The sequence below is a fragment of the Pelophylax lessonae genome (assembly GCF_965119305.1).
Source record: "Pelophylax lessonae genome assembly, chromosome: 10".
Lineage (NCBI taxonomy): Eukaryota > Metazoa > Chordata > Amphibia > Anura > Ranidae > Pelophylax > Pelophylax lessonae.
Window position 1 is genome coordinate 106,387,626 of NC_138777.1, and position 72,089 is coordinate 106,459,714.

Consider the following 72,089-nt stretch of genomic DNA (forward strand, 5'->3'; position numbering starts at 1 on the left):
TGTTTACAGCGGTTTTGATGCTCCAAACTAGTTGGCTGTGACAGTCTCCTTACCATCCCTTTTTTTGTCTAGAGGTACAGTGGGGGCTGGTTCCCCCTCATGGGGTGGCGTCCCACAGTCCCTTCCGGCAATAAAATGGCAATTAAAGGTTAATTTCTAAAATCTGTGGCTTTTTAAATTGCAATTAGTGGTTGTGTATAAATAGTCAATGAGTTTTTTTTTAGCTCTCAAATGGATACACTGAGCAGGCTAGATACTGAGCCATGGGGAGCAGAAAAGAACTGTCAAAAGACCTGTGTAACAAGGTAATGTAACTTTATAAGGATGGAAAAGGATATGAAAAGATATCCAAAAACCCTGAATATGACAGTCAGTACTGTTCAAATACTTATTAGGAAGTGGAAAATTTGGCAATCTCTTAAAATAAAGCTAAGGTCAGGCAGACGAGGAAAGATTGCCACAACTGTCTGAAGAATTGTTTGTGATATAAAGAAGATGAATACGGCATCTTATCAGAAAATACTGGCAGACAATTTGCATTCCTCTGCATGAAAGAAGCACATGGGACGCTCTTGGACTTTCCCCTACAACAATGACCCTTAGCACAGGGCCAAGCTGACCTTCCAGTGGTTACAACTAAAAAAGTTTAAGGTTCTGGAGTGGCCATCACAGTTTTTTTACCCTAATATCATAAAGTCACTCTGGGGAGATCATAAAAGGTGTTATTCATGCAAGATGACCAAAGACTTTGCATGACCTACTATCTGCAAGAATTCAGGGCCTCTTAGACAACTAAGAAATTTGTTTTGCCTACTAACTCATCTTTTAAAATGGTACTGTATATTACCAATTCTCCAAGAGTATGCAAACTTTTGAGCACAACTGTATTTACTTGGATGCAGCATTCATGCACCGTTGGAGTGCACTGAACAAATGTGGGTGCTTTAACAGAATTGCTTTAAATTGAATTTGAATGCGTGTAGATGCTTTGTTATTTAGGGCTCGTCTACATGAGAGCTTAGCCATTCAGGACATAATCAGTAACAATATATGTACATGCATGTGAGTTTTTCAAGGTTGTTCTGAGTTACTTCTGAGTTTTACTTGATTTGCTTTGCAATCCTTTGAATTTACACTCCTGGTCTGAGCCTTACATTGTCCAGGTTCCTCTTGCTGCAAGCCTTCCCATATAATCTAGTGGGAATTTGATGGCCTGGGTTGCCCCAGAGTAGAAGGTTTCGTGCTGATTTTCTTTTTTTTTTTGAACTTATGTATTTTTTTTTTTTTATATATGTATTAAATTGTTTTCTGTATTTGTTTGGCACTGATGAAGTAAGTGAGCTGCACATAGCAGAGGTCAGGAACATTCTAATCTTTCTCTTCCCAGGCACTCAACAGTCATTTGTATTTGTTTTTGTATATGTATTGATTACAATCAGGGCACTGTGGGCATGGATGCATGTGGAAAACCCATGCCCATAGGCTGCTTACCCTTTAAGAATGCAGGGGAAAGGGCAGACAGCAGTAAATAAAGTGGGCAATTCTATAGAGATTTGAGTAGAGGAGTGTAGAATCCTATAGCCAGTAGAATAACCCCCTTGTGCATGAAGTGTGAACAGGATCACGGGGATCTCCTCCTGTGGTCACTTTATAACCTCCCACGGCTTCCAATACCATCTGTATGCCAAGGACAGCCAAATCTATCTCTCTACTCCTCACCTTACTGCTTCACCTGACCACTTCCTTAAACATAATCCCTCTAAAACCGAGCTGATAATACCCCCCCCCCCACACCAATGGCTCCCTCCATGACTTTTCCATCAAAATCAATAATGCAACCATCAATCCCTCCCCTCACGCAAGGGTACTAGGTGGAATCATAGACTCTGACCTGTCCTTTCAGCCCCAAATCCAATCATTGTGAAAATCTTGTAGACTTCACCTCCAGAACATCTCTAAAATGTGTCCCTTTTTAACTAATTAAACCACCAAGCTACTCATTCATTCCCTTGTTATCTCTCACCTTGACTATTGCGACTCCCTTCTTATAGGCCTACCTCTCCACAAACTATCCCCTCTTCAGTTTATCATGAATGCTGCTGCCAGACTTATCCACCTTACCAACCACTGAGTGTCTGCTACCCCTCTCCGCCAATCCATACACTGGCTTCGGATTGCCCAGCAAATTCAATTCAAAATAATAACAACAACATACAAAGTCATTCACAACTATGCCCCGAGCTACATCACCAATTTTGTCTCCAAATATCCAAACCTTCCTCTCTGCCCCTCTCAAGACCTCCTGCTCCCTTGTCTCTTCCTCCCATGCTCATCTCTAGGACTTCTCCAGAGCCTCCCACATCCTCTGGAACACTCTACCTTATTCTGTCCGGCTATCTCCTACTCTGGCTGCCTTTAGGCAATCCCTGAAAACTCACATCTTCAGGGAAGCCTATCATGCCTCCAACTAATCCTTAATCTCTTCTATCAGCTCACCTTCCACTGTTATACCCTTTCCTACCACCTGCCCCACTGTCTTAGATTGTAAGCTCCTATGGGGAGGGCCCTCTTAACCCTCCTGTATTTTATTGTATTGTAACTGTACTGTCTGCCTTTTTATATTGTAAAGTTCTGCGTAAACTGTTGGCGCTATATAAATCATGTATAATAATATTAATAATGTCAACTCCCTCCCTTCCCCTGGTCCATAAACTGGGCAGTCCCACATTAACACTTTTTTTTTTATTTTTTGGAAAATATTTTTTACAGATTTACATTTTATACTTACAGTATACACGTAAAAGATACAATATGTGTTCAAGGCAAGCGTGATGTCAGAGAGGGTCTTCTTCAGCAAAACAAAGAGGGATTGTTGACCAAGAAGCTGACTTTTTAAAAAATAAATAAGACCATGGTCACAGAGGACAAGGAAATACCCACCGCAAATGTTATTGATAAAATTAATATATTTATTTTTATATTATACATTCAGTTATAAAAAGACCAAACACTTTTACCTGATATTCTTACTGTTACTGCCACTGCTGCCAATATTTCCCCCTTCTGGCACTTCTCCTTTCCTTCTCTCCATTTTCCAAAAAAAAAAAAATTGACCCCTCAAATTCCAAAAAAGCCGAAGCTCTGGGTTTTTTTTTTGGGAAGAGAACTCACTGTTTCTTGTCCTGTTCATTCTTATAGATAGAGGCTGCAGCTTGTGGGTAAACATTATTCAATGTATTAGAATAGGATTGGATTGATCAGGGAAGATCTCAAAGGCACCGCATCCCAAACCAATAGAACACAGGACAATGGAAACCACTCTCATCTGAGATTTTTTAGGTGCCAGTACCTCCAGTCAAAACATCTTAAAATTCAACAATTTTATTTCTACATTTCATTTAAAAGACAAATAAAGACCACATATTTAAAAAAGAAGTGAATTCATCATTAAAATAAATTGTCACAGTGTAGCAATCCGTGTTTCCTCCTTTATTTGGTTTCCTCAGGGGATATATTTTACTACACCTAGACGGATAAGTCAAAAAAGGAGAACAGAATATATATATATATATATATATATATATATATATATATATATATATATACATATATGATATATTCAATTGAGTATGTAGACAAATATGTGTTGATACAGTTGATACAATAGCATAAGTAATTCTACAACATATAAGGTATGGGAAAATATAACAAATTAAAAAAACATCACATGATGCAATTAACAATTCTAAATACGAGTAAATACATAGAGATTGTTCAGGGGCACCATACCAGAATTCACAGGAATTATTTAAGCACAAATATGTGTCCAGCTTGTATATCAAGAAGCAGTGAGGGAAATGGAAATGTCCCAACCTGAAGGCCAAGGGTGATAGTGGCAATCAAATAGGCAGAAAAAAACTGAAAAATGAAGATAAACTTAAATGTAGTCTAGAACTGCAACTATATGCCCTCACTGCATTTGAATTAACACTTCAAAACAAAAGTGGAACAATTGTAAACATCTGTATCTGATCAAATAGTTTAAATATACTGCAGCGTGAGAGATCCTGGCTGGGTAGATATCCATTAATCAGTGGGGTCTACTCCCAAAGGTAACTCCAGCAGTGGCTATACCGGGGCACTCAGGAAAAATGTGCTGGAACAAAGAGTAAGAGAAATATGAGAACATCCTACTGTTCCCACTCTAGATTTTCGCTGGTTTAAGATCAACATCCCGCGGCTCCCATTCGATACTGACCACTGTCAGAGCCCTCTCCTTGATAAACCCTCCCGTCCCGCCGAACGTAATGACGTCACAGCGCAGCACGGATGCCAGGAGGAGGCCAATCCCACACATTCGATCACCAGCTCAGAGAGTGGATGCAGGTGCAATCTATCTCTGAGCCTAGCATCTGCCACACGCTGTCCCATCTATCAAGAAGAACATCCCGGACAAGACAGAACTCACTCGATGGATATTGAACATGAATTTGTTCCATGTTTTTAATATGTGGTCTTTATTTGTCTTTTATATGAAATACAGAAATAAAATTGTTGAATTTTAACATGTTTTGACTGGAGTTATTGGCACCTAAAAAATCCCGGCTCTTATATGAGAGCAGTTTCCATTGTCCTGTGTACTATTCAATGTATGTGTCTTCTCATCACTGTCTGCTCACAGTAATCTTTGGTGTTACCGGCTTCCGCCCTATTATCCAAGAAAGACATCTTATGTTCCACCCCTAAGGATGCTGAGGATTGCTGTGAGCCTTTATCTATGATACCCTATGTTGTGGTCTAGCAATAACACATACTGCTGATGTGCAGTGCACCAGCTTCTGTGCATTTCATATTGTAACTGTATTTTTATCTTTATTTTACTTTTATTGTTTGGGCATTTTGTGTTATGGGGTGACAATGTTCTACAGAATGTCTCACACACTCTCTTGCCTGTAAATCACCTGCCATACGCTCTCCAAAAAAAAACTTTTATAAGCTTCTGTGCTGATACACATTTCCCCACAGGTAATAGGCAAAATTATTGCAGCCAGAAAAAACAAGGACATATGACATGTAAAAAAAAAAAACATGCAATCTGTAATTACTGTAGTGCATGTGGACAGGGACAAGCTGTAAAATAGGCTTTCAGAAGCATTAAAAAAAAGAAAAATAAACCTCCCCTCACCACCAGTTCTCTAAGATACACAGAACTTTGCTACTTGCTTGTCAACAAAACTTGTCATACACAGTTAGTTTATCTTTTCGTTCAGCCAGGGAGCTGAATTAAAAAAAAACGAGTCTATTCCCCCATCAAAACAAAGTAGATAGCAGAATTCTCTATGCCAGGGCATTTTATTCTGACAGCTGCACATGTAGCTGTCAGAATACACTGATGAGGGGCTGCAGCTGTTGATTCAGAAGAATATTCCAACATGTGACTTTAACAGAAGTCTATCAAACTTCTACCAAAGGGGCCGGCCACACACTGATTTAAATTCATCCAGCGTCTACTAATCTGGCCATATTTCAGTGTATGGTCAGCGAAGAGGTTTACATCTACCTTAACAGATTTGCAAGTGCCTGCAAACCCTATACAAATCTCTTCCTCTGCAGATTGTCAGCAGCACTCCCTATGATTTCCTTAATATAGATAAAGCACATACAATATCCTGTAGCTTCTGTGACCTCACCCTTTTTATAACCAAGAAGCTGAATTATCCAAAAGTCCTCCTATTGGCCCTTCTAAGCCAACTGACATAAGTTCAAAGGTCAGACATTGCATTATAGTTCCAAAAATTTAGATCTCACAAATTCTGCATTAATTCACTAGGGCCATAAATTTCGAACCTGTTGGATCTGCCGTGAGCCCATAGTAGCAGCGAACCAAAACCGCTCTGGCACCATCTTGATTTTCCTGCATGGCTGGTGGAGAGAAGAAGTCAGTGAGGTGGTGGGGACAAGGAGGCTTGTTAATTTTCTTTTAGGACACATTGTCCAGGTGCCAGATGTATTAGCTCTCCTCTTGCTGGAGAGGGGGGACAAATTGCTGCTGGGAGCTGCTACAGGTCGCTCTGTGTTCCAAGGCTGAGTGAAGCTGGAGAATTAAGCTGCCAACTTGCTCCACTGCCAGCTACGCCCCCCTTTTAATCAATTTTAATGTCGCAAAGTCAAGTGGCCCTGGTGGGGCCGTTTCTGATTGTCCGAAAAAATCTCTGATGGTGTGTCAGACAACCAATCAGAATGCAGATTGATAACTTGATTGTTTTTAATAAATTGTTTCTGATAGATTGTATTTTCAATGAATACCATGAGTGTTGCATTGTTCGATATTTTAATGGATGACAAATTATTTGTTTGTGGTTACTCATGTATAAATGAATCCCATCTGTTACCTATGTTACATATATAGTTACGTAGTTAGTAAGGTTTAAAAAATACACCCGTCCATCCAGTTCAACCTGTGGTGTGTGTGTGCTTGTGTTTATGTCAATAGTAAGTCGTATGTACCTGTATGTTGTGATTGTTAGGGTGCCCATCTAATGTTTTTTTAAACTATTCACGCTCCCTGCTGATACCACTGCTTGTGGAAGAGAATTCTACATCCTTACCTCTCTGACAGTAAGAACCATTTACACAGTTTAAGGTTAAACTGCTTCTCTCCAAATTTCAGTTAATTTTTAAGTTGTCTTTTTAAACTCCCTTTCACTGAAGAGTTTTTTTACCTATGCTAAGGTTACCAGTACAGTGTTTTTACTTCACTATTATATCCCCTCTTGAGCATATCTTCTCCAGAGAGAATAAGTTCAGTGCTTGAAGTCTTTCCCTATAGCTGAGATCCTCTATGTCGTCTAACAATTTCTCAATTTTTTTGCCTGTATATTATAATGAACTAACATTTGTTGTCCACAAATTGTAACAATTTTTCTTTGTTGCCTGCGTATTTTATTAAATGTTCAATTGCTGCCTGTGTATTACAAAAACGACTTGTTTGTTGCCCATTTATGTTAACAGTTGACTATTATCCAGGTATGATTGTGCATTTGTGGACCATATATTGTCAGGATTGATGTTTATTTGTCAGGATTGATTTTTTTGCCAGATTACCAGTATTTAGAGGACCTGTTACTAATTAAAGTGATTGTAAAATCTTGTTTTTTTTTGTTTTGTTTTTAATAACAAACATGTTATACTTACCTCCTCTGTGCAGTTGGTTTTGCACAGAGCAGCCCAGATCTCCTCTTCTTGGGTCCCTCGTTCCTGCTCCTAGCTCCTCCCTCCTTTCCAATGCCCCCACAGCAAGCAGCTTGCTATGGGGGTACCCGAGCCGAGCTGAAGCTCCGTGTATCCATTCAGATACGGAACAGCCGCTCGGCCCCGCCCCTTTCTCTCCTGATTGGCTAACTGACTTTGATTGACAGCCACCAATGGCACCACAGCTGTGTCTCAGCCAGTCGGAAGAGAGAGAACCAGACGGCCTTGTGGAGAGAGATGGGGCTCAGGTAAGTATTAAGGGTGCTGGGGAGGCTGTTACACTCAGAAGGCTTTTTTTATCTTAATGCATAGAATGCATTAAGATAAAAAGCCTTCTAACTTCACAACCCCTTTAACCATGCTGCTATCATTCCCATAAATCATTATGGTGGACTATGTTCACCACTATTAAACCCTTGCATTTTATTTCATTTTTTTATGTTTTTTTTACTGGTATGACTATTCATACAACATTTAGATAAAGATATTTTTACAGTAGTACACAAATATGAAGACAGACCGAAGTACTATTTTAAAATATATTTAAAGCTGAACTCTTAGGAAAGTAAAACCCTCCCTAGCAGTGTGGCAGCTCACACAATGCAAGTGTTAAAAGCTGAATAACATCTAGGGGCCAGTCCCCACAGTCTCTAACCACCAATGATTTGTTGATCAACTACCCCCATCATCAAGAGAGAAGCAAAAAAGGAAGAAGACAAAGGGTGCCAGGTCACAATATAGTATGAGAAATATGACAATTTATTGTAGAGACTTACATGTACAAATGATCCAAAATACAGCCAGTAAACCATGAACAATGGTACTCGCAATGGGACACATCCGGGATGATCAGATCCGGGGACCTGCTGAACGATCCCGTGCTGTGTGGCAGTGTCTATGATACAGGTGCCGGTTACTGCTGTAGATGGTGCAGGCTCCCTGGATGGGCAGCCTTGCAGATGTCTGTGTACAGCAGGGTCGATGGAAGCAGTGACCCGGAACAGGAAGTGATGTCAGCGACCTGTCAGTTCCTCCCTGGAGTCTGACAGGAACCAGAGAGCTGGATACGTCGTTTCGGAGGTCCTCCTCCTTCATCAGCCATATATGTTTATATATGCTTGTGTGTGTTTTTTGCACATATGGTCTATGCATTCACCTTCCACTGTGAGTCAGTGAGCGCAGACTTACTGACTTAGGTCAGTTTTTTGTTTACATAAAGAGAGAAGAATGAGCTCAAAGCCCTGAAATGGACAGACGGGCACTTAGGAACAGCATAGGCGAGCACATTCTGCTGGGAAAGCGATGTATCTACTGCTAGGGTTAACTGCCAATTTAGACCTAGGAGAGTTTAAAAGCACTTTATCTTACCCAATCCTCCACTCCGATGGCAGACAATCCTTTCCCATGCTACGATGGAGGACTGTCCCACAGAGTCCTCACGTCAAAGGTAATGGACCCTGCAATGGTCTTGATAATGCCAGGACCTTACAACAGTGGAGCATGGGAAGAAGATACTGTAAGGACCGGTCTAGTAGTGTGGAGGACAAAGGATTGGGTATGTAAAAAAACAAAATAAGGTGAATGTACTTTTCCACTTTTCCATGCCTACTTGACCTAAATGAGCAGTTAACCCTTTGCCACTACAAGGGGAAATTTCTAAGTTTCCTGGAGTTCAGCATTAAGTATTTTTAATGAATTTATAACTGGATTAAATGATCTTTTATATCTGCCTACATTGCACTTCAAGCATATTCAAGAGACAATAGGCTTCGGTAATGCTTGCAAGAATCCAAAAGAAGTTCTCAAGGAGTCTTTTGGTGATAAAGAAAAGAAATGCTTTGGGAATCTTTGATACAGAAGATCTAACAGATTTAGGGACACCTGGATTTAGTTTACAAAATGTATTTATTTTACTGCTTAAAGTTTGTGACCTTAGCAGTTGTGAACACATAAATATGTTGTTGGTTTTAATAAACGAACGCCCCTGATACTAAAGGCACGTGACATTCTGCATTTGCTGACTTAAGGGAAGCCAAGGAAATGTAAATAAAAAGCAAACATAATCTTGTCTTGTTTCATCAGCTGCAATAAATACACATGCCTGGATTTTGTAGAAAAACACTGAAGCTTCTCTTTGCCTGCTAACGTGTGAATTCAGAACAATAGAGAAACAATAGATGATGTGGAATACTTTGATTTTTTTCCATTTATATGCTGGCTTCCGTTAACAGGAATAGTTGTTTTATTATGAGTGGAGTTTTCATTTAAATAGAATGATTCTACCAAGTTAAATAAGAGCTTTGGCCAGGACAAACATCACATCACTAGTACTAGTATCACTAATAGACATATAATATTATATCCAAATAATGAAATTCCCAAAAAGTACTGACACCCCATCACTATTATATACTATATGGTTGATTTAACCACTTGCCGACTGCCTAACGCCGATCTACGTCGGCAGTCAGCCCCTCACAGGCAAAGTGACGTAGGGCTACGTCACTAGCTTGTGAGGGTCTAGGGAGCGAGCGCGCGCTGCAGGAGGCGCGCTCCCGCGTGGTCACGGAACCCCCGCGCGTGTGACCAGCGGACCCGATGTCCGCCGGTCACTCGGCGATCGGCGGGGGAGAGGGAGAATGTCAGGCAGCTTGTGTAAACAAGCCACCTGTCATTCTCCTCGCTGTAAAGACACTGATCACACGGATCTAGTATGTAGATCCATTGATCAGTGTCCTTACAGCTCAAGCCACAGCCAATCACAGTAGAAAGCACGCCCCTAGGGATACACACAGCCCCTCCCTCCCAAATAAAGTTAACCCCTTCACTACCAGTGTATTTTTACAGTAACAGTGCATATATATAGCACTGATTACTGTAGAAATGTCACTGGTAACCCCAAAAGTGTCACAAATGTCAGTCAAGGGTCCGATCTGTCCGCCCCAATGTCGCAGTACCGCAAAAAAAATCGCAGATCGCCGCCATTACGCGTTAAAAAAAAACAACAAAAATGACAAAAATCTTTCCCTTTGTTAGTAAACGCGATAACTTTTGCGCAAACCAATCAAAATACGCTTTTTGTGATTTTTTTTACCAAACATAGGTAGCATAAAACAAATTGGCTGAAAATGTTAAAAAATTTAGATTTTTACATTTTTTTGGGGGGAAATTTCATATAAAAAAATGTGAAAAATATTGCTATTTTTGCAAAATTGACGCTATTTTTTTGTTTATAGCGCATGATCAAAAAATCGCACAGGTGATCAAATACCACCAAAAGAAAGCTCTGTTTGTGGGAAAAAAAGGACACCAAATTTGTTTAGGTACAGCGTCGCACGACCGCGCAATTGTCCGTTAAAGTCACGCAGTGCCGAATCGCAAAATACCCCCTGGTCGGAATGGGGGTAAAATCTTCCGGGGCTTAAGTGGTTAATAAAGGCAAATAGACTGCACACTTTGCAGGTGCATTTGCACTAGAGCTTAGTAAATGAGAGGTGCTTTGCTGACTTCTATAATCCAATCATGTGTTTTTTTTTTCCCCCTTGCATGTGATTGGGTATTCTTTGCAAAAATCACCTAATTTACTAAGCCCTGGAGTAAATTCCCTTGAAGAATGCAACTGCCCTTGCAAAGTGCACAGTCTTTTTTTATTTAGTAAATCAACCCCTATATATATACTACCACACACTGGGGTTGATTTACTAAAACTGAAGGGTGGAAAACCTGATGCAGCTGTGCATGGTAGCCATCAGATTCTAATTTCAGCTTGTTCAATTAACCTCCCTAGCGGTATTCCTGAGTGTGGTTCGGGGTTAATATAGTGTACCAAAAGTGGTAACCCCGAGGCACACTCGGGATTAGCCCAGAATCACACTCATCTTCTCTGTGATCCCCCGCCATCCTCCAGCCATCCTCCCACTGTCCTCTCGCTCTGTGCTTGGCAGATGCCGGCACCTGTCTTCCGGTTCCCTCTCTGTGAGCGTTGTGATGCAGGGGGGTGCAAATTCAAAATATACTAAATGACATGATACAAAGTTGTGATCCTAACAGATTACACTGTATCATGCCATTTCAGCACAGGATTTCCAGTGCCCCGCCTGTGCTTTTCCAGTTCTTTGTGCCTGGAAAATTGAGAACGACCATGGCGTCCAAATGCATTCTTTTTACGCAAAAGCGCTTTTAGATGAACTGGAAAACAGCGACAGCGAAACTGAGTTACTTGAAAAACTGAGCGATAGCGATTCGTAGGAAAATTTGTCATCAGGTACAGAAAATGACGACAGCGACGATTCTGATGTCTCTTTCTGGCACATAGCTTGTGGAATTTGGGAAGTATATCAAATGATTCTTCAGAATTTCCAACAGAGCTATGTGCCAGAAAGAGACATCAGAATTGTCGCTGATGACAAATTTTCCCACAAATTGCTATCGCTCAGTTCTCTGTTTCGCTGTCGCTGTTTTCCAGTTCGTCTAAAAGAGCTTTTGCGCAAAAAGAACACTTTTTGGAAGCCATGGTCGTTCTCTATTTTCCAGGCACAAAGAACTGGAAAAGCACAGGCAGGGCACTGGAAAAGTCACCAGGGGCAATCCTGTGGTGAAATGGCATGATACAGTGTAATCTATTAGGATCTCAGCTTTGTATCATGTCATTTGATTTAGTTACATTTTTTAAACTGCCGCCGGTTCCACCACACTGTGTCGCAACGCTCACAGGGAAGGGAACCGGAAGACAGGTGCCGGCATCAGCTGAGCACACAGCGGGAGGGTGGCGGGGGAGGATGGCGGGGATCGCAGGTGAAGGTGAATTTTAAAATATGAAACAACAGCTTTCCATGCAAAACAATGTACCGCTTTTAGCACAGAAATCCTCACATAATCAGAACGCCAGGGAGGTTAAAGAGATAGTAAAGTCTTATTTTTTTTTTTTTAAATAACAAAAAATGTATACTTATCTCCTCTGTGCAGTTGGCTTTGCACAGAGTGGTTAGGATCCTCCTCTTCTCGGGTCCCTCTTCTGTGCTCCTGGCCCCTCTCTCCTGTTGAGTGCCCCCACAGCAAGCAGCTAGCTATGGGGGCACCCGAGCCATGTCACAGCTCCCTGTGTTCATTCAGACATGGAGCCGCGACATGGCCTCGCTCCCTCTCTCTCCTGATTGGCTGACTGACTTTGATTGAAAGCAACGGGAGCCAATCACGCCGCACTGCTGTCTTAGTCAATGAGGAGGGGAGTGCCGAGCAGCTGAGAAACTCCTGCAACATTGCTGGATATAGATGGGCTCAGGTAAGAATTAGGGGGGCTGAGGGGGGCTGCTACACACAGAAGGTTTTTTTTTTCTTAATGCATAGAATGCATTAAGATAAAAGAAAAAAAAACTTCTTCCTTTACAATCCCTTTAAGCTTTGAAAAAAAAAAAATGGAAGCTAAGTGGTTTCTGTGCATAGCTGCACCAGATTTTGCTCTCTTCAGTTTTAGAAAACCCCCGTACGGGACTTTAGAAGATTTCACACATAGAAGATAATCATATATATAGAAAGTTTTCTTTTTCTGTTTATATGGTGGATTTAAACCTAAAAAAGCTGACAGGTAAGAAGACCCTATCGGTCCCTTCTTTCATAAATGCTTCTCTTGCACGTGTCAGCATTTGTGTATACTGAGCTTGACATGCAAAGCTCAGCGTACATTTACATTACAGCTCTATGGTGTACCTATGCGTATGGGAGTCACATCATCGGGGCCCAGACAGAGCAGCACTAGAGGGGATCACTTGCCAGGCTAGTCTGCTGTAATATGCTCATATGTTATGCATATTAGCACATTTTAGCTGAAAGCTCCTGGGGCCAGTTAAAAAAAATGGCAGAGGTTTAATTCTGCTTTGATAAAGGCACATAATAAAAAAAAAAAAAAATATGACAGTACTTCTGCTATGCTGTACAGTACTCAGATAAGGTATAGTACTACTCTCAACCACTCCTGTATCCAGTTCTTGTATTCCAAGGAGAGCAATATTTCCTCCTTCCAGAATATACTGAAGATCAAGCATTAGTAGGAGGATGGAACTTTTATGAAACATTTGCCAGAGCAAGTCTGCTTCCTCGGATGTATGAAGAATATCTATAAACAGGCATAATGTATCAGACTTATTCTCGTACTGATATATATGGTGATATTCCACCATTTTCTTTTTTTTTTTTAACACAAAAAGGTGCTTTATTGAAGTAATGAAAATACAACAAATAAAAATATTTCAGCATACATTTGTAAACTTGTACATTAAGATATAGAATATTTTAAGTAATACCGGGAAGGTATAAAGAATAAGATACAAAAGTATAGCATACTTAGTAACCCAGCCACCTATTAACCCCATACAAACATATAACTTAAATCTTATCTTCAAACAGTGGTAATTAGGCAAAAGCATTCATAGGTGTTGGTGTATCAAGAATTAATCCAAGTTATTGGGTATTGTGGATAGAAGTAGTCGAGCAACAATAAGGCTCCAGCTCACCGACAGGAAGAGAAAGGGAGTCCCGTCTAATGAGAGGAGTGAAAGAAGAGGGAAAGAGGAGAGGAAAAAAAGAACAGATTGACAAACACTGAGGAGGAAGGGTCCAGGTAGGGGGGGGGGGAATAGGGGGAGGTGTACAGCCTCCATTGTGGGGAGGTTATAATCTGTAAACTCATACTGCATGACTAAAAAGCTTTAAGGTACCGATTAAAGAAAAAAAGGAAAAAAAAATGCCATCTAATACGAATCAAGAGAGAAGAGCCTTCCAATGGGAATACTCCACTCTACGTGGGAGATTTTAAAGTCTGGTATTCTTGTGAGGTTGTGAACAGTTTCCAGTTGGCCCAAAGTTTGTGGAAAAGATCATTTCTTTCATATTTCATAGCAACCGCCCTTTCCATCTCAAAGAGTTGGTCAAGGTGTATGATCCAATCCCTGAGTGTGGGTATATTAGAAGAATTCCAGTGTAAAGGAATTAAGCTTTTGGCACTATTCAGCATATGTCTAACCAGTGAGGATTTGTATTTCTTATATGAGAAAGTGTTTATATGAAGCAAAAATGTCGAAGCATCATTATCTAGTTCAATCCCTGATATATGCTTAATCCAATGAGAAATTGACCTCCAAAAAGGCTTGATCTTAGGGCAGGACCACCATATATGCAGAAAGTCTCCTCTGTCACTATTGCACCTCCAGCATCTGTCCGACACGCTGGGGTACCACTTTTTAAGGATAGCCGGGGTTCTGTACCACTGAGTCCTGACCTTGAATGCGTTTTCTTGTAGCTTCGTACTAATGGAGCATTTGTACGAGAAAACACATGACTTCCTCCATTGAGCCTCAGAGATTTTTTTGCCAAGTGCCCTTTCCCAATTATATTTGTATAGATCAAAGGAGCTTCTATTTGTGGCGTTCAGCCATTTGTATGCTAGGGAGGTGATCCCTCTTTGAGGAGTCCTAAGCAAGCAGTGCCTTTCAAACACTGTGAGTTCTCTGAGAAAGAGAGATCTGGATTTGCTACTTTGGAGGAAGTCATGGATCTGCACGTAGTTCCAAAATGTCAGAGGGTGGTCTGGAGAACATTTCCGTTTTAACCGTTCAAAGCTCAGTATTTTACCATTTTGAAAGCAATCTGCAGCATATAGTGGCGTCAACTTCCCATTGGTGATCCTTATCAGAGATTTATTCTGTGTCCCCGGAGGAAAGTCCGGATTGTTAAATAAGCACGTAAGTGGGCTGGGGGAGGATGATAAATTATGTTTTGTCATGCATTTGCGGAAAAGGTCGAGGGTCGGTTGTATCAGGGGATGTGCTTTAATTTCCTTCGGGTGAGACAAATGGCTGGACCATAATAAACACTGGGTATGAAAACATGTCCAGTATCTTTCAATACCAACCCAGTCCTTCGTCTCATCATGGCAATGCCAATCGATAACCCTGGTTAGATGAGTGGCCACATAGTACTGGTAGAAATTAGGAATACCCATCCCTCCTTCCTCTTTGCTTCGCTGCAGGTAACTAAAATTGATCCTTGGGTGTTTATTTGCCCAGATAAATTTCCTTTGAATAGTAGCTAATTTCCGGAAAAAGGAGTTAGGCAAGTGGATCGGGAGAGCGTGGAACAGATATAATAATCTGGGAAGAACCGCCATCTTGATAATGGCAGCTCTCCCGAACCATGAGAATTTGCCTCTATCCCATCTCCTGAGGTCATCAGTCAGCTTTTTGAGGAGTGGGGAAAAATTAGCGTCAAACAGGTCCTTAGGGTCAGGTGTAAGTTTTATCCCTAGGTACTTCAGTGAGTGCCGCTCCCATTTATATGGACAATTTGCTCTAGTGAGGTCAATCATGTGGGATGGTAGAGTCAGGTTCATTGCTTCGGACTTTGAATTATTGACTTTAAAATTAGATATGTATCTAAAAAGATTGAATTGAAGGTTAAGATTGGGTATGGAAATATGTGGCTGCGCTATGAAAAGGAGCAGATCATCTGCGTATGCAGCTATTTTAAATTCTTTTTGGGCTAATTTAATTCCTTGAATGGAGGCATCCATGTTTATGGAGCGGATTAAGGGTTCAAGGGTTAAGATGAAAAGGAGAGGGGACAGAGGACATCCCTGTCTAGTGCCGTTCTTCAATTCTATCGGATCAGAAAAGACCCCATTTACCTTCACCTTGGCTTTAGGTGACGAATACAGGGCCCGAATCCAGGCCATCGCATTAGTTTCCATTTTCTAATACAATATTGTATATACACATGATTACATTACATGAATGTGACTTATACAGCTCTATTGTAATGTAATATTGTGCCCTGGCTAATCATGCTTTTAGGGAGACCGCAGGGGGTTAAAAACAAACTGCGAGCAGCCAAGCCACCTCACCCTGGAGCACAGGCTAATCTGAGAAATGACAAATCCGTATTAGTATTATATCCATGTTGTAATCTCTCTACATCACCAATTACCAGCAGCTTTATTATTTTTCTCATATTGCCTTATATTGCTTTATTTATTGTTATAGTCCCTATGTACTCCTATACATAAACCTGGTAATCCTATTTAACTTTATACAACACAATGGTACCCATAAGGGCTTATGATTGCTTCATTAGGAGAGATATTTCCCTTCCACTCCTGAAAAAGGGTAGACATAGGACATAGGACAGCAGCCTAATTTAGTCTTTTTGAAAACCATATCTGATATATACTGTTCCAGTCCACTCCATTCATTTTTTTGAAGCAGCTGAGAAAATTGGAGGGTGTCCCAATTATCTGTTCTGCCACCCCTCCCTCCCCCTCTATAGATATATATTATCCTAATGGGTATTGGTGTTTCTTTTTTATACGGTATATTTATTCACTACAAGTCTTTATATAGCACCAACAATTTAAGCAGCTTTTACATACATACCATGCATTCAGGCATACATACATACATACTAGGGCCAATTTGCCCACCAGAAAGTGCTTGGAGTGTGGGAGGAAACCCACACATACAAAGGAAGTACATGCAAACTCCATGCAGTATGTTCTGATTAATATTTGAACCAGGGACCCTAATGCTGCAAGGAAAATGTTAACAATTAACCACTTAAGCCCTGGAAGATTTTACCCCCTTCCTGACCAGGGCCTATTTTGCGATTCGGCACTGCGTGACTTTAACGGACAATTGCGCGGCCATGCAATGCTGTACCTAAACGAATTTGACGTCCTTTTTTTCCCCACAAACAGAGCTTTCTTTTGGTGGTATTTGATCACCTGTGCGTTTTTTTGATCATGCGCTATAAACAAAAAAAGAGCGTCAATTTTGCAAAAATAACAATATTTTTCACATTTTTTTATATGAAATTCTCCCCAAAAAAAATGTAAAAATCAAAATTTTTTAACATTTTAGGCCAATTTGTTTTATGCTACATATGTTTGGTAAAAAAAATCACAAAAAGCGTATTTTGATTGGTTTGCGCAAAAGTTATCGCGTTTACTAACAAAGGGAAAGATTTTTGTCATTTTTGTTGTTTTTTTTTTTTACGCGTAATGGCGGCGATCTGCGATTTTGTTTGCGGTACTGCGACATTGCGGCGGACAGATCGGAACCTTGACTGACATTTTTGACACTTTTGGGGGTTACCAGTGACATTACTACAGTAATCAGTGCTATAAATATGCATTGTTACTGTAAAATTACACTGGCAGTGAAGGGGTTAACTTTTTTTTTAGAGGGAGGGGCTATGTGTGTCCCTAGGGGCGTGATTCTAACTGTGATTGGCTGTGGCTTGATGTGTAGGAACAGTGATCAACAGTCCTACATAGTAGAACCGTATGATCACTATTTCTACACAGGGGAGAATGACAGGTGGCTTGTTTACATTAGACGCCTGCCTTTCTCCCTCTCCACCGACGATCGCGAGTGACCGGCGGACGATCGGGTCCGCTGGTCACACGCGCGGGGGGGGTCCGTGACCGCGGGGTGCGCGCCTCCGGCGGCGCGCGCTCGCTTCTGAGACCCTCACAGGCTAGCGATGTAGTACTACGTCGCTTTGCCTGTGAGGGGCTGACCGCCGCAGTAAATAGTCGTGCGGCGGTCTACAAGCGGTTAAGCCACTGTGCTATGCATTGTCTTTGGGGTGTTCAAATCATCCAGTCCACTCACCCCATCTATAGATTTACTTTGTCCCAATGGGTGTTGATGTTACTATTTATTTATTTATTACAGTATTTATATAGAATCAACAAATTACATAGTATTTTACATGCTGTACATTCACATCAGTGATATAGGTGTGCGTAGAATAATGCATCCGGGTGTGGGTGTGCACTGTAAAGCTCAAACATGCATGCGTATGTGTATGTATGTACAGTATCTCACAAAAGTTTATACACCTCTCACATTTTTGTAACTATTTTATTATATCTTTTCATGTGACAATGCTGAAGAAATGACACTTTGCTACAATGTAAAGTAGTGAGTGTACAGCTTGTATAACAGAGTAAATTTGCTGTCCCTTAAAAATAACTCAACACACAGCCAATAATGTCTAAATCGCTGGCAGCAAAAGTGAGTACACCCCTAAATGAAATGTCCAAATTGGGCCTAAAGTGTCAATATTTTGTATGGCCACCATTATTTTCCAGCACTGCCTTAATCCTCTTGGGCATGGAGTTCACCAGAGCTTCACAGGTTGCCATTGGAGTCCTCTTCCACATCACGGAGCTGGTGGATGTTAGAGACCTTGTGCTTCTCCACCATCTGTTTGAGGATGCCCTACAAATGCTCAATAGGGTTTCGGTCTGGAGACATGCTTGGTCAATCCATCATCTTTACCCTCAGCTTCTTTAGCAAGGGAGTGGTTATCTTGGAGGTGTGTTTGGGGTCGTTTTCATGTTGAATACTGCCCTGTGGCCCAGTCTCCAAAGGGAGGGGATCATGCTCCGCTTCAGTATGTTACAGTACATGTTGGCATTCATGGTTCCCAGTGCTGGCAGCACTCATGCAGCTCCAGACCATGACACTCCCACCACCATGCTTGACTGTAGGCAAGACACACTTGTCTTTGTACTCCTTACCTGGTTGCCGCCACACACGCTTGACATAATCTAAACCAAATACGTTTATCTTAGTCTCATCAGTCCATAGGACATGGTTCCAGTAATCCATGTCCTTAGTCTGCTTGTCTTCAGCAAACTGCTTGCGGGCTTTCTTGTGCATCATCTTTAGAAGAGGCTTCCTTCTGGGCTGACAGCCATGCAGACCAATTTGATGCAGTGTGCGGCGTATGGTCTGAACACTGACAGGCTGACCCCCCTACCTCTTCAACCTCTGCAGCAAAGCTGGCAGCACTCATATGTCTATTTCCCAAAGGCAACCTCTGGATATGACGCTGAGCACGTGCACTCAACTTCTTTGGTCGACCATGGCGAGGCCTGTTCTGAGTGGAACCTGTCCTGTCAAACCACTATATGGCTGCAGCTCAGTTTCTTGGCAAACTTTTTATAGCCTAGGCCATCTTTATGTAGAGCAACAATTCTTTTTTTCAGATCCTCAGAGAGTTCTTTGCCATGAGGTGCCATGTTGAACTTCCAGTGACCAGTATGAGAGAGTGAGAGCAATAACACCAAATTTAACACACCTGCTCCCCATTCACACCTGAGACCTTGTAACACTAATGAGTCACATGACACCGGGGAGGGAAAATGGCTAATTGGGCCCAATTTGGACATTTTCAGTTAGGGGTGTAATCACTTTTGTTGCCAGTTGTTTGGACATTAATGGTTGTGTGTTGAGTTATTTTGAGGGGACAGCAGATTTACACTGTTATACAAACTGTACACTCACTACTTTACATTGTAGCAAAGTGTCATATCTTCAGTGTTGTCCCATGAAAAGATATAATAAAATATTTACAAGAATGTGTGGGGTGTACTCACGTTTGTGAGATACTGTATGTATGTGTAATAAAAAAAGAATATATACAGTATATATATATATATATATATATATATATATATATATATATATATATATATATATATATATATATATATATATATATATATATACACACACTCTTATAAATAAATGTAAAAACAGTAGGGCAGTGGATGGTGTTTTTTATTCCTATTATTTCATTTTTGTATTATTTTTTTTACAACTTTATTTTTATTATTTTGTTTTCAATGTTGGGGGGCTTTGGTGAAATATCAGCAGGGGGGATCTGGACTTCAAGGGGTGACACCCGGCACATCCCCTGGGCATGCCTATTGTCCTTGCCTTCAAGGAGCTTACAATCTGCATGCCCTCTCTTACATGCATACATACTGGGAGAAACTGGACAAGAGTTGATTATCCTAACAGCATGTGTCTGGTGTATGGGAGTAAACCCACAGAAGCAAATGGGGAACAAGCAAAGTCCATGAAGACAGTCTTGACCAGAATTCAAACACCAGTACTGCAAGGGAATTGTTCTATGCATATGGGTATAGTTTATTGCACTGCAATGGTGTGAGCAATAGTGTGAGTCCAGATTCATAGAAAGGCTCATGGAATACTATCAGTGATACAAGTGAAGGGTTAATTATATCCTATAACCAGTCTAATATCCAAAAGCAAGGATCTTGACCAGGGATCTCACAGAAAGGTAGATTTATGGGGTTTCTCCACTCAGTCTCCCTCCTTTGGCTCCATAATAAATGTCCTCATGTATATGTCAGAACATATTTAACAAGGTTTGGATTTTTTTCTCTATGTATTCATGTGGTAAAGTATATAAAGAGGTTTAATATCTTTATGGGATTAGCAGTATTTTAGGTAATGAGCAGCTTGGGTTGTTTAGACATTTCTGTCTCCAGATATACTGATAACCAAATGTCAATAAACAATGGAACGGCTGGATTGGTTTCTTGCAGTTAAAGTTAAATGGCTGGATAGGGGCTGGGAATCTATGAGTTTGATCCACAAACAACAAAGAAAATGTTTTTTACAAGCAACATGAAAATCAGAAACATGGATAATGAAAGTATTACATTTAAAATCCTTATTTGAACAATGTGGAGATAAAAGAATTTTGTGAATGTCTATCACATTTATGCAATAATATCCAGACAGTTCCTACATAAAGTTCTGTATACTAAAAATTACTTGAACAATGGTTTATTAATAAAATTTACTCAAAGTATATCTAAACAATATAAAAAGAAATAAATATATTGCAGCCTACAAGTTTTTAAGTTTGTGACTGCAAAAGTTTTTCTTTTTCAGACTTTTTTCCTCCATAGTTTCGCCTGATGATCTTGCAAGTAACACACTTCCTCTTCTAGGTTGAAGACTTTCACTCACCATAATATATCTATGGAGGACCAACCAAAGCAGAGTGCCCATTTACTCACCGCTTAAGCCTGCTACACAGTAATAGTTGATTCCGTTCAACTATCAGCTCTGGTCGGAGCCGCTGTACTAACAATCTGATGTTAGTACAGTGATCTCCCTCGTTTAGCTGTTGTGTTGTGCCAGGGGAATGGCCCGCCTGCCAGAACACTCCTGTCAGAGCTCTCAGCCAACTGGAGTTGGTTGGCTGCTGGTTCTTCATCATGCTCGTATGACAGAAATGGCCGGCTTCTGTGGTACCGGCTGGCATACATACACGAGCTGGATGTTGGCCTTTTTTTTTTTAAGTGGCCAATGTCAGTTGGCATTCAGTCTGTGTTTACGGGGCTTTAGATGCAGACGCAGGCCCCTTTAACTCCATTTCCCACAACTCTCTAGGTTCCTGGACACACCCAGTTCCTCTGCTTCCCTCGCTCTGCAGCTTAGGGGGCGCCACATCACCCAGGTGAGAGGCCTTTCCCTGTCAGGACAGGTGTGTGGGCCGCCATGCTGGAGCATGCAAGACCCAGCTACTGTGCTAATGCTCTACTTTATTGAAGTAGTGATTCTCAGCTTGACTATTGGTTGTTTAAGAGTCTTATAGAGACTTTGCTACGCATCCATACATTACCCTAATTGAGTCACAGAGACATTGCTGTGAAGACTCCATGTTTGTGCAGCTTTCATTCTTTTGTGTTGTATGTATGTGTTTTGCCATCCTGACCCTGGTTTGCATTATTACTTCCAACTTTGCATCTGTTTAGTAAACTGCAACTCACATTTACTTCCTGTCTGATCATTTAGCTGACTGCCTATTCTGTTAAAGAGCATTGTCACTTTAGGACAGGAAGAGTTTTAGGACTACAGAACTCCTAATTTCGATAGCATAGCAGGCAGGTGCTTTATAAACCTAACGCAGTTCTTTTCTAGGGAGATAGCTGGGGCCACCAATAAGGGAGCACAGGAAGCCCTGACATATGGAGCCAGGGCTCCCTGCTCACCCAATGGGGTCCTGGCACTGCCAGGGGGCCCCAACACTGGTCTTGTACACAGCAGCGACTCCCTGGAAGCTCTGAGCAGCAGTAGTGCCCAGAGGTGCAGAGGCAGTGAACAGCGCTGTGTCAGCAGGAGGCTGTCAATCACACAACCCTAAAGCAACAGCTAGCACCCAGGGAGGATGAGCCTTGTCTAGGTGAGTGATGGCAGCTGTCAACTCTCCCTGTCAGTAACCCTACCTATACTGTCATTATTAGTATTACACCCTAACTCACCCCTGTGATAGTGAGTACACAGCTTCTTGCTGTCTCTTTTACAATAATTGGTAAGAGAATTAAGAAGTGACTCATGTGGGATTGGCCTCGCTGTCACTTGTCCCCTATGTCTCCCCCCCCAAACCATCTCTTTGCTCCATCTCGCTCCACCCCCCCCCCCCCATTTCCAATCTTTCTCCCACCTACTCTCCCCCACTCTCTCTCCCTCCCCTTTCTCTCAATATCTCCCTTCCCCTTATCTCCCTTCTCCTACCCAGCTCTACCCTGCCCCAGAAAGAAGGTATGTTCTCCCTCTCTCTCTCTCTCTGCATGCAGGCCTCATTGGTGCCCACCCCTCTTCCTCAACACTACACTAGGCAGGACAGGGACTGTTTACTTATATGGAGCAGAGTTGCTGCAGGCTGAGCCAGTTTAAGGTAGGGGGCTTTCCTGTCCCAGCCCCCACCCTTGAGAGGAAGGATTAACTTTTTGTGCAACTGCAGGTAGGCAGGCAGTGCCTGTTCCTAATGGAGCCAGTTAGCCGGAACAGTGGGGGCGGGGGAGGGGGGGGGTTAGACTCCAGTACTTATCTATGTCTGCAGGCACTGATCCAGGTGCAAGCCTGATCTGGACTGGGCACTCTAAGGGAAATCCTGTGATCTGGGTACTCTGATTGGGCACTGCAATCATTAGAGTGCCCGGATCATGAATGCTCGCTTACGGTGCCTAGATCAGGTGGTGTCCCCATTAGAGTGCACCATTAGACTGTAAGGGGTCACTCCTGCTCTGAACACTCCAAGAGGGCACTCTCCTGCTCTGGGCACTCTAAGGGGTCACTCCTGCTCTGAGCACTCTACAGTAATGTTTTTTAAATAGCTGTAGCTGCTGATTTTTAATAAACTGACATTTACCAGCCCAGGGATCCAGCACTGGTTCTTTGCCAGACTTTGGGTAACCGACTCTGCCATTTTGACTGTGAGAAGCTTGCTGAGACTTCCTTTTTCACAGCCAGCTACTCACTGTGCATGCTCGAAATGTGAGCTGGAAGGAAGAGGGAGAAGAAAAGCAAAAGTGGGAGCTGGCACCGGTCAGGAGATGAAGAAAAAAAGGTAGCAGTAGCGGAAGTTCTGCTTTAAGCTTCTGGGAAGGCTGTCTGCAAGGTTTAGGAGTGAGTCTATGGGAATGTTTGACCATTCTTCATGAAGCACATTTGTGAGGTCAGGCACTGATGTTGGAGGAGAAGGCCTGGCTTTGTGCACTGGTCCAAATCATTTAGTGGAGGAGGGATTATTTTATGGGGTTGTTTTTAAGGGGTTGAATTGGCCCCTTAGTTCCAGTAAAGGGATCTCTTGAGGTGTCAGTATACGAAGACATTTTGGGCAATTTCATGCTCCCAACTTTGTGGGAACAGTTTGGGGATGGCCCCTTCCTGTTTCAACATTGCTGCGCACCAGTCCACAAAGCAAGGTCCATAAAGACATGAATGAGCGAGTTTGGGGTGGAGGAACTTGACTGGCTTGCACAAAGTCCTGACCTCAACCCAATAGAACACCTTTGGGATGAATTAGAGTGGAGACTGTGAGTCATGCCTTCTCGTCCAACATCAGTGCCTGACCTCACAAATGCGCTTCTGGAAGAATGGTCAAACATTCCCATAGACACACTCCTAAACCTTGTGGACAGCCTTCCCAGAAGAATTGAAGCTGTTATAGCTGCAAAGGGTGGGCCAACTCCATATTGAATCCTACGGACTAAGACTGGGATGCCATTAAAGTTCATGTGTGTGTCCCAATACGTTTGGTAATATAGTGTATCTTTGATAGAGGCAGTTTTTTTGCTTCTTGACAATTAGTTTTTAAGACTACACCCCTCCTAATCTACTTAACATAGGGTTGCTATTCTGTTTTTATGCAGATAACGGGGCAGGGCTGATAAGTGTGCACATAATTAGGTTATTTATCAAAATTCCATACATCACTAGTATGTTCATTTATTTTTGCTCTGGACTAGTGAATGTATTTTTCAAAAACAAGTAGGTCAGACTCTGTACACATTGGGCCAGATTTACAAAAAAAATAATCTCACAGTTCTTGAAATGTAGAAATATGTATGTATGTGAACCCACAGCAATTTTTCACCCTGACACATTTTTTTTTTTAATTCAAATTTTATTGATAGTATTTCTAAAGTACAGAATTGTACATCAAGGTAAAAAAATAAAAGCGACATCAAATATCAAGTAAATCACTGATTGCATTGTAACGTTATGTCAGTAAAATAATGTAAACATACTTAATGGATCGGAAGAAAACAGTAACATAAGTCAAAAAGAGAAATAAGACATACAGATGAGGGGTAATTGACGACGTCAAGTTACAGTTACTAGCGCATAATTCATAAATTCTGAGTGAGTGGGAAGAGTAAATAGTATATTTGTATCAATAAGGGGGGGGGGGTATAATATAGCACATGGGAACATAATAACAGCGAAATGAAAAACAAAGTATCATGCAGTTAAAAATGAAACAGATATCTGGGGTGCATCTGAAGTCAAAAAGCCAGAAGCACCAATGCTTGCAAAATTTAGGAGTGGTTAGGTGGGCTTTTGCAGATAGCCCTTCCATCTTACAGTGATCAATAAGAGTGGTGATCACTTCCTGCAGAGTGGAAGTATATTTAGATTTCCATATGCAGTCAATAGATAGCTTTGCTGCTATGAGAATATGTGTGACTAAGGAATGCAGCAAAGGAGGCTATTTCTCCAACCCGATACCAAGAAGAGCCATCTGAGAAGTCAATGTAACATAAGGGCCAGTTAATTCAGTAAGCAGGTCATCTATTTGATATGTATGATGGGGTGCCATCCATGTTGCATAGTAGCCAATTAACCATCATTTGGGAGAGAGTGTGTGATGTAGTTTGCAAGGTGTGTAATACCAATTGAGGTATATCTTCATAGTTGATTCCCAATGGGTATTGTTCTTGGAGTAGAGATGTGGTATTTGAAGAACAGAGTCCTTTCCCAATATTCCATGGGTAGTCTCTTCATTAGCCGCAGGAGCTGTGAGTAATCTGTATATCAGAGAGGTACCCATCACATTGGGGGATTTGTAGTCATAGAAGTCGCATAGCTTTTAGGTGAGTGATGAGGTAGTCTGTATGATGCGACCACAATTTAGTACACTCAGAACAAGATTTTTGGGATAAATTCTGGGGTCTCTTTTGCAGACTTTGGATAGAAGTAACAGGTGTGGAAAAATTGGGCTTTGGGTGTTGGTGGTGCCTTGACACCGTAAACCTATAGACCTATTTTTAATGAAAGCAAGAATAAGCATTGCTGTCAAAAATTTAAATGATATGCCCCGGTCAAACAGGTGCAGAAAAATTGGTCTTTGGGTGTTGGTGGTGGACAAGGAGGCAGAATAAGCTCTGGCAGCTGCGGTCGACTGCGCACTAGTCTCTACTTGGGTGATGGAGGATGAGGAGGATGAGGATGGTTTAGTAAGCTAGTCCACCACCTCTTCTGCATGCTGTAGCTGGATAGCACAGACAACATCACTAAACAGAGGAAATGTTTCCCTGCCTGAGGATGGACTACATCCACCTTTGCCTGTGGACACAGTCACTGCTGGCTCTCACAGTGCCATGGGAACATTTGCCTCTCATTGTTGGCCTCCCAGACATGTTGGGGGGGGGGGGGGGCTTATTAACAAAATGTAACAAAGATGGGCAAATGTGTGCGGGGATGCAATCAATGGAAAGTGGTGTTTGGTGCACTTTAACTTAAATACTCACTACACAGACACACTCCACTGACAAGCTACAATATACTGCAGTAAAGCTGCACTGAGGCACTGCAATATACTGCGTTAAACTTGCACTAACGCACTGAAATATACTGCACTGTAATATATTGTATTAAACGTGCAATACCACACTGGAATACACTGCGGTAAACCTGCAATAATGCACTGCAATATACTGCAGTAAACATGCAGTAACGCACTGAAATATACTGCAGGAAACCTGCCCTGACAAAATAGAATGACACTAAAGTAACAATGAACGGTTGCACTACTCTCATGCTGTACTATCATTTGATTCACACTAATGTGACAATAAAGTAAAAATGTATGGTCCCACTACACTAACACTGCACTATCACTAGATTCACACTAAACTGACATGCTACACTCACAATAGAATCACAATAGTAAACTATAGCACACTATCTCGCTAGTAGCACTGAAAAGAGCCCTGTTTTATCTCTCTCCATGTCAATATGACACTGCAAATGGCCGCAATGGGAAGAATATTTTTATAGTGTGGGGTGGGACTAGGAGCATTAAGCTATGATTGGATAGAGTCATCATCACAGCGTCCAATCATGGCTCTGACGGTGCTTTGTGCCCCAATTGGCAAATCTTTCATTTCTTCAGCCAATCAGGGCTTCCAATGCACTGTGGTCGTTCGGCAGGCCATACAAACGGTCGAATGCTCCGATAACTTGGGAGTTCGTCGAATGGGCGAACAGTCAGTGTTCTGCTTGGGCTGAACTGTTCGCCCAACTCTAATCAGATGGTGGAAAGAGGCAAGTTCCTGGGAGGTGTATAGGTGTCCAACGGTAGTTATCCCCTTTGAGGTTCATTAGTTAACAGGTAGATCTGGGGTAATAAGCTGTAAGGAGTGCCAAGGAAGGAAGGATAGAGTTTGCAGAATGAGACTTTTGGCATTTTGTGGAATGGAGCCCCAGACATTCAATGTACAGGATTGTCGGTAGCAGGCAGAGTAGCTAGTGCTGTGTAGGGAATGTCTGCCTGTGTGGTAGCTGTGTTTTATCCCCTGTGCAGCTTTTTTATAGCTGAACGCTTGTTGGGGGGAATATTCTGGGGAGATTTCTGCCCTCTTACCTCTGTCAGCAGGGGAAGAAGAGGCACTGGTTGCGGGAGCAGACTCCTCCATGTCAGAGGATTTATCTGTATCTGAGTCCGCAGTGGGGAGAGCAGTTGTTGCAGATGGTGGGTGGCACCCTTGCCCGGTGGCATTTTGGGATCCCTGCTGTGGTGGCCTGGAGCCGTCTGGAGGTTTGTGGTCACGATTTCCTCTGGGACATAGCCTGCGGATGTCCAGGAAGAGGATCCTCCATGATGGAGGTATTGAGAGAGGGTAACGGTGCTTAGGGTTGCTGTGAAGCCCTAAAAGATAATGGAGCTAAGTGGCCATCTCTCACAGCAGCAAAACCAAGCCCCCGGGCCACATTTTTAGCACTCCCAACTGTTACCTTTTTATGCAATGGCATGTGGATGGCATGTGTACACCCCCAGTGGCTGTCTTAACAGTAGTAGTAGTAGTCTTAACACGCATACCATAAGGTTGATGAGATCACTATCTTTAGAGACCTTGCAGATAGACAGTTGGAATCCCTGTTTAAATCTTAATTTAAGCATCTAAGTTTGCTTCTTATATGGGAGTGATGTCTATTTTCAGTACATGCATACAGAAGGTTGGCTAAATCTCTGGGACATGGAGGATTAAAGAATGCCTTATTGATGTACCCTTCACAGATGTCTATTTGGTCATGCACTTGACAGTGCCATACCCAATCCTTCTGGTTCTCGCACTATGCCCTTATCTCAATGTTAGAGATTGGTAGATAGTGGTAGAAACCCAATCACCCTCTCCTATAGTTATTGTTCATCATAGATGTTTAGAATCTGTCTCTAAGTTAAACAGCCATCATCAAAGCCAGAAACCTTTGGTTTAAAGGTGCACCCCTACCTGTTCTGATGCTCTTTTATTTTCTGCTTTGTTTTATGCCTACCTCTTTATTTCCTTGGCAATTTACAATATCTCCCTTCAGTTTGGAAATGCAGGCCCCTCCATGTAATTCCACTCTAGATCCTACTATAGGGCATTTTGTCTAGTTGCCTCACCTCACTATTCTGGGTTTTTTGTACCCTGGTGTGCCTAGTCTCAGATCATTTAGGTTCCTTACACCCTGGAATTTTGCTTTCCTGTTTTGCTTAGGGACCTATTAGGTAATGTTATCCTAGTAAGGAAGTCCACTATATTTTGATTCAGATATCCTTCAGGGTTTCTGAGTTTATTGCCATTTTTTTCCCTTGAAATATTATTGATTACTCCCTGTGGAGGATGTAGAGTAGAGAGTAAAGTCTCAGTCAGTATAGCTGATCTCCCAGTTCCTCTATTGAACTCTTCATCTGTTCTTGGTCCTGATTTCTTTGAAGTTAAAACAGACATGTCAAATGTTTTTCGTGTTATACTCTCCGTAAAGCTACAGTATCACTCACAAGGTCTTCAATAAGACCTACTCGCTGGTGAGATTTTATCCACCATACAAAGCTGCTATCTGCAAGGAAGATTTCTTCGATTCTTTCTTTTTCCTGCAGTGGAATTTCCTATATTAACTCTAGGTTTCCTGTCCTACACTCTTCAGAGGAGATCTTATCATTGCAGGTATATTTAACAAGATTCTGCAATTTTAATTTTGCCTTTTCAAAAAACAGGTCCTCTGGGTGCTTAGCATACCCCCTTTTCAAACTTGGGTGTCTTCTTATCTACAGACTCCGTTGTCCTTCTGCTTTCCACCTACCCCATTTTTATACAGGTGTTCTTGATCTTGATTAATCTACTCTTCCCTTAAAAAAGTTTCAATGCAGTTCAGTTCTATTAGGTAACCCTATTGGGCCCTAGCAGCACATTGACTGATCTTTGGTCTAGACATTTAAAATATACTGAATAGTGATGAGCCGAAAACCCCCCTGTTTGGTTCGCACCAGAACATCTCTAACAGGGAAAAAGTTCTAGCGAACATGCAAATTCTATTAAAGTCTATGGGACACGAACATGAAAAATCAAAAGTCCTCATTATATGCAAGTTATTGCCATAAAAAGTGTATGGGGACCTGGGTACTTCCCTGGGGGACATGCATCAATGCAAAAAGAAAAATATTCAAAACAATCATTTTTACAGGAGCAGTGATTTTAATAATGCTTAAAGTGAAATAATAAAAAGGAAAAATTCCTTTAAATATCGTGCCTGGGGGGTCCCCTAATGTGCCTGCAAAGTGGCACATTTGTACGAAGTATGTAGCCTGTTGCAGCAATGCCGACGTTTCTAAAGGAAAAAATGTATTTAAACTTGCTCACGGCTGTAATGTATTGTTGGCTCCCGGCAATACAGATAAAAAAACATGAAAAAACAGTGTGGAGCCCCCCCAATATCCATACCAGGCCCTTATCCGAGCAAGCAGCCTGGCTGGAAAGCATGGGGGGGGGCAGTGAGCGTCCCCCCTTCTGAACCATACAAGGCTGCTTGCCCTCAACATGGAGAGGGTTATTTGGGGTGCCCCCAAAGCACCTTGTCCCCATGTTGATGGGGGACAAGAGCCTCTTTCAGACCACCCTGGGCTATGGTTGTCAGGGTCTGCAGGTGGGGGGCTTATCGGAATCTGGAAGCCCCCTTTAACAAGGGGGCCCTCAGATCCCGCCTCCCCCATGTGAATGGATATCGGTACTTCGTACCCCTACCCATTCACCAAAAAAGTGTACAAAAAAATAAAGAAAACAGACAGTTTTTAAAAAGTCTTTCATTAAAAAATAAAAAAATTGTATCAACCGATGTAAATCCATCGTCAATCACGTCGCCTGCCGCCGCACCCAATAAATAGAAATAAAAAATATGCTCTCGCCTCTTCACACGCCTCCTACGTAATGAGCTGTTTGAGCTATGACGGCTCTTTTATAGGAAAGTTACATCACCCGGTGGCACCGCCCCTTCAGACGTGACATCAGTAATTTATTCACTGTGCCAGTGCAGTGCATTATGGGGCGCTCGCGACGTCAGAAGGGGGCTGGTGTCCCCGCCCTTTCCTACAAAAGTGCTGTCACAGCTCAAACAGCTCATTACGCGGGAGGAGTGGGAAGGGGCGGGAGCGTCTTTTTTTTTCTATTTTTCGGGTGCAGCTGCGGGCACTTAGAGGCACTTTTCCATTTGCTTTATGTGTTGTATAAAGAGTGTCTGCTTCTACTCATTAGAAGAGCTGCCCTGGTGCATGATCTTCCATCTTCTAATGCATCAATCTATGGACTTTATATGGTTTTCTATGGACTATTGAATTTGGACAAAGGGTGTTTAAACCTGTTGGTGCCTACATTTTCTCTATTTTCACATGTCATAGGGTTATACTGTACAAGGGGCTTGGCATAACATTTTTGTTTGCCAATGTCCTAACCTCCAGAAAGGAGAAGTATAGCCAAATTGTCTAAGATCATCTTCAATTCCCATGCGCCTCAATGAAATTATAAAAACATAATTTTCACAGTAAGTACAAGTGGTATAGCTGCCTATTCGTCTTGGCAAAATGCCTACAGGTCATGCAAAGTCTTTAGTCGTCTTGCATGAACTGCAAGTTTGAAATCTCCCCAGAGTGGTTTGATGATATTAAGGTCAGACGACTTTCATGGCCACTCCAGAACCTTCATCTCTTTCTGCTGTAACCACTGGAGGGTCAACTTGCCCTTGTGCTTAGGGTCATTGTCGTGCTGGAAAGTCCAAGAGCGTCCCATGCCCATGTGCAGCTTTCATGCAGAAAAATGCAAACTAACTGCCAGTATTTACTGATAACATGATGCATTCCTCTTGTCATCAATTTTCACAAGATTTCCAGTGCATTTAGCACTCACACACCCCCAAAACACAAAACATCAGTGAGCAACCACCATGCTTCACAGTAGGGATGGTAATTTGTTGGTATTGACCTTCTCCAAAGGCCCCCTCTCCAAACATCACATTTATGGTTGTGTCCATAAAGCTTTATTTTGGTCTTGTCACTCCAGAATACACAAGCTGTGAGACATGTCAAGGTGTTGTCGGGCATATTGTGCCCAGGCTTTTTGTGGCATTGGAGCAATAAAGACTTCTTTCTGGCAACTTGACCATTGTTAGGAACACTCCCTGTGTACACTGAAGTGCTGTCATGAATCTGCCAGTTAAGAGTTAACTTAGTGCAGACTAATTGCACTAATTGGCAAAAGGCTGGCCTATTTAAACACCACAGCAGCACTGAGCCATTGCTGTCTTGTCTGCAGCTTTACCTGTACTTCCTGATCCTGAACCTGCTGTTTCCTGTTGACTTCTTGATCGACCTCCCGGCTTGTCCACTACTTCGTCTGCTTGCTGCCCGCCCTGACCTTGGCTCGTTCCTGTGACCACTCTCCTGCCTTATCCTTGTCGGCTTATCTGCTTCTGATTCTGGACGTGTTCACCTCCTGGTGGGGCAACCCTGGGGACCGCGACCTGGTGTTAGCTTGCAGCGCAGTCTATCCCCACCACCAGGGGCTCTAGTGAAAACCAGCTAGCACTTAGACTCCGCACCTCAGACTAGCCCGTGTCTACCACCAGTGTGACCCGTCCGTGTTCCTGTTGTACCAGATCCCACGAGGCTACCTCTGCACGTCAGGCTCAGCCACCAGCACCACTACAGTACAAGACAGCCATGTCGGAGCCTGCAAGAGGGGCCTCTCCTCTGGACGAGATCTGCCAACACTTGGCAGCATTGTCGCAAACAGTCAAGTCGCTCCAGGACAGCTATGTGCACTTGGAGGAACGCATGCACTCTGTGACTAACCCGGGGATCCCTCCTGTTTCTTTGGTACCCCCAACTTCCACGACACCAACAGGTTCGGTCTCAGGACCCACAGTGGTGATGCTACCACCTGAACCCAGGGTTCCTACACCAGAGCGATTTTCAGGAGATCGGGACAAATTTAGGGCGTTCCGTAACGCATGCGAACTTTATTTCTCACTGCAGCCCCGGACTTTCTCCTTGGAAGCCACCAAGGTTGGATTTGTCATCTCCCTACTCTTGGATGAACCCCAGTCCTGGGCACACCGACTTCTTGAAGAGTGCAGCCCACACCTAGACTCCTTGTCTTCCTTTTTTGGTGCCATGGCTCAATTATACGATGATCCACAGCGCACTTCCACAGCGGAAGCTGCTCTTCATGCACTCCAGCAAGGCCGCAGAGCAGTAGAGGAGTACGTCTCGGATTTTAGACGGTGGAGTACTGATACCGAGTGGAACGACGCAGAGCTACGTCACCAGTTCCGCTCAGGCCTATCTGAGGGTCTGAAGGACGAGCTAGCCCGAGTTGGCATTCCAGACTCCCTAGAGGCATTGATTTCATTGGCTATCCAGATAGATTGCCGGCTTCGTGAACGCCGTGCGGAAAGGTCTGCCCAGCACCCACGCCCGTTCTGGATGATGCCGCGGTTCGCAACTCCGGCTCATGTCACCTCCACCAGGCCCATTCCGGCCAACCTGGCTCCTGCTAACTTCACACCAGATGCCCCAGAACCCATGCAGGTTGGCGTTATGCGGTCTACCCTAACCGCTGAAGAACGACACCGCCGGCAAAAGAATAACCTCTGCCTATACTGTGGTGAAGCCGGCCATTATGTACGTTCTTGCCCAGCAAAGTTACGTAAGTTTCTCTCCATCTCTCCTTCAAGTTATCCAGCATCCGCTGCCAGTGCTACTCACTTAGCGCTCCCTGTTTCGTTTCAACTCCCGGGAGGTACAATACCAGTCACCGCAATTATTGATTCTGGAGCGTACAGCTGTTTCATTAATCTCACGTTCGCCATCCAACAACACATCCCTCTTCAAACCAAGACTCAAGGACTTTCCATTTTTCTTGCAGATGGGTCTCATATTAAGTCTGGACCTGTGACTCAGGAGACCCCTCCACTTCCTATGGTCACTTCTTCAGGTCACAAAGAGCTACTCAGCCTGGATGCTATTGCTTCCCCTTTATTTCCGGTTATCCTGGGATTGCCGTGGCTGCAGGCCCACAACCCGCAAATCGATTGGATGACAAGAACGATCAAATTTCAGTCTGATTACTGCATAAACTCCTGTTTACCGGTCTCTCTCAGCCCTGCCAGTACCCTGCTCTGTTTGGAGTCTGACACAGATCTGCTTTTTGCTGTGCCTAAGCCTTATCATGGCTACCTGGACGTTTTTAGTAAACGGGGGCCGAGAACCTTCCTCCTCATCGCACATACGACTGCCCGATCGAGTTACTTCCTGGGGCCGGGATTCCATTCGGTCGTATCTTCCCTTTGTCAGAACGGGAATTAGAGGCTCTGAAAGAATACGTGGATGAAAATCTAAAGAAGGGGTTCATTCGTCCATCGACATCCCCAGCAGGGGCAGGAATCTTCTTCGTGGAAAAAAAGGACCACTCTCTCCGCCCCTGTGTGGACTATCGGGAACTAAATAAGATCACGGTCAAGAACCGTTACCCTCTTCCCCTGGTACCAGAACTTTTCCAAAGACTGAGGTCAGCCTCCATTTTCACTAAGTTAGACTTACGTGGGGCCTATAATTTGGTCCGTATTCGTGAGGGGGATGAGTGGAAAACAGCGTTTCGCACCAGGTTTGGGCATTTTGAATATCTGGTGATGCCCTTCGGCCTGTGCAACGCCCCAGCAACCTTTCAACATTTTGTAAATGATATTTTCAGAGACTGGTTAGATATCTTTGTTATTGTCTACCTGGACGATATCTTGATTTTCTCTGCATCCCTGGATCAACATCGGGGACATGTCAAAAATGTCCTCGGCAGACTCCGCCAACACGGATTATATGCCAAGCCGGAGAAGTGCGAATTTGAACGCCAGAGTATTCAGTTCCTAGGTCTCATAATTTCCACTGAAGGAATTAAGATGGATCCCCAAAAGGTCTCAGCCATCTTGGACTGGCCACCCCCGTCAGACAAGAAGGGGGTCCAGCGCTTCGTAGGTTTTGCCAACTTTTACAGGAGATTTATTAAGGGATTCTCTGACATAATTTCCCCCATTACACAGCTCACGAAGCAGAATACCCGGTTCAATTGGCCTCCTGAAGCCCAGACTGCCTTTCTAACCTTGAAAAGGCTCTTTACAACTGCTCCCATCCTGAGTCACCCGAATCCTGCCCTTCCTTACCTTCTTGAAGTAGATGCATCAGAAGTGGCCGTGGGGGCAGTTATTTCGCAAAGGCAGGGTACTAAAGATCTCATACATCCTATAGCCTTCTTCTCTCGTAAACTTTCCCCAGCAGAAAGGAACTATGACGTTGGCGATCGAGAACTTCTGGCCATTAAGGCTGCCCTTGAGGAGTGGAGGTACTTGTTGGAAGGGGCAACGCATCCTATCCTCATCTTCACAGATCACAAGAATCTTGAGTATTTAAGAGCTGCTAAACGGCTGAGGCCACTTCAGGCACGTTGGGCATTGTTTTTCTCAAGATTTTCCTTCCATATTACCTACCGGCCGGGATCTAAAAATGTCAAGCCAGATGCGCTCTCCCGCATGTTTGATGATCCAAAGGAAGTGCCAGTACCCGACACCATCCTGTCCGCAGGTAATTTTTTGTTATTACAGACCAACCTGATGGCCCAAATAAAGCAAGCTTCTGCAAAGAATCTCTGTCTCCCTGAGGTGTCCCTGGTACCCAGAGATGGGTTATTATGGCTTGAAGACAAGATCTTTGTCCCTGAAGAGGTCCGAGTGACGGTTTTAGGGTTATGCCATGACCACCCTCTGGCGGGCCATTTTGGTACTCATAAGACCCTGGATCTATTACAACGAACATTTTGGTGGCCAGATCTGGAACAGAGTTGCAGGGAGTACGTGTACCGTCTGTACCCGGAGCAAGTCTGTAAGAAACAAGGCGTGGGGCCTGCTCAGGCCACTACCAGTCCCTGACAGGCCTTGGAAGATGGTCGCCATGGACTTCATAGTGGAGCTTCCCCCCTCAGAGGGCTGTTCCGCCATTTTTGTGGTCGTTGATCGTCTATCTAAGATGGCCCATTTCTTGCCACTCAGGAATACGCCCACGGCCAAGGAGACTGCAGAAGTTTTTATTAAAGAGATCGTTAGGCTTCATGGGGTTCCTGCAAATATTGTTTCAGATAGAGGGGTCCAGTTTACCTCCCGCTTCTGGAAAGCCTTGTGCGACGCGTTGAAGATTGAGCTGTCCTTGTCTTCCGCCTACCATCCTCAGACTAATGGACAAACCGAAAGGACAAACCAGACGTTGGAACAGTATATCCATTGTTTCACCACATTTGTCCAGGATGACTGGGTGGCCCTACTACCATTGGCAGAGTTTGCATACAACAATGCTAAACATTCTGCTACAGGGCAAGCTCCATTCTTCGCAAACTACGGTTTCCATCCGTCCTTCTTACCGGACGTTCCCGCTGAACCCACAGTTCCAGCAGTACAGGATATCATTAGCTTCCTCAACCGCAATTGTAAACTGCTGCAGGATGCTATAATAAGGGCACAAGCAGCCTCTAAAAAGATTTTTGACAGGAAGAGGAGAGGGGAACTAATCCTTCAACCAGGTGACCAGGTATGGCTATCTACATGCAACCTCCACCTAGCCTGTCCCTCAAAGAAATTGGCACCCAAGTTTATTGGACCCTTCCCGGTCAAGAGGAAACTCAACGAGGTCTCATATGAATTACACTTACCTGATTCTCTTAGAATTCATCCGGTGTTTCATGTCTCCTTGTTAAAACCTACAGTCCCTAACTCCTTCCCGGGCAGAAGCTCGGAACCACCCGAACCTGTGATTGTCAATGGGGAGGAAGAATATGAGGTGGAAGCTATTTTGGATTGCAGGAGGAGGAGAGGTCAATTACAGTTTCTCATAAAGTGGAAAGATTACGGCCTGGAAGAAAATTCCTGGGAACCGGAACGGAATATCCATGCTAAAGAACTGATCTATGCTTTCTTTCGCAGTCACCCACAAAAGAAAAACCTATTGGGCACCCGGAGGTTGCCCTTAAGGGGGGGGCAATGTTAGGAACACTCCCTGTGTACACTGAAGTGCTGTCATGAATCTGCCAGTTAAGAGTTAACTTAGTGCAGACTAATTGCACTAATTGGCAAAAGGCTGGCCTATTTAAACACCACAGCAGCACTGAGCCATTGCTGTCTTGTCTGCAGCTTTACCTGTACTTCCTGATCCTGAACCTGCTGTTTCCTGTTGACTTCTTGATCGACCTCCCGGCTTGTCCACTACTTCGTCTGCTTGCTGCCCGCCCTGACCTTGGCTCGTTCCTGTGACCACTCTCCTGCCTTATCCTTGTCGGCTTATCTGCTTCTGATTCTGGACGTGTTCACCTCCTGGTGGGGCAACCCTGGGGACCGCGACCTGGTGTTAGCTTGCAGCGCAGTCTATCCCCACCACCAGGGGCTCTAGTGAAAACCAGCTAGCACTTATACTCCGCACCTCAGACTAGCCCGTGTCTACCACCAGTGTGACCCGTCCGTGTTCCTGTTGTACCAGATCCCACGAGGCTACCTCTGCACGTCAGGCTCAGCCACCAGCACCATTACAACCATGCAGCTCATTTTTGTTCAAGTATCGTCATATTGTGCCCCTTGAAACAACCACACTGTCTTTTTTCAGAGCAGCCTGTATTTCTCCCGAGGTTACCTCCGTGTGGGTTTTTCTTTGTATCTTAAACAATTCTTCTGGCAGTTGTGACTGTAATCTTTCTTGTCTACCTGACCTTGGCTTGGTATCAAGAGATCCCCAAATTTTCCACTTCCTAATAAGTGAATGAAAAGTACTGACTGGCATATTCAAGGCTCCAGATTTCTTTTTATATCCTTTCCATCTTTTAAAGTTCCATTACCTTGTTACGCGGGTATTTTGACAGTTCTTTTCTGCTCATTACATCCACGGGAGAGCTACCAAACTCATTGACTATTTATATACAGACACTAATTGCAATTTTAAAAGCTACATATGTTGGAAATTAACCTTAAATTGCCATTTTAACCAGAGTTTGTGTCACCTTGTGTGTCTGTACTAAGGCCAAACATTACATGGTATGTACACTTTAATCAATTTGGGTGATTTCTGTTATCATTATGATTTAGAAAGGAGCCAAACAACTATGTGATAATAAATGGCTTCAAATTATCACTATCCTTAAATAAAGTTTTTGGCACGATCAGTCATATTTTCATTATCAATTCCAAAATGTCCCGATTTCTGCCAGGGTATGCAGACTTCTCAGCACAAATGTAGGTACATTTTCCAAAGGACTCCTTTACCCTTTAATCAGGGAGGGTGTTACAAACTATTTCAATTTTATAGGGTAGTAGTAGGTTGCAAAAAATAGAAATTCTACCTATTCTGACACCCTCCTGCGTGCACCAGAGTATCGGGCAAAGGTGCTTTGGGAGCAGTACCCTTTTTGGGGATATCCCTGAAAGTACTCTCCAGTGCTGAGGGACATGTGGGGGGTAATCAGCAAATAATCATAATAATTGATGTTCCAGGCTTGTAGCGTAGATGTGGGGGTGCCAAGTTTTTCTTTTTTAATTAAAAAAATAATAATAATAATCCTTACCAAACTGAACCTATATGAAAACACAGATTCAGCACTATGGACAGCAGGTTCCAATAGCAATTCATTGTAATATGTAATGTTTTACTTCTTTGGCATGGCAAAGGGCAAGTAAACAATATACTTGGTGTATGTGCTGTGTGAAATTTGCCAAGTTATAAATAGGAAGAATAATACTACAAACAGCACTCCACATTGAAGAACAGAAGTTATTTTACCCAATGAATGCGTTGGCAAAAATGACCAGCAAATTTGCAACTATCAACACTGTTTATGTTTTGTAAATGTACAGAAAACTTAAAATTTTTCACTTTAAAAACACTTCCCAAAAGTTATTCATAATTATATATTAAAATGACAAAGAAAAATTAGCCAATTCACAAGTTTTTGATATCTACGGCATTTTGACCAACTTTTCAAATGGAAAATATTTAAATATTAACTAAAGCACCCTCTGCAGAATAGCTAGTTTTTGTTTCAATAAATTTTTATTGGTGTTTTACAAGAGAAAAACATAACATTGAGGGGAAAAAGAAGCAATATATATATATATATTATATATATATATATATATATATATATATGTAAAACTAAAAAAGGGGGGTAACAAAATGTAACAAAATGTAAAGCAGAGTACATCGATATTAAGTATATTTTATACAAATGGAGTCAGGTTACAAAAGGGTAATCATCAATATGATTGTAACCCACGTTTTCTACCTATAATCAAATTTTTTCCAGCCGGATTGTAGAGACAAGGCTTTTTCATATTCATAGGTATGTTTAACGGAGGCCAGTACTTCCGAGCCATATCTTTTTTCCAGTGTCTGGGGATAACAGGCCAAAAGAATATGTGCAACAATTGTGCGGTAATTCGATGGGAAGTTTTCAATACCTAAGTTCAGAATGGCGAAGGTGGCGTTAGGATGCCGGTAACTGAGGATATGAGATGGAATACTTAAGTCCAAAAACTTGTGAGGTTTTTACATGACCAAAATATTTGGAGAAGATTCCCCACTTGGCCACAGTTCCGCCAGCACAGCGGTGATCTGGAAGGGTAGTATTGAGACAACCTGAATGGAGTCAGGTAACAACGGGAAATATTTTTTTGTGAAAGTTCCCAATGGTTAACACATCTTGAGATAGTATGTGTGTACTTAAGGGCCTGTAGCCATTGTGTTGTGGTGTATGTGCTCTGGAGTTCCTCCTCCCACTTCAGTATGGAGTATGGTTTGTTGAATGTAGTTTTGCATTGTAAGGTATTGTATAGGATGGAAATTCCTTTCTAAGAGGTAGATTGAATGTTGAAGTATTGCCATATGTGAAGGGGTAGGGTAAGAGGTGTGTGTGTGTGGGGGGGGGGGGGTTATAGAGTATGAACTTTGAGATCCTTATATATGTGTAAAGTTCTGTAGCAGGAATATTCTTGTAGCACAATTCCCAGCCGTTTTGCTGGATATGGATCCCCCTGGGTTACCGCTAGCAACAACAGCACATTTAAGCATGTTCTCCAAGTGTGAGCACTGAGACAATAACCAGTCCAGTATCTTTGGGTTTTTTTGTATTTATTTGGTAACTTGGATGGGAGAAGGGATGAGTGGGATACTCCTGAAACTAAACTAGGCTAATTTGGAGGAGACACTTGAATATTGCTGTTTGGCGCTGACTTGACGCTGGCTGAATGCCTATCAACGCTGACCTGAGGCTGGTTAACACTGGCCAGATGCCTGTTAATGCTGAATTGACTTGGGAATGCTTTCTGACTAAAGAAGTCCTCTTTAGGCTCCCCTAAGCACTCCTGTAGGTAGCTACTTGAATACACTGCTGCACACTTCAGGGCCCGCACCGGTGCCCCCTTTCTCTCTCTAATCTTCAGGGCTTAGATACTGGCACCTCCTTTCTAAGCCACCACTACTTGCTCCCGGATCCCTTTGACCTTCTGGTGTGGTCCCCTCTCTCAGGCAGACCCCTGGGCAGTTTTGAGTGCTCACAACACTGTTTTTCCAGGAAACTTCTACCCAGCAGCTCCACTCGGTCCACAGCACTCTGGATCCTTCCTGTAGCCCAGCTCAGCCTCCGGTCCTCTAGGCCGACTGCCTAGGACACCCTCACTTGCTCTGACAGGAGGAGAGACAGCCGTCAGCCTCCTTCTGGGACTCTGCTTCCCGCCAAAGACCCGCAGTGATGTGCTTCCCTTAGGCTTATACCCAGTCTTAGGGTGCATTGCGGCAAACTCTGCCCACTGAGACAGATATAAGCCCTTGTGTGCTATTGGCCAGGTTTCTTCCACTGTCCAACAAGAGCCCTCATTGGATACAGTGGAGAGACTCCCCAGACTCAACAGACACACCTGGGAAGGGAATTCATGACAGCCTAACTGACTGATCAGGCCCCCCTGATAAGCAGACAGGGCCACATATATGCTTTTCCTAGCATATATTTTCACTGTACTGAATGCACCCACTAGAAAACAGAATTATTTCTATATTTTCTCCATGGTCAGTAGAAATGTTCAAGTACATATAGTATATATAAAAAAATAGCAAAAAAGTTACATGAAATTTGAACGTACCAGTCCTAAAATTGAACTTTTATTCAATTATTTATTTATTTACCCCTTTCAGCTTTTTTATTTAAACCCACAGTTGTTGTTTTCTTCCAGATTTTACTGCTTTTTTTTAATTAAAAGCTAAAATTGTATGTATTTTCCTACAACACATTAGTGCCGTTTAAAACTTGGCTTTGGATACCAGAAAGAAAATAATGCATCTGAAAGGGTTTATGACTAAATCCTGTGTGATCATTATGATCTTTTGTTGTCCTCGTGTTTAGCAATAATTGTGGACCATAAGCCACTTAGCTCATGTCTTTCAGCCCACAACACCCTGACTATCCACAGTGATCAATTTAATTCCCAATCAAAGTTGTGCAGACAAGTGGAGAGCTGATATAAAAAGGCGGTATATTTTTCAACACATTTTTCCCCTAGCTTTTAACATTCGCATTAATTAAAGTGTAAACATTAAATATTGATTAATGCATTATCAGCGTAGCACAGTTGCCTCCTCACAGATTGATTTCAGGAGTGATTTATTGTCATATTTGAAGAGTCATTTCGCTTGATAACAAAGAGAAATAGCTTGTTGCCTCTTCCTCCCCCTCACAGAGTCTCAGCTCAGTTCATGCTCCTTGAATTCTCTAAATAGATTTGCATTTATGTCTGCATTTAAAAGAAAGTTTAATTACAATTCTATCACTAATAATACAACATGCAAACATTTGCTAAAACTCAACAATTTAAAGTCAAATGGTTTTGCTGTTATGATGAAATTACATCTTATTCTGGTACTATAAAAGCAAAACTTTGGTCAATAAAAAGGTGAACATGAAGTTATATCAGAAAAAAATAATTGAATGTATTAATCAGATTTAATTTTTTCTGTGAAAGTTGAATGATCTGATTGGCCGCTTGTGCAAGAGTTTCATCGGTGCTTCCTTTTTCTTTACTGCAGTTAAAAAGAAAACTTTTATGTAATGTCTTGAACCTTGTTTCACAATTCACAATTAATAGGAATCACAGGAAAATGTTTGCTTCCTTATTGCCAAGTTTTAAACGTTTGGGAGTTATGAGTCTTGTCATCTAGAATCCTGGTTAAAGTGCTGTTGTGATAATGTTGCATACTTAATGAAAATCAATGTTTTTTTCCTAAAATTCTTCATTAAAACCTTATTAAGTTACAGTTATTATCCTTTCTATTATCCATTATATTACTTATCCCTTCTCAAATAAACAGCATAAAGACCTATTGTTTAAATGACTTATTCATTACACGTACAGGTGATAGAGGTAAAAAACAAAAAAAAAAAAACATGCAAAAAAAAAACAAAAAACATGCAAACATGCACAAACTACTTGTGTAACGTGATTTTTAGTGCTCGTGAAAAATGTATTTTCATTTCATCATTTTGATGATTATTCTATTTTATTGCTTATATAGTCCTTACTTTAGGTCAGTGAGTGGAGGCAGACAAATAATTCCTGTGTGGCAACTTTTGGGGCCCTAAGCAACAACTTCTGTTGTCAAAATATTTTATTTTTTTGATTACATTAACCTTGATTAAAATATTGTGGAAATTTAAAAAATGCTCATAAAGATAACTCGTTTTCATGTTTAATTATTTATTGAACTACTGGATTTTTTACTTGAGTAGTTGCATGTCAGTAAGATTAAATTTCAGTTAAAACACAGATTTTCTTGTAAATGTATAAATGCAGATTTTTTTTTTAACATTATCATTAGTATATTTTGTCCTCCTTCCATCATTTAAGCCGGCCATACATTGATCGAAAATCCACTGATTCAGCAGGGATTTGCTGAATTTTGATCCATGTATGGGCAGGCTGATTGTACCTAAGTTGATTGATCGACCATCTTGGGTACAACAAGCATGTCGGATTCCATCTGACATTAACAGGACCTTGGGTTTTTTAAGACTAAAGCAGAATACTGTAGAGAAGCAATAATAGTTACATAGTTACATAGTAGGTGAGGTTGAATAAAGACAACAGTCCATCCAGTTCAACCTGTGTAGGTGTGTGTGGCCGTAATCATCTCACATACCCCTGAATGTTCTGATCCTTGAGATGTTCGTCTAATAGTCTTTTGAAAGCCACCATACTACCCGCAGAAACCACCTCTTGTGGTAGAGAATTCCACAATCTTGTAGCCCTAACAGTAATGGAATGGTTCATAGTGCTACTAGGTTAGATAATTATATAGACAGCTAATTCTCACCTCTCCTAAACTGTGTGTGTGTGGGTGTGTAGGGGAAGAATTTTATCTTACTTCACTGACTGCATACTTGTTTCTGGTTAAAGCACTGATGGGAAAAATACTGAAAAAAATGTATCCAGCTTGTTTCATCTGGTCTTCATTAAACAGTGAAGACATTAAGACATTAAACAAACTCAACAGTGCAGGGACAAGGTCATCTTTTGCCCAGGGCAAAAATGGGAAACTGCACCCCCCCCCTGTCTATCACCCCCCCCCCACCAGCCCCTGCTCCCTGTTGGATGGGAAAGGGGGTGGAGCCAACATGGTGCCTTGTGCCAAAATGTTTGTAATGTTTGTGGCATGCAATTAAATAGTACCAATATTTGAGGTACACTACAGCAAACCAAAAGGTTTAAAATTAGTGCACCAGTATGGGATTAATATTGGCAAATTGTCCCTGGGTTGGCGGGTCACTAAAAGGAAAAAATAATTGTTGGCATTAGTGGTGTCACTGAAATGAAAACAATGTACCTCAGTCGGTGGTGTGACCGGAATGAAAAAATGTCAGTGGTGAAAAAAACACCACCACAAGGTTAAATAATTATCCTCTATCCCCCAGTATAAAGCTGTTCACTCAACCCCTCAAACCCCTCCCCCCTCACTATAAAGCTTTTAATTTAAACCCCCCCCCCATACATAGCCCTTCCACCTTCCCCTCCCCCAGATACTTACCAAGTCCTCTGTGTAGGAGGCACACTTTCATCTGTAAACACAGAAACTGGCAGAGGAAGTAAAATTCTTTTTTAGAATAAATGACTGCAGTGAGAACAGTGCCAGTGCTGTTGGTGGTGGTGGTGGTGGTATTGTGTACCACCTCACTGCAGACAATATAAAAGCCCTGTTGACAGGAGTGACACTGCAGTCACTCTTATAAAATGATATATATACAAAGATTCTGTATATAGATCACCTCACTTATATATGGAACTGTGAGGTATCAGTGTTGGAAATTAGTGTATGTTCCCACAGAAACAAAAAATGCTGAATTCATGCATAAACAGGTTGCTTTTGGTTGGCAGTGCTGCCACTAAATGCAAATAATGTAGTTTAATGTGGCCACCCTGCAACCGCCCTGCATGTGACTGTGACATGGTAGTACCGTAACTATTGGGTTAAACAGCTCTGAAAAGCAATCCAAGCATGGATCACTTTTCAGAGGAGTGTCAGTCACTTCCACACATGTGAATGAGCCCTTTAAAGAAAAATATACCATTTGGTCTTCATTATCGAAAAATGCCATGATGCCTAGGTGAAGACTGAACTCTTTAGGAGAGGACCTTCTCTCTTACATTGAAAGTCCTCATAGTGCATGCACTACTTCAGTCCATCAGTCAAGTCCACATAAGAAGGCCAATCAAAAGATCACCAAACAAACAAATTCCTTAGCACCTAAAAAGTATTGTAAGAATAAGGGAACTAACTAAAAGCCAAATTCTAAAATGGTAGGTGCTTCTAATCTACAAAGCATGGAGCACTAGCCCTGGTTTTAGGAGGTGATCCTTCTCCTCTACCTCCAGATTGCATTAACAAAAGCTTACCAAACAAATGCAGGGAAGTAAAGGGTTAACCTCCTCACCTGATGACAGAACCTTCATTGCACACTCTGCCTTATTTATTGCCAGGGGACAGTATAACTTGGCAACTGGAGACAAGCTGAAGAAGCAGTGCAGGGATAGCTGAAGATAGCAGAGCTCCTCCATCTTTCTGTAACATCGGGAGATTGAGATATCTGTGTCAGCCTGGCAGTAAAGAAGGCTAAGCCTAATATGCAGTGAACTCCATCATCATGTGAGGCAATGTAATGCTTTACTTCCCTGTATTTGTTTGGGGCTACTGTAGAAGAGCTGCTCCAGCTCCAAGTGCGCCCCTGCATCAACACAGAGCACCTCTGCCCAGGGCAAGCAATGATAAGTTTAATGATCACTGCACATTATAACACCGCTCAGTGACTTACCTAGCATATCTTACACCCAAGGCCAATTATTTATCAACACTCCCCCCACCCATGAAAAAAACTAAAAAAACTAAAGGGATACAATGACAGACAGCACTTTTTGTGGATGTGACCAAATTGCAGTGGAAGGAGCCAAAATAAATGGCACTTGTTAAAGCGGAGTTCCGGCCACAAAATCGATAAATCGATTTTGGGCCATCCGCTTGCTAAGGGCAACCTAAAAGAGAAATGGATAGTGCCGTTTCTTTTTTTTTGGTCACTTACCTTATTATAGAAGAAAATATACTCACCTTCCTTCCACTTCCTCCCTCTGCGGCCGCGGCCCGCGCCGTCACTTCCCGTTTGCGATGATTCCTGGGAGGTGAACGTCATTGCTCCCAGGAATCAATGCGCCTGCACCGGCCCCACTCGTCACTTCCGGTGCAGGCGTGGCATTCACTGCTAAACAGCTTCTGGGCATGCCCAGAAGCTGTGCAGGGATGCCGTGCCTGCACCGGAAATAACGAGCGGGGCCGGTGCAGTGCATTGTGGGATTCCAACGTCACGGAAGAGGACACGAAGAGGGATGCTGCGGCTTCAGCTGCCCACACCTGAGATGGCAGCACTGGAGAAGAAATTTTCAAGGTAAGCATTTCTTCTTACAGGTAAGTGCGACCCGGGACAGTTCAGAGGCTATCCATTGTATTTACACCCTGAGGAGTGCATAATGCACATATTGCGGGGCTCAGGATTGCATAAAGCACAGAATGCAAACAAAAATACCCCTGCTGCCAGTACAAATCTACATCCCAAAGCCCATAGCCTCAATGTACAAATTTCACCCAAACGCCCAACCCCCCCCCCCCACCCCCGTGCAGATCATGCCCTGAATCCCCCCTCCCAGTCCATCACCTCAGTACAGACCCCCTTCTCAGCCTAACCTACTCAGTACAGTTCATTTCTCCCAGCTTTACTCCTCAGTAGAGACCTCCCCGCCCCAGTTTGGACTCGGACCACACCACAAGTACAGACACCCCCTCAGTACAGGCTCCCTCAGTACAGACACCCCCTCGGTACAGGCTCCCTCAGTACAGGCTCCCTCAGTACAGACACCCCCTCAGTACAGACCCCCTCAGTACAGTCCCCCCAGTACAGAGTGCGTTGCCTCATGCGGACTGATACTGCTTGTCCATGGACTCAGGACCACAATAGGGTGTTCTAGGATGGAAGGGGATGGTTTGCTCCAAAGCTTCCTAGCTATATAGGGCTGCTTTAATGGTAGAACCAAATGACTAGCATCTTTAAACATTCCAAATGTAGTGCAATATAAACTGCTGACCAATCTAATTTCAGTCAGTAGTGAACTGTTCTATGAAAGGAGCTTTTTTCTTATTGTGTCATTTCCATTTTTGTAAATGTGTGCTATAGTATGTTTGGGTAAAAGAAAATATATAAGTTCAAAAAGTTCAACTTAAACAAAAAATAAAAGGCATTCAAATCTAGTTCCAGAGCAAAATCAGTTTTTTTTGCTGCATTTGCCTTAAGAATTGTTTAAAATATATAATAAGATTGCACTTCTTTTCTGCTCACAATAACACACAAAAGAAATATTACAAATCTCAGGCTGTGAATGGAAGTTCATACAGGCTATACAGATTAACTAACCATGTTTTAATAAACATTTTGATTAAATACAGATACTGTTACTTTTTAATAGGCTTTTAAAACTCTGCACAAAGGTAGGCTTTAAGTAAAATAATGTGGTTGAGGTAGATTTTTATAGCTAAATTATCCAATTAACAGATCTGAAAGAAAACCCACTGCATAATCGCAAATCAATTATGAGTTCCACTTTTTATTCTTTGAAGGAAATGAAAAAGAAACTGTTAAAAACAGGATCATACGCAAAATGATTTTTTCATAGACAAGTTTTTTTTTTGTTTTTTTTTTAATATAACTGTTAATCAATAATGCATTGGCACAATGGTAACAATGTGATATGTCCTTTTTGTTAAATTAGGAATTTCTAAATGTACCACATTTGCTTAAGACCCATATGTCATCAGTTGTGCAGGTATTTACTGCTGAAAGCTTTTTTTTTTTTTTTTTAAATCAGAATACCACCTAACATGCATGCTTAGATCAGCCAGGTGCCTTGTATTTATCTGTTTTCCTATGGAGGCCAGAAAGTCAGTCCTAGATTCGTTTTTTCAGGGATATATAGTGACAAAACATGCTATATTCTTTACTTGTTCTGTGTAGCCTGACTGTATTATAAGTAGTATAAAAACTTAAATTTGGGCTTTCAAGACAGACAGTGTGCCCAGACTATTCACTCTAAAGCATATATACGTATTTAAACAAGCAGTAATAGCACATAAAACGAGCTCTCATTCTTCTCTGTAGCTATGAACATTGTGGGTAAATTCATCTTTAGAGTTAAAGGAGTTGTAAAGTCAGAAGGTTTTTTAATATTAATGCATTCTGTGCATTAAGATAAAAAGTCTTCTGTGTGAAGCAGTGCCTCTCAGCCCTCCTAACACTTACCTGAGGTTCCTCTCTGTCCAGCAAAGTCCACGAGTGTCTCAGCCATCCAAGATCCCCCTCCTGACTGGCTGAAACACAGTAGTGGTGCCATTGGCTGCCGCTGCTGTCAGTCAAGGTCAGCTAGCCAATCTGGAGAGAGGGGGGCCAGGTCAGGGCTCTGTGTCTGAATGGACACAGGGAGCTTTGACTTAGCTAGGGTGCCCCCATAGCAAGCTGTTTGCTGTTGGGGCACTGAACAGGAGGGAGGGACCAGGGTCACAGAAGAGGGACCCGAGAAGAGGAGGATCAGGCCTGCTCTGTGCAAATCCACTGCAACAGAGCATGTAAGTATAACATGTTTGTTATTTTTATAGGAAAAAAAAACAATCACTGTAAGACCCCATTCAGACTAGCGCAACTTGTCAGGCGACATGTCAGCTTGACAAGTCGCACTCGGTCGCTCGCCATTGATTAGCACAGGACCCGTTCTAATTGGAGCGACACAAGTCTCTCCGACTTAGAAAAAGGGTCCTGTACTACTTTGGGGTCACCTGGGAGCGACTTGCATAGAATCCCATTATGTGAAGTCCCTGCAAGTCGCGCCAAAGTCGCGGTGCACGCTCGAAGTCAGATCGCACCAGTCTGAATGAGCTGTAAGTCTGCGTTCACACTGGGGGCGGCTTCAAAGTCTTCAGCTGGGCTTGAAAAGAACTTATCTAATAGAAGTCAATGCAAGTCGCCTCCAAAGTAGTGCAGGAACCTTTTTTCTAAGTCGGAGCGACTTGAGTTGCTCCTATTAGAACGGTTCCATTGCACTGAATGGAGCACGACTTGTCAGGCGGCTAAGTCACCTGACAAGTTGCCCCAGTGTGAACCCAGGCTAACAACAGAGGAACTGAAACTGTAGCTCTTTTTCTATTACTTTTTATGGCAGCAAAATGTTGGCAGCCCACCAGCCTTCTTATGGACACAAACAACAGATGTCTTTATGCAATGAAGGACAAAAGGCCGAAGAGAGGAATATGTATATATTTGTTATATTTTGTGTACAATGTATGTATGGGTAGCACTGTCCCCATAGGGCTTGCTGTGTGATAACTTCTTTTGTCTCCTCTGATTACCTGCACACAGTCACTTAGGGTACAGTTCACACATCCATCCTTACTCCCAGTGGCTCGTTACTCAAAAAACAGTCCAGGGGCGTTGGTATTATATTTATTGTGGAACTTGGATGGGAGAAGGAAATAGTGGGATATTCCAGTTGGAACTATTTACAGTTTATAAGGACAACTCTCATTTGGCCTCACCAGCTTATTTGTGGAAGCAGACACACTGCTTTAACTATACTGCTACTTGTATCGAGGAATTAAATCTTCTGTCTTCTTGCTCTCTCTAGCAGCAGGCTTGCTGCGACTGCATTATCTTCAGGACACTCTCTAGCATCCCCTTGCTTGACACCCATCCACTGATTTTTCTAGCTGCAGGGATGACCCTCTCAGGACAGGCCCCATGACACAGATCTGTACTCATTGTAGGCAGAATGAGATCCTTTCCAGTGTCTCCCTTCCGTCAGCTCTGCAGGACCTCTAGGTTCAGCTCCTCTCTGATTCTCAGGCCCTCAGGTCGACCCCCTGAGGCCACATAGCAACTTCCACAGAGGAGGGGCAGCCGCCCCCTCAGTCCGGGAAACCGCTCCCCAGCTAAAAGACCTCAAGCACATGAGTCCTTGACATTTATACAGTATCCCAACATGCACCAAGGCATATTCCTCTGCCAATCACCAGGGCTGTACTAAATGTCTGTGCACTCATTTGTCAGGTTTCCACCCACTGTCCAATATGCCTGTCTAATGGACCAGTGGGAAACACTTCAGACAAACTGAGCTGCACCTGAGCACCATGAGCAGACCTTACTAGCAGATCCTGCTCCTCTGGTAGAGCAATATAAATTTACCTGGCAATCTCTCTGGTAAGAAAAAAGTTCCAAAAATGATATTCTCTCTTCTAGCACCTACCGAGGAGGGTGCTACATATGAATATGGCAGTTTTTTCTTTGTATAAATAAAAGGTTTAAAAGCTTGCCATACACAATGTTCATTTACAAATTACTTTTAGGCTTAGTTTACACTTGCCTAAGCTGCAAAGGCAATTGCACATATACATGCCATGGCCCTGATGCTATGAAAATTTGATTCCCTTTGTCGCATTGGTTTGATGATAATGACCGCCAAATGCAACAAGAGAAATAAAATTGTTCAAATGATATATGTAGTTTCGGTGCAGTGGTGCAGGATTTTAGGGGTTATTTGTGGTTAGATGGTCTCTGAAAAGTGATCCACCTTTGATCCCTCTTCAGGGGTCAATGCTTATAAACAAATGGTTCATTTTTTGTTACGAGGATCCTGATTTTTACTCTCAGAACGAATGGCTTAGCACAATGGGCATTAATTTTCCACACTGAAAAATGGTTCAAACTAGGTCAGGGTTAGACTAGTGTTTAGCAAAAATGTCATAGCATTTTTCTTCTTAGGATGCTGTAAAGGATGTTTTTTTAGGCAAAGTTATTACATGAAAACATTATTTATAAAAGTTGTAAAAAAAGTTAGGAGAATGCGTAAAATCTTATCTTATCTAGTATGTGTACCTACATGGCAAATTAAATTAATTACTGTTTGGAAAAGGATTCTAACCTAAAATGAGCATGATGTAGAAAGTGTTAATAATTTGTATACTGAGTAATAAAGCAGCCGGTTTCCTCCCCTTTCATTTATCCTGGTCAGCCCGCTATGTAAATAATGTTTGTATGCAGAAGGATTACCAGCTCCTCACACAGCTTGCAAAATTCCAGCAGGAGATTTCAGTTTAAGAAAACAAGGGCTAACTCAGAGGGATACAGGAGGTCCATACCACAGGGAATAACAGATTAAATATTGCATTATTAAAGTAGCAGGTTCCCACTTCTCATCTTTTGATAGCTCTGGGAGTTCAGTGCATCTGTCCAAAATTCAAATGTAATTCTTAATGCTTCCAACAGGTTTAGTTTGTTACATTTTTTTCATCTCTCTGTGTAGAAAAGGATGTTATAAAGTGATCAGATCTGTCCTGTGAAGAAGAAAAAATGTGCTTAGGACTTTCCTACATCAAAGCAGTTCATTTCTCCTGCATTAATGATAAAAAAGGCCTTGTGCTGATGTAGTAAGACAGCCAAAAAAGCACTGCTTATACCTCAATTTAACACAAAGCAATTCAAATTCAAACATTGGCTACTATATATATATATATGGCATGACAGGTGCCTGATTCCAGTTATATTTGCTGGTGCTGATGACAATCTTGTGTCTGTGGTTGTAGACAAACGCTTGTTCTTTTGGTCTTTTGGAGAACAGTGATTGGACCTGTTAGAAAACCTAACCAGATTGCCATTGTTCCCCCTCGTGGTAAGTACAAATAAAGAGGAGCAAATGTGTCTGGGTTCAGTTTGCAGGTTGTTCGTCAAACTCATTCTGAAGTCTGAAAACTGAAAATACAAATCTGAACCAAAGAAACTCATGAGGGTTGAATCTTGATAATTATTTTTGGCCATTTTCAGGGTTAATATGCATGAAATTGTTAAAAAATAGAACATGAGAAGCTGGGCACTGCCATTGGGAACATGTACTATTGAAAAAAAAAAAAAAATTAAAGCTGATCCCCCACTTTAGGTGGTCAAAATACTTTGTTTGGACCAAACTGGACCAGACAAATGCAAGAATTTTTGAAAAATGGGCACACTAAGCCTGTCCTAAACCATGAGGACAAAGATCCTGTGGATGTTCCACCAGTCCTAGAAGTTTCCTTTGAGTGGTATGCGCCTTCCATCGAGCCTCAGGCACCAGCTGATCCAAATTAGGAGAATCCTGCTGGTTCACCCATAGACAGTCCAGAAGTGCCTAGTTCAGATGCCTTGGGTCCTGCTGAGACCCTAGAATCCTCTTTGGATACTGCAACCAGCTCAGGTGAAGGGGGTGTGGCTGGCCATGATGACCCCCAAACTCCTGAGGCTTCTGAGCATTGTGCAGAAGATGGCTGTTCTGATGTTGACATTGCAGAAGATGGTGAAGTCTAACCACGGGCAGCTCCCTGCAAGGTACTCTGACTACATTATGTGAAATTTTCTGTGATTTCCATGATTATGTTTCTTCCAGTTTTGTGTTGTTTTCCTATTATGTTTGATGCAGAGAACAGCATCTGACAAAGACAAGGGGAGTGTACTCCCTTCTGTAGGTTGTGCTTGGCTCTAGCAGCAGTGCAGAAGGAGGAGGAAAGGGTGATGAACTTTTTTCCTCCATGACTTCCTGCAGTCTTCTAGGGAGCAGCTGTTTGATTGGATGCTGGTGTCCTGCTGACCCCGTGTACATCTTGAGTCGGCAGAGTGTCTATTTAAGACACTGGCTTCTGGGTTTGGTGCATATTTTGCAAGTGTTGAGTGTAGAGACAGGTTTCCTGTCTGTCCAGGTAAGTGTTCAGAGCTAGGCAGAGGTTCTGGAGGAGTATGGACAGCTTAGGGACTATGCATATCCTCTGCTTGAGTAAATTTACAGTTAGGTAATGACCGGCCATGCTGCAGTCCTGCTCCTCATTGCAGAAACTGTTAGCGTCATTTGAAGTTAACACATATTTGCTGCAGATCCCATAAGTGGCTTCGGACAGCTGTGCCTACCTGCTGGGCCTGGTACTACCTTGTTAAAACTTTTTTTGAATACATTGTTGTCAATTACTTTAGCCTATGTGTGATCCCTTTTCACTGACACACCACTCTGCACCGTGCTCACAGTACTGGTACAGTACTGGTCACTACACTAGTGCATATTTTTAAGGAATGGACAGCCTTTTTTCAGTACCTTTGTGGATATGGATCCAACTCCACTAGAGTGCCAGAATCTAGTGACAGAATCCAAATAACTCCAAATAAAGAAGAGAAATGAATTCTGGATAATGCCATGTTTTACAGGCCTGTTAGTAAATGTCATAATTAGGGTTGAGCGGACACCTAGATGTCCGTGTTCGACGGGTTCGGCCGAACTTTAAAAAAAAGTCCGGGTCCGTGTCCCGGACTTTTACCGAACTTTTCCCGGACACCGAACCCCATTGAAGTCAATGGGGACCCGAACTTTAAGGCACTAAAATGGCTCTAAAACACCAAAGGAAAGGGCTAGAGTGCTGCAAATGGCAGCAAAACGTAATTAAGAGCATGGCAAGTGCTCTGCAAACAAATGTGGATAGGGAAATAACTTAAAACAACAAAAAAAAACAGAAAAATAAAACAATGTTCTTCTTCATCTCTGAAGGACGAGGCCCATATGGAGTAGGAGGGAGGTTGAGGTGGTGGTGGATGTGGCGGTGACATAGGCGTGCGCACAGGGTGTGCTGGGTGTGCCTGGGCACACCCTAATCACCTAGGGCACATAGCATTGCCAGTGAGGAGATGGGAAAGATCTCCCTGGGACCTGCTCTGCTCTATTTCTCCTTGCCTACAGGTACATGGCCCCGATACATTACTCTCCCTGCTGGCAAACACATGCATGTGTATTTCAACTTTGGGGTGCACACCTTAATGCAATAGGCTGCGCACACCTATGGGCGGTGTAGGTGGAAGCGGCGGTGGAGGAGGACCAGGGCCGGATTAACAGCATCATGGGCTTGGTGCTGAGGATTTTGAAGGGCCTTAGGGCCGTGCCTTGCCATGCACCCAGAGGAGGAAGGGTGCAGCCATGCATGCCTAATTCAACATGGGATGCTGTCTCTGAAGCCCATAAACACATCCATGCATCGCCAACTGTCCCTCCTTGTCCGGCCTTCACGCTGTGTGGGGAGGTTCTGAGGGTGCTGCCTGGGGAAGCGAGCATAGAAGCCAGACTTCTGTGTTTACAAGTGACAGAAGAGCGGTAACAGTGAATATGGCCAACCCGGGGCCTATATAAAAGGTAGGGGCCTGGAGCTGCAGCTCCAATAGCCCCTACATTAATCTGGCCCTGAGGAGGAGGACGAGGTAGCCAACACTGCTTCTTTTCACAAATTTTAAATGAGGGTACACCCCAAAAGAGTGAGAAAGAGCAAAAATGGAACAATGGGTGGGTAAGGTCGGTATCCATTGCTATTCTGCATAAGGTACGGAAAAGTCCCGTGGGATCCATGCCTGGTTCATTTTAATGAACGTGAGCTTGTCCACATTGTCTCTGGACAGGCGGCTGCGCTTGTCTGTTATAACGCCCCCAGCCGTGCTAAATACCCGTTCAGATAATACACTGGCTGCAGGGCACGCCAGCACCTCCAAGGCGTAAAGGGCAAGCTCAGGCCATGTGCCCAATTTGGAGACCCAGAAGTTGAAGGGGGCAGACCCGTCATTCACTACATGTAGGCGTGTGCACACATACTGCTCCACCATGTTGGTAAAATGCTGCCTCCTGCTAAGACGTTCCATCTGAGCTGCTGGTGCTGCTGTTTGTTGTGGCGTGCTGACAAAGCTTTTCCACATTTCGGCCATGCTAACCCTGCCTTCTGAGGTGCTGGCGGTGCCCTGGTTGCGTTGGCGACCTCCTCCTCCTCCTCCTCTGCCTTGTGCTTCCACTGTGGCCCCGCTGTCAGATGGGAATGCCAGCAGCATGGCGTCTACCAGCGTGCGCTTGTACTCGCGCATCTTGCGATCGCGCTCCAGTGAGTGAATTAAGGACGGTACGTTGTCCTTGTAACGGGGATCCAGCAGCGTGGCCACCCAGTAATCAGCACAAGTTAGAATGTGGGCAACTCGGCGGTCGTTGTGGAGACACTGCAGCATGTAATCGCTCATGTGTGCCAGGCTGCCCAGAGGCAACGAAAGGCTGTCCTCTGTGGGAGGTGTATGGTCCGTGTCCTCTGTATCCCCCCAGCCACGCACCAGTGATGGCCATGAGCTGGCCTGGGTGCCACCCTGCTGTGAACATGGTTCCATCTCCTCCTCCAGCTCCTCCTCCTCCTCATCCTCCTCATCCTCCAGAACTGTGCCCCTGCTGGACAATTGCGTCCCTGGCGTTTGCGTGTGCAGGAACCCACCCTCGGAGCCCCTTGCGAATGACTGCCCTGAAAGCCTTGGAAATGTTACCTCTTCATCCTCCTCCTCCTCCTCATCCTGTGCCACATCCTCTTCCATCATCGCCCGAATTGTTTTTTCAAGGAGGCATAGAAGTGGGATAGTTAAGCTGAGAACGGCGTCATTGCCACTGGCCATGTTGGTGGAGTACTCAAAACAGCGCAACAAGGCACACAGGTCTCGCATGGAGGCCCAGTTATTGGTGGTGAAGTGGTGCTGTTCCGCAGAGCGACTCACGCGTGCGTGCTGCAGCTGAAACTCCACTATGGCCTGCTGCTGCTCGCACAGTCTTTCCAGCATGTGCAAGGTGGAGTTCCACCTTGTGGGCACGTCACATATGAGGCGGTGAGCGGGAAGGCCGAAGTTACGCTGCAGCGCTGCCAGGCGAGCAGCAGCAGGGTGAGAACGCCGAAAGTGCGCACAAACGGCCCGCACTTTCTGCAGCAGCTCTGACATATCGGGGTAGTTTTTAAGGAACCTCTGCACCACCAAATTCAGCACATGCGCCAGGCAAGGGATGTGCGTCAAACCGGCTAGGCCCAGAGCTGCTATGAGATTTCGCCCGTTATCGCACACCACCAGGCCGGGCTTGAGGCTCGCTGGCAGCAACCACTCATTTGTCTGCTGTTCCATGCTCCTCCACAACTCCTGCGCGGTGTGTGGTTTGTCCCCCAAACAGGCAAGTTGTAAAACTGCCTGCTGTCGTTTACCCCTGGCCGTGCTGAAGTTGGTGGTGAAGGTGTTACGCTGTCCGGATGAGGAGGCGGTAGAGGATGAGGAAGCGGAGTAGGAGGAGTTAGGAACAGGAGGCAAACTGAAGCGCCCTGCAATCCTCGGTGGTGGAAGGACATGCGCCAAATTGCTATCCGCCTCAGGCCCATCCGCCACTGCATTTACCCAGTGTGCCGTTAGGGAGATATAACGCCCCTGACCGTGCTTACTGGTCCACGTATCCGTAGTTAGGTGGACCTTGGCACAGATGGCGTTGCGCAGTGCACACCTGATTTTTTCCCCCACTTGGTTGTGCAGGGAAGGGATGGCTTGCCTGGAAAAGTAGTGGCGGCTGGGCACGACGTACTGTGGGACAGCCACCGACATAAGGTTTTTAAAACTGTGCGTCTCCACCAGACGGAATGACAGCATTTCAAAGGCCAATAATTTTGAAATGCTGGCATTCAGGGCCAGGGATCGCGGGTGGGTAGGGGGGTACTTCCTCTTCCTCTCAAGTGTTTGGGAGATGGAAAGCTGAACGCTTCCACGGGACATTGTGGAGATGGTTGTTGGTGACCCAGGTGGTGGTGTTGCTGACAGATCGTCTGTTTGCGGGGTGGCAGGTGCCGGTATCACTACAGATGTGGCTGGAGCGGCCGAGACTGCAGCAGAAGAGGAAGCAGGATGAGCCAGAGACGTTTCTTGGTTTTGAAGGTGTGTACTCCACTGCAGCTCGTGCTTTGCACTTAGATGCCTGATCATGCAGGTTGTGCTCAGGTTGAGAAGGTTCATGCCTCGCTTCAAGCTCTGATTGCACAGGGTGCAAACCACTCGTGTCCTGTCATCAGCACATTTTCTAAAGAACTTCCACGCTAGAGAACTCCTTTGAGCTGACTTTGGTGCGCTCGTTCCCTTGCTGCGTTGGGCAGTAGCGGGCGTAGTGTCTAGGGCACGGCCGCTCCGCTTCTGCACCCTGCTCCCTCTTCTGCTGTGCTGGTGGCTCTGTGCGACCACCGCCTCTTCCTCCAAACTACTCAGTTCACCTGCATGACGTTCATTCCATGTGGGGTCGAGGACCTCATCGTCCTCCACATCATCTTCCACCCAGTCTTCACCCCTGCCCTCCTTGTCGGTCTCCACAATGCTGAACGCCGCAGCAGTTGGCACCTGCGTTTCGTCATCATCGGAGACGTGCTGCGATGATCCTTGCATGTACTCATCTTGAGAAATAAGTGGTTGGGCATCGCTGCACTCAATCTCTTCCACTTCTGGGGCAGGGCTAGGTGGATGGCCCTGGGAAACCCTGCTGACAGAGTCCTCAAAAAGAATAAGAGACTGCTGTATGGCTTGGGGCTCAGACTGCTGGCCTGATTTGCAAGGGGGTGAGGTGAAAGACGGTTGGACATTGGCTGCAGGTGCCAACTCTGACCTTTCTGCAGTAGACTGGGTGGGAGACAATGTGAAGGAACTGGAGGCACTGTCAGCAGCAAACCAATCTACTATCGCCTCAACTTGTTCTGGCCTCATCACTTCTAGGGGCGTTTGATGCCCTACCAAATACTGATGCAGGTTCTGTCGCCTACTCACACTTGAGGAAGGTGTTTCACTTGTGCGTGTAGCTGGCACAGATCGACCATGTCCTCTCCTTGCAACAGGAGCTCTACCAGCAGCACCACGACCCAGGCCACGGCCCTTATTTGACGGTCTCCTCATATTTCTGTAATTTAAGATCTTGCCCTAGAAAGGTTTTTATTGAATAGCGGAATAGAAAATATGATCCAAAAAAAGTGTATGTATATCACACGTACACAACCACACTAGGCCCCAATTACTATTGTTTGTACCCCTAAAAGGCTAGATGAGGAGTAGGGGGAGTATGGAACAGGCAGCACCCTCAAACCTTCAGAAGTATGAGATGAACCCCAACAACTTGGAAAGGTGGATCTCTCTCACACGTACCGACACAGACTATCCCGCAATTCAATTGATCCTCAAAGGTTTTTATTGAATAGCGGAATAGGAAATATGATCAAAAAAAGTGTATGTATCTCGCACGTACACAACCACACTAGGCCCCAATTACTATTGTTTGTACCCCTAAAAGGCTAGATGAGGAGTAGGGGGGGTATGGAACAGGCAGCACCCTCAAACCTTCAGAAGTATGAGATGAACCCCAACAACTTGGAAAGGTGGATCTCTCTCACACGTACCGACACAGACTATCCCGCAATTCAATTGATCCTCAAAGGTTTTTATTGAATAGCGGAATAGGAAATATGATCAAAAAAAGTGTATGTATCTCGCACGTACACAACCACACTAGGCCCCAATTACTATTGTTTGTACCCCTAAAAGGCTAGATGAGGAGTAGGGGGGGTATGGAACAGGCAGCACCCTCAAACCTTCAGAAGTATGAGATGAACCCCAACAACTTGGAAAGGTGGATCTCTCTCACACGTACCGACACAGACTATCCCGCAATTCAATTGATCCTCAAAGGTTTTTATTGAATAGCGGAATAGGAAATATGATCAAAAAAAGTGTATGTATCTCGCACGTACACAACCACACTAGGCCCCAATTACTATTGTTTGTACCCCTAAAAGGCTAGATGAGGAGTAGGGGGGGTATGGAACAGGCAGCACCCTCAAACCTTCAGAAGTATGAGATGAACCCCAACAACTTGGAAAGGTGGATCTCTCTCACACGTACCAACACAGACTATCCCCCAATTTAACTGATCCCCAAAGGTTTTTGATTAAATAGCGGAATAGAAAATATGATCCCAAAAAAGTGTATGTATATCACACGTACACAACCACACTAGGCCCCAATTACTATTGTTTGTACCCCTAAAAGGCTAGGAGTAGGGGGGGTATGGAACAGGCAGCACCCTCAAACCTTCAGAAGTATGAGATGAACCCCAACAACTTGGAAAGGTGGATCTCTCTCACACGTACCAACACAGACTATCCCCCAATTTAACTGATCCCCAAAGGTTTTTGATTAAATAGCGGAATAGAAAATATGATCCCAAAAAAGTGTATGTATATCACACGTACACAACCACACTAGGCCCCAATTACTATTGTTTGTACCCCTAAAAGGCTAGGAGTAGGGGGAGTATGGAACAGGCAGCACCCTCAAACCTTCAGAAGTATGAGATGAACCCCAACAACTTGGAAAGGTGGATCTCTCTCACACGTACCGACACAGACTATCCCGCAATTCAATTGATCCTCAAAGGTTTTTATTGAATAGCGGAATAGGAAATATGATCAAAAAAAGTGTATGTATCTCGCACGTACACAACCACACTAGGCCCCAATTACTATTGTTTGTACCCCTAAAAGGCTAGATGAGGAGTAGGGGGGGTATAGAACAGGCAGCACCCTCAAACCTTCAGAAGTATGAGATGAACCCCAACAACTTGGAAAGGTGGATCTCTCTCACACGTACCAACACAGACTATCCCCCAATTTAACTGATCCCCAAAGGTTTTTGATTAAATAGCGGAATAGAAAATATGATCCCAAAAAAGTGTATGTATATCACACGTACACAACCACACTAGGCCCCAATTACTATTGTTTGTACCCCTAAAAGGCTAGGAGTAGGGGGGGTATGGAACAGGCAGCACCCTCAAACCTTCAGAAGTATGAGATGAACCCCAACAACTTGGAAAGGTGGATCTCTCTCACACGTACCAACACAGACTATCCCCCAATTTAACTGATCCCCAAAGGTTTTTGATTAAATAGCGGAATAGAAAATATGATCCCAAAAAAGTGTATGTATATCACACGTACACAACCACACTAGGCCCCAATTACTATTGTTTGTACCCCTAAAAGGCTAGGAGTAGGGGGAGTATGGAACAGGCAGCACCCTCAAACCTTCAGAAGTATGAGATGAACCCCAACAACTTGGAAAGGTGGATCTCTCTCACACGTACCAACACAGACTATCCCCCAATTTAACTGATCCCCAAAGGTTTTTGATTAAATAGCGGAATAGAAAATATGATCCCAAAAAAGTGTATGTATATCACACGTACACAACCACACTAGGCCCCAATTACTATTGTTTGTACCCCTAAAAGGCTAGGAGTAGGGGGGGTATGGAACAGGCAGCACCCTCAAACCTTCAGAAGTATGAGATGAACCCCAACAACTTGGAAAGGTGGATCTCTCTCACACGTACCAACACAGACTATCCCCCAATTTAACTGATCCCCAAAGGTTTTTGATTAAATAGCGGAATAGAAAATATGATCCCAAAAAAGTGTATGTATATCACACGTACACAACCACACTAGGCCCCAATTACTATTGTTTGTACCCCTAAAAGGCTAGGAGTAGGGGGAGTATGGAACAGGCAGCACCCTCAAACCTTCAGAAGTATGAGATGAACCCCAACAACTTGGAAAGGTGGATCTCTCTCACACGTACCAACACAGACTATCCCCCAATTTAACTGATCCCCAAAGGTTTTTGATTAAATAGCGGAATAGAAAATATGATCCCAAAAAAGTGTATGTATATCACACGTACACAACCACACTAGGCCCCAATTACTATTGTTTGTACCCCTAAAAGGCTAGGAGTAGGGGGGGTATGGAACAGGCAGCACCCTCAAACCTTCAGAAGTATGAGATGAACCCCAACAACTTGGAAAGGTGGATCTCTCTCACACGTACCAACACAGACTATCCCCCAATTTAACTGATCCCCAAAGGTTTTTGATTAAATAGCGGAATAGAAAATATGATCCCAAAAAAGTGTATGTATATCACACGTACACAACCACACTAGGCCCCAATTACTATTGTTTGTACCCCTAAAAGGCTAGGAGTAGGGGGAGTATGGAACAGGCAGCACCCTCAAACCTTCAGAAGTATGAGATGAACCTCAACAACTTGGAAAGGTGGATCTCTCTCACACGTACCAACACAGACTATCCCCCAATTTAACTGATCCCCAAAGGTTTTTGATTAAATAGCGGAATAGAAAATATGATCCCAAAAAAGTGTATGTATATCACACGTACACAACCACACTAGGCCCCAATTACTATTGTTTGTACCCCTAAAAGGCTAGGAGTAGGGGGAGTATGGAACAGGCAGCACCCTCAAACCTTCAGAAGTATGAGATGAACCCCAACAACTTGGAAAGGTGGATCTCTCTCACACGTACCAACACAGACTATCCCCCAATTTAACTGATCCCCAAAGGTTTTTGATTAAATAGCGGAATAGAAAATATGATCCCAAAAAAGTGTATGTATATCACACGTACACAACCACACTAGGCCCCAATTACTATTGTTTGTACCCCTAAAAGGCTAGGAGTAGGGGGAGTATGGAACAGGCAGCACCCTCAAACCTTCAGAAGTATGAGATGAACCCCAACAACTTGGAAAGGTGGATCTCTCTCACACGTACCAACACAGACTATCCCCCAATTTAACTGATCCCCAAAGGTTTTTGATTAAATAGCGGAATAGAAAATATGATCCCAAAAAAGTGTATGTATATCACACGTACACAACCACACTAGGCCCCAATTACTATTGTTTGTACCCCTAAAAGGCTAGGAGTAGGGGGGGTATGGAACAGGCAGCACCCTCAAACCTTCAGAAGTATGAGATGAACCCCAACAACTTGGAAAGGTGGATCTCTCTCACACGTACCAACACAGACTATCCCCCAATTTAACTGATCCCCAAAGGTTTTTGATTAAATAGCGGAATAGAAAATATGATCCCAAAAAAGTGTATGTATATCACACGTACACAACCACACTAGGCCCCAATTACTATTGTTTGTACCCCTAAAAGGCTAGGAGTAGGGGGGGTATGGAACAGGCAGCACCCTCAAACCTTCAGAAGTATGAGATGAACCCCAACAACTTGGAAAGGTGGATCTCTCTCACACGTACCAACACAGACTATCCCCCAATTTAACTGATCCCCAAAGGTTTTTGATTAAATAGCGGAATAGAAAATATGATCCCAAAAAAGTGTATGTATATCACACGTACACAACCACACTAGGCCCCAATTACTATTGTTTGTACCCCTAAAAGGCTAGGAGTAGGGGGAGTATGGAACAGGCAGCACCCTCAAACCTTCAGAAGTATGAGATGAACCCCAACAACTTGGAAAGGTGGATCTCTCTCACACGTACCAACACAGACTATCCCCCAATTTAACTGATCCCCAAAGGTTTTTGATTAAATAGCGGAATAGAAAATATGATCCCAAAAAAGTGTATGTATATCACACGTACACAACCACACTAGGCCCCAATTACTATTGTTTGTACCCCTAAAAGGCTAGGAGTAGGGGGGGTATGGAACAGGCAGCACCCTCAAACCTTCAGAAGTATGAGATGAACCCCAACAACTTGGAAAGGTGGATCTCTCTCACACGTACCAACACAGACTATCCCCCAATTTAACTGATCCCCAAAGGTTTTTGATTAAATAGCGGAATAGAAAATATGATCCCAAAAAAGTGTATGTATATCACACGTACACAACCACACTAGGCCCCAATTACTATTGTTTGTACCCCTAAAAGGCTAGGAGTAGGGGGGGTATGGAAATGGCAGCACCCTCAAACCTTCAGAAGTATGAGATGAACCCCAACAACTTGGAAAGGTGGATCTCTCTCACACGTACCAACACAGACTATCCCCCAATTTAACTGATCCCCAAAGGTTTTTGATTAAATAGCGGAATAGAAAATATGATCCCAAAAAAGTGTATGTATATCACACGTACACAACCACACTAGGCCCCAATTACTATTGTTTGTACCCCTAAAAGGCTAGGAGTAGGGGGAGTATGGAACAGGCAGCACCCTCAAACCTTCAGAAGTATGAGATGAACCCCAACAACTTGGAAAGGTGGATCTCTCTCACACGTACCAACACAGACTATCCCCCAATTTAACTGATCCCCAAAGGTTTTTGATTAAATAGCGGAATAGAAAATATGATCCCAAAAAAGTGTATGTATATCACACGTACACAACCACACTAGGCCCCAATTACTATTGTTTGTACCCCTAAAAGGCTAGGAGTAGGGGGGGTATGGAACAGGCAGCACCCTCAAACCTTCAGAAGTATGAGATGAACCCCAACAACTTGGAAAGGTGGATCTCTCTCACACGTACCAACACAGACTATCCCCCAATTTAACTGATCCCCAAAGGTTTTTGATTAAATAGCGGAATAGAAAATATGATCCCAAAAAAGTGTATGTATATCACACGTACACAACCACACTAGGCCCCAATTACTATTGTTTGTACCCCTAAAAGGCTAGGAGTAGGGGGAGTATGGAACAGGCAGCACCCTCAAACCTTCAGAAGTATGAGATGAACCCCAACAACTTGGAAAGGTGGATCTCTCTCACACGTACCAACACAGACTATCCCCCAATTTAACTGATCCCCAAAGGTTTTTGATTAAATAGCGGAATAGAAAATATGATCCCAAAAAAGTGTATGTATATCACACGTACACAACCACACTAGGCCCCAATTACTATTGTTTGTACCCCTAAAAGGCTAGGAGTAGGGGGAGTATGGAACAGGCAGCACCCTCAAACCTTCAGAAGTATGAGATGAACCTCAACAACTTGGAAAGGTGGATCTCTCTCACACGTACCAACACAGACTATCCCCCAATTTAACTGATCCCCAAAGGTTTTTGATTAAATAGCGGAATAGAAAATATGATCCCAAAAAAGTGTATGTATATCACACGTACACAACCACACTAGGCCCCAATTACTATTGTTTGTACCCCTAAAAGGCTAGGAGTAGGGGGAGTATGGAACAGGCAGCACCCTCAAACCTTCAGAAGTATGAGATGAACCCCAACAACTTGGAAAGGTGGATCTCTCTCACACGTACCAACACAGACTATCCCCCAATTTAACTGATCCCCAAAGGTTTTTGATTAAATAGCGGAATAGAAAATATGATCCCAAAAAAGTGTATGTATATCACACGTACACAACCACACTAGGCCCCAATTACTATTGTTTGTACCCCTAAAAGGCTAGGAGTAGGGGGAGTATGGAACAGGCAGCACCCTCAAACCTTCAGAAGTATGAGATGAACCCCAACAACTTGGAAAGGTGGATCTCTCTCACACGTACCAACACAGACTATCCCCCAATTTAACTGATCCCCAAAGGTTTTTGATTAAATAGCGGAATAGAAAATATGATCCCAAAAAAGTGTATGTATATCACACGTACACAACCACACTAGGCCCCAATTACTATTGTTTGTACCCCTAAAAGGCTAGGAGTAGGGGGAGTATGGAACAGGCAGCACCCTCAAACCTTCAGAAGTATGAGATGAACCCCAACAACTTGGAAAGGTGGATCTCTCTCACACGTACCAACACAGACTATCCCCCAATTTAACTGATCCCCAAAGGTTTTTGATTAAATAGCGGAATAGAAAATATGATCCCAAAAAAGTGTATGTATATCACACGTACACAACCACACTAGGCCCCAATTACTATTGTTTGTACCCCTAAAAGGCTAGGAGTAGGGGGAGTATGGAACAGGCAGCACCCTCAAACCTTCAGAAGTATGAGATGAACCTCAACAACTTGGAAAGGTGGATCTCTCTCACACGTACCAACACAGACTATCCCCCAATTTAACTGATCCCCAAAGGTTTTTGATTAAATAGCGGAATAGAAAATATGATCCCAAAAAAGTGTATGTATATCACACGTACACAACCACACTAGGCCCCAATTACTATTGTTTGTACCCCTAAAAGGCTAGGAGTAGGGGGAGTATGGAACAGGCAGCACCCTCAAACCTTCAGAAGTATGAGATGAACCCCAACAACTTGGAAAGGTGGATCTCTCTCACACGTACCAACACAGACTATCCCCCAATTTAACTGATCCCCAAAGGTTTTTGATTAAATAGCGGAATAGAAAATATGATCCCAAAAAAGTGTATGTATATCACACGTACACAACCACACTAGGCCCCAATTACTATTGTTTGTACCCCTAAAAGGCTAGGAGTAGGGGGAGTATGGAACAGGCAGCACCCTCAAACCTTCAGAAGTATGAGATGAACCCCAACAACTTGGAAAGGTGGATCTCTCTCACACGTACCAACACAGACTATCCCCCAATTTAACTGATCCCCAAAGGTTTTTGATTAAATAGCGGAATAGAAAATATGATCCCAAAAAAGTGTATGTATATCACACGTACACAACCACACTAGGCCCCAATTACTATTGTTTGTACCCCTAAAAGGCTAGATGAGGAGTAGGGGGAGTATGGAACAGGCAGCACCCTCAAACCTTCAGTATGAGATTGTGTTCACTGTACCCCACAAAGATTGAGTTCACTGCACCCCACAATGATTGTGTTCACTGCACCCCACAAAGATTGTGTTCACTGCACCTCACAAAGATTGTGTTCACTGTACCCCCCAAAGATTGTGTTCACTGCACCCCACAAAGATTCTGTTCACTGTACCCCACAAAGATTGTGTTCACTGCACCCCAAAAAGATTGTGTTCACTGCACCCCAAAAAGGATGTTGTTCACTGCACCCCAAAAAGGATGTTGTTCACTGCACCCCAAAAAGGATTTTGTTCACTGCACCCCAAAAAGATTGTGTTCACTGCACCCCACAAAGGATTTTGTTCACTGCACCCCACAAAGATTGTGTTCACTGCACACCAAAAAGGATTGTGTTCACTGCACCCCAAAAAGATTTTGTTCACTGCACCCCAAAAAGATTGTGTTCACTGCAGCCCAAAAAGATTGTGTTCACTGCAGCCCAAAAAGATTGTGTTCACTGCAGCCCAAAAAGATTGTGTTCACTGCAGCCCAAAAAGATTGTGTTCACTGCAGCCCAAAAAGATTGTGTTCACTGCAGCTCACACACAGAAAAATGGATGTGGATCACTGACACCTGCCTATCTCCAATCCCACACCACACAGCAATATCGATTGTAGTTTGTAGAACACAGTTTCCCTAAAATTCAGCAGACTCTGTCCCTAACAGGATTGAGAAGAGATCGTAGATCAGGATTGAGTGCAGACCCCACCCCCCACACAGCAATATCGATTGTAGTTTGTAGAAGACACTGACCCTATATAATTCAGCAGACTCTATCCCTAAAATGCCTACAACTCGCCCTGCCTAAACACTCCGACCTGTCCCTCAATTCTATCCGGACACAAATGGTTTTTTCCTGCCTATCTTTCCCTAATCAGCAGCCAGCACGTTGATGTGTGCTCTGTCCCTGAATCTAAGCAGCATAATGACGCCGCTGCGGCTGCCTCGAACTTATAAAGACTTGGTCACATGCTTCAGACGGCCAATCACAGCTACTGAGACATTTGCAGGCATGGCTGGGATGGCTTAAGGCACACCAGTTAAACGATTGTTGATTGGCTGTTGAAAGCCCGCCATGAAAAGAGCGCCAAAGCATGCAAAACCCGGAAATAAAACGACCGAACACGGATTTTTACCCGAACATACAGTAAAGTGTCCGTGTCCGTGTTCGGGTACAAAAAATCCAATTATTCGGTACGAACACGAATAATACAGTCCGTGTTCGCTCAACACTAGTCATAATTGCTGAATGTTTAACTAAATCGTATGACCTTTTCTAACCCAGAACACCTATATATAGCATTGTATGGGTATCCTCCTTTCTCATTTTAGAGTATATATATATATATATATATATATATATATATATATATATATATAAAATTTTAAATGATAAAGTTGTATCTTTACTGTAAATGTTGCTGACGTTCAGCTTCCTTGTACATTACAAAACTGAAAGGGATTATGTCATAACTATCCTTACAACATAGTACATGCTGTACTGCCTTGGAGGTCAACTCCTACACAGCTGTGTGTGTTTCATTGTGATCTCACCATACATGTACCTTAAAGGGAAATAAATAATATGGGAGTATACATTTTTTAGGTTTTACATTAAAACGTTTTGAAATAACAGCTACATTTTCACGTGATGACTTTGTTTTCATGTTTTCATGACAGTATTTCATTAATAGGTTGGTAAATTCTCCTTTTATAACTGCATGAAAACATGGTGGGGTGAGCTACCCATGGACATTTGTGGGTAGATTGATTGTACAGGTACCATACCAAATCATACCAGAGGACATCATGTGGAGCAGACCAACCCTTAAAGTGATTCTAAGTGTTCAAGTTTTTTTAACCACTTTACCACCGGAGGATTTTGCTGTCTTACGTCTGGGCCACTTTTTGCGATTCGGGACTGTGTGACTTTAACTGACAATTGCGCGGTCATGCAATGCCGTACCCAAACGAAATTTACGTCCTTTTTTTCCCACAAATAGAGCTTTCTTTTGGTGGTATTTGATCACCTGTGCGATTTTCATTTTTTGCGATATTAATAAAAAAAAGCGACAATTTTGAAAAAATAACAATATTTTTCTACTTTGACAGTTAAAAAATATCCAATATATTCAATTTTTGTCAAATATTTAGGCCAAAATTTATTTAGCTACATGTCTTTGACAAAAAAATTCTCAATGAGCGTATTTTTAACCGCTTTATGACCGGAAGGTTTTACCCCATTCCTGACCAGGCCATATTTTGCGATTCGGCACTGCAATTTTTTTAACAGACAATTGCGCGGTCATGCAACGCTGTACCCAAATTGAGTTTATAACCTTTTTTTCCCCACAAATAGAGCTTTCTTTTGGTGGTATTTGATCACATGTGCGATTTTTACTTTTTGCGCTATAAACAAAAAAAGAGCGACAATTTTGAAAAAATAACCGTATTTTTCACATTTTTGATATGAAATTCCCCCCCAAAAAAATGTACAAATCAAAATTTTTTATCATTTTAGGCCAATTTGTTTTCTGCTACCTATGTTTGGTAAAAAACTCGCAATAAGCGTATTTTGATTGGCTTGCGCAAAAGTTATCGCAGCTACTAACTACGGGAAATTTAAGTCATTTTTATTGTTTTTTTTTTAACTAGTAATGGCGGCGATCTGGCGGCGATCTGCGATTTTTTTTGCGGGAATGCGACATTGCGGCGAACAGATCGGACCCTTGACTGACATTTTTGACACTTTTGGGGGTACCAGCGACATTACCACAGTAATCAGTGCTATAAATATGCACTGTTACTGTAAAAATGACACTGGCAGGGAAGGGGTTAACTTTTATTGGTGATCAAGGGGTTAATGTATGCCTGGTGCTTACTAACGTGTGTGGGGGGAGGGGACTGAGTGGCACAGGGACAGATCGCAGGTTCAGCTATGCTGAACCCTGCAATCTGACCCTGCCTGTCACTTAGGAGATCCGCCCGCTTTGTTTACACAAGCGGGCGGATTTTCACACTCGATCCCCGATGATCGGGGAAGAGCAGCGGTGATCACTGCCACTCCTCCCCTGGCCCGACTCCCGCTGTAACTGAATACAGTGGGAGCGAGCCTCCGGTGGCGCGCACACGCCGCCCACAAGGGGAGGAGTCCAGTGACGTAGGTCTACGTCGCTGGACGGGAACGAGCCACTCTGCTGCAGTACAGTTAACGTGACCGGTCGGCAACTGGTTAAATAAAAATAACAAACATATTATACTTACCTGCTCTGTGCAAAGATTATGCACAGAGCAGCCCGATCCTCCACTTCTGGGGTGCCCCATCAGCCCCTCCCCTTCATTGGGCGCCCCCACAGAGAGCCGCTTTCCATAGGAGCACCCGTGCGGGCGCTCTCCCAAGTCCTTTGGTCCCGCCCCCTGCTCCCATGTCACTGGATTTGATTGACAGTAGTGGGAGCCAATGGCTCCAGCTGCTATCAATCTATTTAATGAGGACAGAGGGCTGGGCTCGTGCTTATCACTGGAACGAATGGGCTCAGGTAAGAAAACAGGGGTGGGGGGAGCTGCAGAACAGAAGGTTTTTCACCTTAATGCATACAATGCATTAACCACTTAAGCCCCGGAAGATTTTACCCCCATTCCGACCAGGGGGTATTTTGCCATTCGGCACTGCGTGACTTTAACGGACAATTGCGCGGTCGTGCAACGCTGTACCTAAACAAATTGGGCATCCTTTTTTTCCCACAAACAGAGCTTTCTTTTGGTGATATTTGATCACCTGTGCGATTTTTTGATCACGCGCTATAAACAAAAAAAGAGCGTCAATTTTGCAAAAATAGCAATATTTTTCACATTTTTTTATATGAAATTCCCCCCCAAAAAAATGTAAAAATCAAAATTTTTTAACATTTTCGGCCAATTTGTTTTATGCTACCTATGTTTGGTAAAAAAAAATCGCAAAAAGCGTATTTTGATTGGTTTGTGCAAAAGTTATCGCGTTTACTAACAAAGGGAAAGATTTTTGTCATTTTTGTTGTTTTTTATTTTAACGCGTAATGGCGGCGATCTGCGATTTTTTTTGCGGTACTGCGACATTGCGGCGGACAGATCGGACCCTTGACTGACATTTTTGACACTTTTGGGGTTACCAGTGACATTTCTACAGTAATCAGTGCTATACATATGCACTGTTACTGTAAAAATACACTGGTAGTGAAGGGGTTAACTTTATTTGGGAGGGAGGGGCTGTGTGTGTCCCTAGGGGCGTGCTTTCTACTGTGATTGGCTGTGGCTTGAGCTGTAAGGACACTGATCAACGGATCTACATAGTAGATCCGTGTGATCAGTGTCTTTACACCGAGGAGAATGACAGGTCGCTTGTTTACACAAGCTGCCTGACTTTCTCCCTCTCCCCCGCCGATCGCCGAGTGACCGGCGGACATCGGGTCCACTGGTCACACGCGCAGGGGGGTCCGTGACCACGCGGGAGCGGGAGCGCGCCTCCGGGGGCGCGCGCTCGCTCCCTAAACCCTCACAAGCTAGTGACGTAGCCCTACGTCACTTTGCCTGTGAGGGGCTGACTGCCGACGTAGATCGGCGTTAGGCAGTCGGCAAGTGGTTAAAGCGGAGTTCCACCCTGGATTTGTTTTTTTTTTTTTTAATACCCCCGGGACAGTCAGGGCTAGTGCATTCCACAATGGCTAGCCTCTGATCTGTCCCGGGTTGCACTTACCTGCAAGACGAAATACTTACCTTGCAAACGTCTTGTCCAGCGCTGCCATCTCAGATGTGGGCAGCTTGAAGCCAGCGCGTCCTCTTCGGCGTCTTCTTCCGCCTTCTGTGGTCCCACGATGCTCTGCGCCGGCCCCGACGTCACTTCCGGGTCGCGCGCGTCACCCCTCCACAGCTTCTGGGCATGCCCAGAAGCTGTTTAGAAGGGGATGACGCGCGCGACCCGGAACTGACGTCGGGGCCGGTGCAGGCGCAATGATTCCTGGGAGCTATGACGTCCAGCTCCCAGGAATCATTGCAGAGCCAGGAAGTGACGACGGGCCGCGGCCGAGGAAGGAGGAAGAAGGAAGTAAGGTAAGTATATTTTGTTCGCTACGAGGTAAGTAAAAAAAAAAAAAATATGCGATTATCCATTTCTTTTTCAGGTGACCCGGAGCGAGAAGATGGAGGTAAGTATAAAAATAGGGTGGAACTCCACTTTAAGGTGAAAAACCTTGAGCTTTTACAATCCCTTTAAACCTTCAAAATCTGCTTCAATGGCCCATCAAATCAAGTTCATCTGAATGAATAAAAGAAGGCAGGATAAGTAGTGTAGGTAATGCTGGGGGGAGAAGGTGACAAGTTAGAGTGTCACTTAAGAAGAGCATTCCTAAATACAAATGGTTTAATCAAGGAGCCTTTTAGACATATGGATAAGTATGGAGGGGGTGCCCTCCAGACCCTTTCATTGCCATTTTATTGGAGGAAAACATTTTTAAATGAACTTTCGCAAGAACATTTATATAAAAAATTCTCATCAGTACAATCAGTGACATGATGAATGAAATTCCAAAGTACCTAAAAATGTATTTTTTCTAGCATTCAATTTTGAAGTGAATGTACTTTACCAAATGAAAACCATATTTACTGTCAGAAAAATCGTTAATTTAAGAAAAACATTCCATTCTGCTCTTTTTGAATTTTTTTTTAGCACTGTGGTCAAAAATGAATGTTGATTTGCCCTCACTAACAATTAGAAAGTTGAATTAACAACTATAAAACAAAAAATCGCAAACAAATTTCTACGAGTGTGTTGCCAGCTTAGCTTGCTTGATCACTGATTTGCTTCAAAACAGCTGCCCACAGACATGAAGATTTTGGAAAGATTTAAAACAAGATTTACAAATATCCTTTGAATAATAAGTGACCACAAACACCACCACAGCATTTTAAGGTAATAAAAAAACACTGACAACAAATAATATGGGAGATATTTGTCAAAATGATCTTCCATCTATTTCAGCCTTTTAGAACATGTTATCAGTGCAAACAATCATATTGCACACAGTTACAATCCAAAAGATACCTGTCATTTTTTGTTTGTGGTTTGTGGTGCCTCAAGTCAAGTATGGGATTTTATGGGCAGGAGTACAGGAGAATAAGCAAAAGTAGTATAATATACAAAATTTATTGCGAATTAGCAATATATATACAACAATTAAATGGTGACTTTAATGGGTAAAGTCCCATTGTGCAGTGAAGAAGAAGAAATAAAGTGTGTTTGCATGTGGCAATAAGTGACTTAAAAGTGGGTTATATGTGGTCTTGCTCTGCTGTTCCTCATGTCAGAAGACCGGGATGAGTGCAGAGGAGGTGCCAGATCGGTGATCCGACATGTTTCGGCCTATTGTGGCCTTTATCAAGGATATTTCACCGATTCTACAGATAATCAAAAAGGGAGTATCAAGTTGGGCAATATTGTACTGAAAACATACATAATATAGTTTACACATGTGTGGGTTAACATACAATTGTTTTGTCCACTTCCTAAGACCATGCCTTCCCAGGTTTTGTCCAGGTGCTGCAGGAACAAATATGCTGCATAAGTACATTAAATGGGTATAAAAAGGTATTTTGAAGGCTTAATATCTAGTAGTATTTACTTTCTGAACGGAATGACCCGATCCAGGATCCAATGTGGTTTGACTGGCAGAATCCACATTGAATGAGATCGTCTATCAATTTAGGGAATATGTAAAAATTATTGTAGTAAGTAATAATTGTTGTTATCTTAAGTATAACATGGGTGAAGAAATTTCTCAAATTTTGTTGAGGGGATGCAAGGAGATCCCCTCCATGTTTAACTTACGTTTGAGAAGGAGTTGTCATAAATAGAGGCAGCATATACGCTCCGGGTCCATCTCCTACCTCGGTGTGGGAGAGACTGAGGCACCCGGAGTGTTCCCCGGCCTTTTAAAGGCAGCCGGGCATGCGCAATGATGCGCTGCGTGATGCCAAACAGGTGGAGTCCGTAGCATGGTACGAGGTGCGCCCACGTACTGTCAGGGCGCATCCCTTGTAGCCGTGCGGATGTGCCTGCGAGGCCGCCGACACAGATTAGAAGCTGAAGTCCCTGTGCAGGATACAGGAGGGTGAAAACACTGACCATTCAGTTTCAAGAGCCCCGATCGGGGCTTTCTGTGCCGGGAGCCACTGGAATCTCTTATGGGGAGGCAAAAGGAAGTGGATGCAGATTATTACATCAGTATAAGAGGAACATGTATCAAAGGGGAGATACACTGTGCAACAGTGTAAACCCTAAATAAATCAATAAAATATAGTACCAAGATAATAATTTAGAGCATTTTGGATTAAGGTTGCAGCAATATAATAAAAGGAAGAAAAATTCCTGTGGGGAGATGTGGGATGGGTCAGGGTGGGAGACACAAAGTCGAATAACATTGGTCCAGACATGAGGTCAAAGGTCATCGAAAAGGTAAAGGGGGGCCAAAGTCATTTGCGGATATTGGTACAAAAAATTAGAATAGTCCTTACAGACCATTGAGTAGAAGATGAAAATGGGGAGAGAGGGGAGAAAAGAAACGGAAATAATGAAAAATTCGGTTGCAGGATCCGTGCAATCCGATAGGGTTGGTCCATGTGTATGATACCAGGGTGATCTGAAAGTAGTCGAATTCCGAATTGATTGTACCAATTTGGTATTCCGATTGGATTTGTTTCTTGGAGAAAAATTTCCAAGGTGTTCGTGCAATC